The sequence below is a fragment of the Glycine soja genome, chromosome 14, assembly GCF_004193775.1.
Source record: "Glycine soja cultivar W05 chromosome 14, ASM419377v2, whole genome shotgun sequence".
NCBI lineage: Eukaryota > Viridiplantae > Streptophyta > Magnoliopsida > Fabales > Fabaceae > Glycine > Glycine soja.
In genome coordinates this window covers 34,627,871-34,699,959 of record NC_041015.1, presented here as the reverse complement: position 1 = coordinate 34,699,959, position 72,089 = coordinate 34,627,871, and the positions used below count along the sequence as shown (strand labels likewise).

Genomic DNA, 72,089 nt, shown 5'->3' with positions numbered 1-72,089 from the left:
AATCTTTAATCCCTGAACGAACTATTCAAGTTTGTAATTCGAACTTTAATTATCTTTTAATTCGTTCCTAAAGATAGATCGCCAAATCTGTTGCTAACTGCACATTAATCTGTTAAAGATATAACAGATTTATGTGTCCAGTATTTTCGGGCAAGATGTCCTGGACATCGTATCCGACATCGTGGATCCTGCAGCTTCAATTCTTCATTTGACATTTTGTCTTGCCTTGTGCATTGTGCAGCCCGATCTGATTCCTTGACATAGCGTTGGACATCATGTGCAGCAACTCCAGCTTTCCTTCAATGTCTAAGTGCTTATGTTTTAACAAAATTTTAGCCAATCTTTTAAAACTCAGTAAAGCTAAGCACTAACAAAAAGCAATGCATGTAAATGTATTCTATACCAATTGTTGTGTCCTAGGATCACTAGGCTTGATTAAATAAATAAGACAGAATAAGTTTATTAAAAGGTTTCTGGTTTTATTTCCTTTTTAAAATAAGGAGTGTCCTTAGTGATTCAATTAATTACTTATGCATGTTAATTAAATTAAAAGCTAGTGGTGAAGATAAAATATATATAAATCAATAATTATAAAATAAAATAAAAACAACTACTCATATAAAAAATAATGACACTGACTCGATAAAAGGGCACGTTGAGTCTCACTTTTAAGATCTATTTAAGATATTTAATAGCAACATTTGTATTTGGAAACAATTGTACTCCATAGGCTCCCTACCCACCTGCAATGATCTCTCTAGGAGGACTGAAACAATTGTATTTTGAAAAACTAAATTGATGTATGCTTTCATTTTCTTCCATAAGGTAAAACAAAAAAAAACATTGAATTAGAGTTGTATACAAGAAGCATGGAACCTAGGACTCCAATTATGCCAGTATGCCAAACGGACAAGAAAATATTAACTATATCATGGTTATGGGCTTACGACAAAAAAAAATATCATGTCCAGAGTACCACTAAGCCTCACAGTATGTCATTGACTACACAAATATGAATGAACATTTCTAAGATAAAACACATTGACTATTGGATGCATAACTAGTTCCTAGTCCGGAATATAGATAGTTAGCATCTAATACCTAGCTGGATTATTATCAGTCATGTCAGCTTGGTCATTGCAGACCATGCGGCGAGCATCATGACTAGAATAATCAAATTTTCAGTCATCAACAATGGTGCCCTCAAAATGAACACCTTGACTGGGTAGTTTTGTCAAGGGAAAGAACAAGGACTGATCAATAATAATTGGAATACTATGCACCTCAGAATAAATAATACCATCCTGAATTTTCAAGTTATTATAGAAGACTCTAACTAATTCAGGAAAGTCAGGCAGTTTCAGAGACATAAACTCAGTCAAAGCAGAATTTTGAAACACTTGGTAACAATCAAATGTTTTGCCATAAAAAAATCAAGATCAAGGTACTTAGGGTTGAGAATGAATCTATTGCAAAATTGAGAATAGTACCTTTGGCATTGATCATTTGAAGAAAACAATGTAGATGATCGAGGAGATGAAAGGGAGGGAGGAATTGGTGCGGGTGAGTCTCTAGAAGTTCCTTAGCGGTGGTGGTGGAGGAAGATCCTTTGCGCTTCTTTGATGATTCTGCCATTTAAAGATGTTGCAATAGATTTTGATCTATGGGTTTGAAAGAGAATTGAAAATGATGAAGATTGGGCTTTGTTTGAAGTGATTTGGTGAAGAAATGAGGAAGATACGAGCTTGTGCCGTCACTTGAATGGAGGTTAGGGTCTGTGCACGAGGCTCTGTGAAAAAAGTGCCTATTTATAGAAGAAGACGCTTTGTAATCAATTATAAGCCATTGTAATCGATTACAGGAGTATCCTGTAGCATATGCACCCAGCTGGTAATCGATTAAGGCTTATGTAATCGATTACAACCCTGTTGTTCTAATGTAATCAATTATAGGGAATGGTAATCGATTACCAGTCCCTTAAAGAAGGCTTTTTCACTAAAATCTAACTATTTCTAAGTCAAATATACATCTAACTATAATAATCAACCTCAATCAACAACATTCAAATCAACTAGCATAATCAAACACATTCAATCATAAACGCAATCAAAACACATTCATCCAACAATTATTAATCATAAACAAATCTAATCAAATTAACAATCAACTAACTATACATAATAATTTATATTCCTATTAAAAATATTCAAACAAAGATAACGAAGAACAATTATTTATATGGCAAATAATAACTAATATAAATATTAATAACACATAAGCAACTAGACTCATAGTCAATCCTATTGATCATAAGGAGGATAAAACTCATTTGAGTTACCTATTGTCTATATCATTGATATCTAGAAGACCTAATTCTCTCCTAATTGCAAAGAATGTTTCTTTAGGGAGAGGTTTTGTAAAGATATCAACAAGCTGATTCTTTGTATGAACAAATTCTAGAACACAATCTCCCTTTTGAACATGATCTCTCAAGAAATGATGTCTTATTTCTATGTGTTTGGTTCTTGAGTGTTGAACAGGTTTCTTAGATAGATTTGTAGCAGTCGTGTTATCACATCTTATATGAATATGATCAAGTAATATTTCATAATAAAAAAGTTGTTGCTTCATCCAAAGAATTTGGGCACAACAACTGCCAGCAGAAATGTATTCTGCTTCTGCAGTAGATAAGGAAACACTATTTTGTTTCTTACTATGCGAAGAAACTAGAGCAGATCCAATGAAATGACAAGTTCCATTGGTGCTCTTTCTATCATTTTTAGAACCGGCAATGTCAGAATCAGAATATCCTATTAAATTGCATGTGGAATTTTTAGGATACCATAAACCTATATTCATAGTGCCTAATAGATATCTTATAATTATCTTAAGGGCACTAAGATGTGATTGTTTGGGATTTGATTGAAATCTAGCACACATACACACACTAAACATAATATCTGGTCTACTAGCAGATAAATAAAGAAGTGATCTGATCATACCTCGATATTGCTTAACGTCTATTGATTGACCGGTTTCATCTTTATCTAGATAGCAAGCAGTACTCATTGGTGTAGCCATATGCTTAGCATTCTCCATCTCAAATCTGTGAATCAATTCCTTGCAATACTTTGATTGATTGACAAATATTCCATTCTTGGTTTGCTTGATTTGCAACCCAAGAAAGAAATTAAGTTCTCCCATCATTGACATTTCAAACTCACTTTGCATGTCTTGAGAGAATTCTTTGCATAAAGAGTCATTAGTGGATCCCAAGATAATATCATCAGCATAGATTTGAACTAATAAAATATCATTTAATTTCTTCTTAATGAAGAGAGTAGTATCCTCTTTACCTCTAGAGAAATCCTTTTCTAAAAGGAACTTACTCCAACGCTCATACCAAGCCCTAGGGGCTTGCTTTAAGCCATATAAAGCCTTTTTCAATTTGAAGACATGACTAGGCTTAGCCGAGTTTTCAAATCCAGGGGTTGATCTACATATACTTCCTCTTGGATGAAGCCATTCAAAAAGGCACTCTTCACATCCATTTGATAAAGTTTAAAATCCATAATGGATGCATAGGCTAATAACATTCTTATCACTTCTAATCTAGCAACAGGAGCATATGTTTCCTCATAGTCTATCCCCTCTTCCTGATTGTATCCTTTGGCAACTAACCTAGCCTTATTTCTAATAACTATGCCATTTTCATTTAACTTGTTTCTAAATACCCATTTTGTTCCAATAACTGGGTAGTTTTCAGGTTTCTCAACTAACTCCCAAACGTTATTTCTTTCAAATTGGTTTAACTCTTCCTGCATAGCTATTATCTAATGTTCATGAATTATGGCTTCTTTCAAATTTTAAGTTTCAATCATAGAAACAAAAGCCATATTATTGCATATATCTTTAAGAGAATGTCTAGTTACCCGTTTTGATATATCACCAATGACATTGTCAAGAGGATGATATCTAGAAGCTCTCCATTCTCTTGGAAGATCATCATTTGTTTTGATTTCATAAATTTGAGAATCTTCATTATTTCCATCTCCTTTTCCTTTGTGATCTTCTCCATGAATATGCATGTCTTCTAATGATTCTGAAATCTCATCTAGTATGAATTTTCTTGGCAAAATTGCATTAGATTCATCAAAAGAAACATGAATGGATTCTTCAATAATCATAGTTCTTTTGTTATATATTCTAAATGCTTTACTTTGCAATGAATACCCAAGAAAAATACCTTCATCATATTTAGCATCAAACTTACCTAAATTATCTTTACCATTGTTTAGCACAAAACATTTACATCCAAATACATGAAGATGTGAAATGTTAGGTTTTCTTCCATTATATAACTCATATGGAGTTTTCTTCAAGATTGGTCTTATTAAAGCCCTATTCATGATATAGCATGAAGTATTTATGGCTTCAGCCCATAAATATTTTGGGAGAAAGGTATCATTTAATAAGGTTCTAGCAATTTCATCTAAGGATCTATTTTTCCTCTCGACAACTCCATTTTGTAGAGGAGTTCTGGCTGCAGAAAAATTATGCCCAATGCCATGTTCATCACAAAATGATTCAAAATCTTTGTTTTCAAATTCTCCTCCATGATCACTCCAGATAGATGCAATTTTAAGATTTTTCTTATTTTGAATAACTTTGGCAAGTTTCTTGAATGCATGAAATGCATCACTTTTATAAGTAAGAAATAATGTCCATGTATATCTAGAGTAATCATCAACAACAACAAGAGCATAATAATTCCCTCCAAAACTCATAGTTCTAGAAGGGCCAAATAGATCCATATGCAACAATTGTAAAGGTTGAGTTGTTGAAACAATATTCTTAGATTTAAATGAAATCCTTACTTGTTTTCCAATCTAACATGCATCACATAATCTATCTTTTTCAAATTTGAGTCTTGGTAAACCAATAACTAAATCTTTTGATGAAATCAGTTTATTTAAATATTCCATATTCCATAACCATGGATCATCATCCTTACTGAGAAAACATTGATCATGATTTCGTTTTTGATTTAAATCTATCATGTAAACATTATTTATTCTATAACCTATATGCTTTATATTCCTATCATGCTCATTTTCAATAACACATTTATTAGAATCAAATGATACTAGATAGCCTTTATCACATAATTGATTGACACTAAGCAAACTATGTTTAAGACCTTCAACAAGTAGAACATTCTCAATGGAGGAAGATGAGTTTGTACCTATTTTTCCAACTCCAAGAATTCTACCTTTATTGATGTCGCCATAAATCACATGTCCGCTTTTCTTGGGAGAGATATGAGTGAACTTTGATGCATCTCCCGTCATATGTTTAGAGCATCCGCTATCTATGTGCCATTTCTTCTTTAAGGATACCTATATAATCATATTTGAGACTTAGGCACCCAAGCTTTATTGGGTCCTTGTGTGTTAGTTTTAACAAGAGATCCTTTTGGGACCCATATCATTTTAATATTGTTACTATTTTTCTTAAAGTAGCATGTAGAAGTACGATGCCCTTTTTTTCCACAATAAAAACAAGTTAAGGAAGGAGAACTATATTTTTGTGTGGATGCAAAGAAATTTTTATAAAATTTTTGTTGTTTATTAGGCTTATATCCTAATCAGGCCTTATCAAAGACACATCTTTGCTTTCTTAATATGACGTCTAAGTTACTTTTACCAATGGAAAATTTTGCGAGAGTTTTTCAAATCTTTAATTTCTTCTATGTACTTGATACAACAATTACATGAATTAGATATTTCTATATTATCATGCATGGTAGAAGAATGAATTGTATCATTTGATCTTAGAGTTATAACTTCAGTTTTGAGATTTTCTAATTCTTTATTTAATTTTAAAACTTATTTTTCTAAGTCTGAAATTGTTTTCTTAGAAGATGAAACTAGTTTTGCAAGTTTAATTGATTCTTTATGCAAATCAACAAATGCATCTTGTAATTCATCAAATGAAATGGATAAGTTGTTATCAGAAGATGTTACCTCTTCATCGCTTTCATAACTCTTGGCCATTAGACTCAGGTTTACAACTTCATTTTCTGAATCTTCAAATAAGTCCATATCATTGTCATCCCATGTAATGTAGGCCTTCTTTGCATTCTTTTCGTTAAAAGCTTTCTTTTCAGATTTCTCTATTCTTTTCTTGAAGATTGGGCAATTAACCCTCAGATGCCCAGGTTGATTGCATTCATAACATCTTAGAGTAGAGGATGAATCTTCTGCCCTTTTCTTTGGTTTAAAGTTTGATCTTCTTTGATTTCTTCTTACTCACAAGAATTTGTTGAATCTTTTTACAAATAAACTAAGATCATCATCTTTGTCTATTTCAATTAAGTCCTCCTTATCACTCTCTTCTTGGATTGAAGATGAAGCTTTAAGAGTGATTCCTTTCTTCTTCTTATCATTTTCTTCATGTTGATTCAATCTCATTAATTCCATTTCTTGTTCCTATAACTTTCCAAACAAAGTGGCAAGAGACATGTTAGATAGATCTCGTGATTCAGTAATGGTTGTTACCTTGGGTTTCCATTCCCTGCTTAAGCATCTCAAAACTTTATTTATAAGATCTTCATTTGGAAAGATTTTTCCTAAAGATGCAAGATGATTAATTATATGAGTGAACCTCTTTTGCATGTCTTGTATGCTTTCATTTGTATTCATTCTAAATAATTCATATTCACGAGTCAATGTATTTATCCTGGATCTTTTTACATCTATTGTACCTTCATGTGTTACTTGTAGGGTATCCCACATATCTTTTGCACTTTTACAATTTGATACCCTAACGTACTCATCCATTCCTAAAGCAGATGCAATTATATTTTTGGCTTTTAAATTGTATTGAACTAATCTCTTTTCTTCCTCACTCCATTCTTCCCTAGGTTTTTCTATGGTTGTATTTCCTGCTACCATAATGGGAATGTAGGGCCCAATTTTTATTGCTTCCTAGATATTAAGATCTTTTGCCTCTATAAAAATTTGCATGCGGGTTTTCCAATAATGGTAACCCACGCCATTAAAAATAGAAGGCCTATTTATAGAATTCCCTTCGGGAAATAAATAATTTGATGAGACCGTTATTCTTGAAGCTTCTAAACTTTATACAAAAATGAAGCTCTGATACCACTTGTTAGACAAGTGGCCTTAGATATCTTTAAGAAGAGGGGGTTGAATTAAGATATCAAAGACTATTCCCCAATCAAAACTTTTAACTCTCTTCTTGAATTAATAATTTACCCTTAATATAAATTACTTAAAAGATAATTCAAAGTAAACTTCTTTAAAGCAAAAGATGAATGACAATAAATAAAAGAAGTTTAAGGGAAGAGAGAATGCAAACTCAGTTTTTATACTGGTTCGGCCACGCCCTGTGCCTATGTCCAGTCCCCAACCAACCCGCTTGAGATTTCCACTATCTTGTAAAATGTCTTTTACAAAGTCTGAACCACACAGAGATAACCCTTCCCTTGCGTTCAGAATTCCTTACAACTCAAGAGACACTCGGTCCCTTAATCAATCTCTTTGAATAAGAAGAGGAAGAAGAAGAATTCTCTCTTTTAAGAGAAAGATATAACAATTGAAGATCACTCAAGATTCCTTATTGAATTTGCAAGTGCTTGGCCAAGAAATATTTTAGAGGATAAGACAATTTAGTTTTTGAGAGGATGAGAGTCTTTGTGCAAAATTAGTTTTTGTAAAGAGTGGTCACTCTAGTCAACACCAATATCATAGAAGTGAGAAAACGCAAAATTCGAAATAACCCTGCCATATAGTATAAATAAACAAATCAAAAAGAAAAACTGGAATGAATCCAACAAGAGAGAGCAAAAGGAGGAAAATAAGAGGTTTATGAAAGATCACGCTTGAATTCTTGTTTGTAACCGAGTTCTTTGAGACGAGCGTGGCCGGAATCAAGTGGGGCGTGTCCATTTGCAACCACATGAGAAACAAGATTTTGTCAGAGCCCATCATTAAGCACTAAAAGAGAGAGAGAGAGAGAGAGAGAGAGAGAGACATGTACAGAAAACATTTAAATGCAATGAAGTATTCAAAGTGTTGATACTTTCTCACATGTTCATGGTAGATAGATCCATCTAGAGGCAGAATCTTCCTTGCTCTTTGTAGCTCCTTTTCTGGCCTAATCTTTTCTCGACTGTCAAAGGAATTTGCATCAATGCAAAAAAGAATAATATAGTCATGAGCCACAGTGCTATTTGTCAAGGGCTAGTGTTGGGTCAAAATAGCTAATAGTTGTTTTTAGATAACATCACACTGCATTGCTGCAAGCTGTTTTCCATGAAAAATGTTTGGAGAAAGAAAACCATCCTGGTTTATGATGAACCATATAGCATATCTATTTAAAGGTTTTCATGGAAAACATTCAAATAGATAAAGAAAGGAGTTTCCAACATTCAAATAGCAAATGTACAAACCTCCATCTTCATTGCTTCCAATATTAACACAGGTTGTCCTTCCTCCACTCTTGTCTTGTTCTCCACTCTTGTCTGAACACTGCTTTCTTAGTAGGGTACACCTTGTACTCTAATCCTCTTTTTAATAAAATTTGGCTTATTTAAAAAAAATTAAGCAAGTAATTTGTCTTAATTGAAAGTCAGAACTTAATCTAATTCCTAAAAGATAAAAAAAAATGCAGTTGGCAGGATAAGATGAGATGCACAATCAATGGCATATCCCAGTTTCCTGCTCTCTGAGGCACCTACTGTAGTGTGCACAAAGAGAAAAGAACACTTATCAATAGAAGACTTCTGTGATTTATTTATAGTAATGTTCAATTGTCAAATTAAAATCAATCTATTTTCAGACTTAAGACTTAATCAGTGAGCTATTCTATTCTTAAACAAGTCAAACGCAATACACACAGATAATAAGCTTACTTATAAACAGGAGATTCACATGTTACTTATCTCACATATAAGCATCCAAAATTCCAAATAACTTATCCTTGCAACATCCAAAATACTGTTTTCTATAATCCAATGAAATAATCCTAAATATAAAGGATGACATAAATTTGTTAGAAGAAAATTTTCTTTGGAGTTTCACTACCACTACTCTGTCCTTATTTAACTAACAACAACTGCAAATTATTTTGTAGAAACTGCAGAAATCTAGTCAGTGAATCCTCCTTTATAGCAAATAATATAAAATAATAAGATGTGAGATGAAGCAGAGAATATAAAGTATGTTAAAATTTATTCCATCTTTCTCATGCTACTAGTACATAAACATGAAAATAGCTCATATACACCCTAAAAAGGAAACCGATTAACCAAACTAAGGATCTATTACTATTACCAAGTTCATGAATCAAGTTGAAAAGCTACTACCGATTCCTCCACAATTCATGTATGCTCATAAATTAGAATTGGCTTCTTACTTACCAATCCAATCCATCCCATAAACTTTGTAGCCATTAGCATTCAGCTGCTTTGCAAAATAGATAATCATGATTTGTCTAAGCAAAGGAAACAAAAGAACAACATATCCCCTTAAAAATGAGGGTCATTTGCTTTGGTCAACAGTAAAAGGAAAGCTTTTTATTGGTCAGCTCAAAAGAAAAATCTGAACGCATGAGCCTTGGGGCCATGACCCATACCATTGTTCAATCCGCCGAAGTTCCACAAACTTGCCAATTGCCCCAAGCCCTTGTTGCCAGACATTTTGGTTATATGACTAACTAGATATCTCCAACGGTACAGTCTATTGGAATTAAAGTAGCTTAACTTCATTGTTTTATAAATTTTTACATGGATTTCAATTTTCAATTCATCATAATGCATATATATATATATATATATATATATATATATATATATATATATATATATATATATATATATCATTTATTTTTGTTTCAACTTAATATTGTTAACTAATTTCTAATTCAATTTTTAAGTGATAAAAACATAGAAAGTATTTAAAATAGTAAAAAAATATAACAAATTTATTGCATAAATATAGTAAAACAATTTGTTGAAACAATATAAACATAAAAAAATTATTTAAATATATATTTTTTTGGCACAGAGATAAAAATATATTATACATTATATAAAATACAAAACATTATATAATTAAAATAATGTTTTATTTTTAGTTTGTATTAGAAACCTTTTTATTAATTATGTTCCACCAAAGTTTATTTGAAGTTAATGCAATTTGCCTTTGACAAATAAGTACTCTCCATGATAGTTATATTGTATATAAGTTTTTCTTATAGGTATGTTGAAATATCAAGATGACCGCCACTTGATACTCTATCTAATGATGTATACTTTTTGAATATTGTGAGAATAATCAAAACCATCGTCATGCGTATGTTATTTGCTTTAGACAATTATATTATATATGCAATATGATATATTTATATAGTATATATATGTTTAATTGCATTCATACGTCAAGCACATGCTAGATCATATATAAATGTGAAAATAGACAAGTCATTACCAATCCAATCCAATTTATTTATTCCTTTTCTCTCACATATCATCCATTACGTATCTCACTTTCTTTTCTTTCTTTTCTTTCTTTTCTTTCTTTCCTATCTATCTCTCTCCTTCCGCCCAACTCACTCCAGGCCTAGTTTCTCTCTGAAATAATGATGACAGGACCCTTGCCAAATATGAATATGCCTTATTTGATCATGAATCCCAAGGAAAACCATATTTGCCTTATAAGCTTAAGAAATTTATTTAACAATCAAGATGGATACAGCAGTTAAATGTTTTTATCAAATCAATCCACACAAACTGTAGAGGAAAGCACTTACCTTTGAATAAACAGCTACATTAACATCATTGATTGCACCAGCAGCTTCAACTCTAAAATAGTTATCTTTTACATATGTTGATTTCACTTCTAAAACAGGAGATCCATTATGTTCTGTCTGAAAGATATAATATCATCTTGAGTTAATGTTTTTGGAGAATTTGTGGCGTAATTGAACAGGGAAAAATTAGTTTCATTTGATACCTCAATTAGGTATCTACCATCAGGCTGATAAGTGATGGTAAGCTTCATGATCTTTGAGCTACCACTACCATATTCATTATCCCACTCAAATTCCATTCTATGCTTAGCTTGATGATGGATTCTGAAAGGTGGAGTAGAATACCATATAGGGAGCAAGCTGCTGCCCCCTGAACATCCTTATGTAAATACCAAGGCAAATTACAAAAACAACTCAACATTACACAGCAAGAATGGGACAATTTACCAAGGGGATTTCTAGCCAATATGAAATGCTCTTTTTCAATGAGGCATTTCACGTCTAGCATCTTTTTCAATTTACCAGGAGTGTATAGAATGTTCTTTTTCAATTTGCCACAACTTTTGCACGATAGCATCTTCTGAGCTTTCTCACTTCCTTCATTTTCTCCACACTTGCAAATTCGACAATAGCTCCTATTGGCATTACATCACATTCATTAAGAAAGACACAACATTAAAAGACAACGCCAAACACTCTTAGTCAAAAGAGAAGAGAAGGCTCACCACAACATCATTTGACTCGAAGCGGCGAGCGTACTCCTCGGCAGCGATCATGGCGGCGGCGCCCTTGCGTTGGAGGGCAATGCGCTTGGCCTTCATGGAGGCGGACTCATCGAGCGCATTAGGGCCAAGAGGAAGAGCGTCGGACGGAGGCGGAAGTGGCGGCAGAACCTTGGGGACGGGGACCTGAACAGTGGCATCGTCCCTACGTGTGTCGGCGAGGAAGTCGTGGAGCGCTGAAACGTCGTGAACGAAGGCATTGGGAGCATCGGGAGCAGCGTGGAGCGCGCGCGGAAATCCTAGCATGCAGAAACAGATTTGGCAATTGCAATCAAAACACAAACGAAAGGGGAAGAAGAAGAAAGTGAAGCACTCATTTCATATCATGTAATGTAATTGAAAAGAAGAGGGGAAAGAAATAAAGAGAGAGAGAGAGAGAGAGAGAAAGCATTACCATGTAATTGGACAAGCTACAAAATACCATTTTGTGTTGTAGTACCATGTAATTGGACAAGCTACGAAATGTCATTTTGTGTTGTAGCATTACAATGTAATTGGACAATTTACCAGGGAGATGGTAACTTCATCAAGTCTAAGTCCAAGTCTCCCACTTGGTTTAAGGATTCGAAAAGCGAGCAGTCCAAGAGTGTGTTACAAAGAAGGCTGAAGAGGAGTCATTGCAGCAGGTGAAGAGGATTCGTTGCAGTAGGTGAAGGAGCGAGCAGTCCAAGTCTCCCACTTTCACAGGTTGTTGTCGTCAATGGGGGAGGATGAGCAAATGGCTGAGCTTGTAAGCTAGGGTTAGTAATTAGTAAAGGAACGAATATGAAGGCGGTTTTTCTTGAAACCCGTTGTTGTTTAAGCTTTTGATAATTACATAAATGCCACCATGTCACATTCTAAGACGGTTATTTATAACCGCCTTAGAATGTACGACGTAAAAACAAATTTTTGTTCCCCTAATTACAAAAATTGCCACCGTGTCATATTCTAAAATGGTTCTCCAAAACCGTCATAGATGGCGCATCATAAATACAATGTTTTCTAGTAATGAAGTGAGGAAGAGGTTGAAACCCCTGAGGAGAGTGAGGAGGTGCAAGCCTTGAAGGCGGAACTTGAAAGGGTGCAAGCAGTCAAGGAAAAATTCAAGACAACAGCTATCAAGGTCCGAAAAGAATGTGACGAACTAAGAGACGTCAATGTGGCCATCGCAGAAGCATTGGAATGGGAAACAAAGAGGGCCCAAAAGGAAGAATGGGGTCGAAACAAGTTCTGAGGGGTGTTGTGGGGCAACAACAACGAGCTTAAGCTTCGGAGGGCCCAGAGAGACCAGTCGAGAGTCGAAGGCATGATATTGGAAGACAAGTTGAAGGCTTGCCAAAGGTCAAAATAGAGCTTGTTCAAGGAATTGAGCAAGATGGAAGAGAACATGTGGGCCATCATTGACCAATACAAAGAGAAGTTAAGTCTAGCTGCAACCCATGAACAAAGGTTAGAGGATGAGTACGCGAAGGTATCGGTCTTGCAAACGGAAAGGGAAGCAAGAGAGAGAGTGATTGATTCATTACACAGAGAAGCAATGATGTGGATGGATAGGTTCACTTTCACTCTAAATGGGAGTCAAGAGCTTCCAAGACTGCTAGCCAAAGCCAAGGCGATGGCGGATGTGTACTCGGCTCCCGAGGAAGTTCATGGGCTCCTCGATTATTGTCAGCACATGATTGATTTGATGGACCACATAATTAGGAACCGCTAGGGCGTTTATATTTTTGCTTTAATTTTGATAAGATGAACATTTTTTTCCTTAATAAAAATGAGTTTGATTCAATCCTATGTCTTTGCTCAAAATTTTGCGCGAGTTCAATACTTCGACAACTTATCGTTAGCATGCATTCATGTTTAGTTCTTCGTCGCATTACTCACTGCATTTTTCTTCTTTAGGCAATAAACACCATAACTAAACATGCTTTAAGGCACCCTTATCGAACCCGTTCCAAAACTAGAGTCATGGGTGACATAGAAGAGGTGCAAGAACAAATGAAGGCCGATATGGAGGCCTTGAAGGATCAAGTGGCTTCCATGATGGAAGCCATGTTAAGCATGAAGAGAATGATGGAAAGCAACGTGGCCGCAGTTACCGCCACCAGCACCGCCACTGAGGTGGATCCTACCCATCCCTCTGCCATAAACCAAGCGAACCAACCCGCCCCAGACATGGTGGGACAAGGAGGAGAGGTGTTGGGCAGTACCGGTGGTCCATACTTGGGGTATAATAGGAATGCTTACCCCTACGGCTTACCCCCCAATTATATGCCGCCCATCATGCACATGCCTAACGAGAACGTTAATCATGTCGTTCCCGTTACCTTTGAGGGTCAGCAAGCCTAGCCTGTAGGAGGCGCCCGTGAAGAACCTCGAGAGCGTGCTCAAGGGGACTTCAACCTATATCCCACATTCACCACCGAGGGACCAGCGTTTAATGCTATGCCTCAACCCAATACCATGGGAGCTCCTCAACCCCGCCCTCTGCAACCACTGCATTTCTCAGTAGGGGGGCTGCCTCCGATAGTGGAAGGGAGAGAGAAACTTGATCTTATTAAGGAGAGATTAAGGGTTGTCGAAGGGTTTGATGATTACCCTTTTGCTAACATGGCAGAATTGTGTTTGGTACCTAATGTTGTCATCCCCCCAAAATTCAAGGTACTAGATTTTGATAAATACAAGGGGGTCACTTCCCCCAAGAATCACCTTAAGATGTACTGCCGGAAAATGGGGGCATACTCTAGCGACGAGAAACTGCTGATGCATTTCTTCCAAGAAAGCTTGGCCGGGGCGGCGGTCATCTGGTATACCAATGTGGAAGCCTCTCATATCCACTCGTGGAAGGATTTGGCTATTACCTTCATTAGGCAGTACCAATACAATACTGACATGGCTCCTGACAGAACTCAATTGCAAAATATAAGCAAGCGGGGACTTGCCAGCACAAGTAGCGCCCCCCCATGGTAGAAAGAGAGATGATCACTATGATAGTAGACACGCTGCCAGTGTTCTACTATGAAAAGTTGGTGCAATACATGCCCTCTAGCTTCGCAGATTTAGTATTTGCGGGCGAAAGGATCGAAGTAGGCCTGAAAAGAGGGAAGTTCGATTATATTGCTCCTGCCAGTACTAGCAATAGAAGATTCGGAGAAAGTGGGGCAAAGAAGAAGGAAAGGGATGCCCACGCCGTGACTTTAGCTCCTACTTGGCCGAAGCTCCAACAAACCCCTCACAACAAAAGGCACCAGCTCAACCACAAAGGGCCCCCACTCAAAACTCAGCTCCTACATAACCTCTCCCCGCCAACAGCTCCAATTCGAGCACAAGCGCCAATCCGTGAAGGAATTTTCCAGTAAAGAAACTTGCGAAATTTTCTCCCATCCCGATGCCATACGCAGACTTGCTACCCTCTTTGATCGCCAACCAAATGGTGGTGGTGACCCCCGGGAGGATTTTCCAGTCCCCGTTTCCTCGATGGTACAACCCCAATGCAACATGCACTTATCATGGGGGTGTCTCAGGGCACTCAATAGAACAATGTGTGGCCTTCAAGCATAAGGTCCAAATTTTGATTGACACAGGTTGGCTGACGTTCCAAAAGGACGGTCCAAACATAAAGACAAACTCTCTTGCCAGTCATGGGGCACCAGCGGTTAATGCAGTGGAGGAGTGCAGGCCTCAGAGGCCAAAGCAAATGAAAGATGTGGTAATCATTTGCTTTGTGCGAGGCAGGCATCATTTACTTTGACGGGGGCGAGGGGGATACCTACTTGATACACCAAGGGACAGCACACAATGTAGAGGTAAGCCCTATGATAGAGGATTTGCTGCAAGGGATAATGGATCAAGGCCGGTTTGAAGTTGGTGGCGCAAGCAAGGGGGAGCAACATATGTGCATGCAATCAGCTGACAAAAGCCCATGCAAGCCCAAACCATTGGTGATCCACTTCACCAGAGATGTTGCCACCCAAAAGCCCTGAGGCTTCTAGCCTATCCCGGGTAAAAAGCCTATCCCTTTCCTTTACAAGAGTGACAAGGAAGTCCCATGGAAGTACGCCCCTCAAAAACCTGACAGAAGGAAGGACGAGTCCGTCATAGGTGACCTATCCTCTGCCAAAGTTACTAACATCTCTGACATGAGCGGTGTAACCCATAGCGGGCGAATCTTCACGGCACCGGACCCATTGGTGCAATCTAAGGACATGAAACAGGCAAAGGTAGGCCCCGGAAGAAAGCGATAAGGCAAGCCCAATTCTTAATGAGGAGATCTCGACTGGGAGATTTGCTAAGGGAGAGGAAGACTTTGGCAGAAAGAAGATATCCGCTGAAGAGGCAAATGAGTTCCTTCAGATCATCCAGCAAAGTGAGTTCAAAGTGATTGAGCAACTCAATAAGACCCCAGCTAGGGTCTGCTTATTGGAACTACTCATGAACTTGGAGCCTCATCGGGCGCTTCTGGTCAAGATCTTGAATGAAGCCCACATCGCCCAAGACACATCCGTGGAGGGCTTCGGGGGCATCATGAACAATATTACTACCAACAATTACCTCACCTTCGCCGATAAGGAGATACCCATCGAGGGTCGGGGCCATAATAGGGCCTTACATGTGTCCGTCAAGTGTTTGGACCACATCGTGGCCAAGGTTCTTATTGACAATGGCTCGTCGCTGAATGTCATGCCTAAAAGCACGTTGGACAAACTGCCTTTTAACGCACCACACCTAAGGTCGAGCTCCATGGTGGTGCGGGCTTTTGACGGCAGCCACTGGGACGTAAGGGGGGAGATTGATCTCCCAATTCAGATTGGACCCCACAGATGCTAGATCACTTTTCAAGTAATGGATATCAACCTGGCCTATGGCTGCCTTTTTGGCTAACCTTGGATTCACTCAGTCGGGGTGGTCCCTTCAACGCTCCACCAAAGGTTGAAATTTGTGGTGGAAGGGCAGTTAATCATAGTCTTCGGGGAGGAAGATATTCTTGTAAGTTGTCCTTCTTCTACACCATATATGGAAGTCGCAAAAGAATCCTTAGAGACATCCTTCCAAGCTTTGGAAATGGTAAGCAACACTTATGTCGAGTCTCCCCCAGTGTAACCGTGCTCATTTGGCGTCGCTTTGATGGTAGCTCGTGTGATGTTAGGGCATGGATACGAGCCCGGAAGGGGTTTGGGTCGGAACGACGACAGCATGGTGAGCTTGGTGGAGTCCAAAGAGAACCGCGGAAGGTTCGGGCTAGGATATAAGCCTACACGCACCGACATGAGGAGAAGTGCTCTAGAAAGGAGGGGTAGAAGCATGGGCCAGCCGTGAGGACCGCAAGTGAAAGGGATTCCCTTACGTCACATCAATGAAAGCTTCATCAGCGTGGGCTGGATGTGTGAAGGGCAAGTCGCCATGATCCATGATGAAGTCCCTTAAGAGAAATCAAGCTGGGCACGTCCATGCCCTCCCGAGTTCGAGTTGGGAAACTGGTCCTGGGTATCCTGTGTCTGAACATCCTCCTCATCTGTTAGATGAAGTATTGGAGTAGCTGGAAGAGAAGTGTTCAGAGTCAAGACTGGTGTAGTCGGGTCCTTTGGTATCTCTAGGATAGGAGTGGAAGGGTCTAGTTGCATGCTGACGCGAAGATAGGTCCACCACTGGTGTGGGTGGATCTGATGTGACTTCTCGAGACCTCTCAGTTGTAGCAACAACTTCCTGTCTAACTTATGCCTCAACTGCCTCCTCCTCTACCATGAATGGCTCTGGAATGGTGGCCTTGGATGACTCATCCTCCACATGTTGTGGTACCTGAGCTGTGGGACCTTCATCTTCCCTGTGAAGAGAAGGTTGCGTCCCAGGACAAGCTACCCTCTCCAAAAACTGCTCAACAGAAGGAATAGACCCTGGAGGTGCCACCACCTGTAAACTCTGGAATAAAATGATCTGTCCTTGATGAATGCTCTAAAGCATGGCTTCAAAGCGCTGAGAATCACTCTGAGCTGGGACTAAAGGGGCTGCTGAAGTGGATGCTGGAGTAGGAGCTGCAGATGTGGAAGGGAGCTTAGTTGGCCTCACCCTCGCCCTCCTAGCCCCTCGGATAGAAACTGTTAGATCCTCAGGATTCCAACAGTTCTTCCTAATGTAGGCCAAGTTAATGACCGAGCTCAGGCACTCAAAAGTAAGGCTTTCAGAGACAACCTCTCTGGCTCTACATAGGGCGGTGATCAGAGCAGGAAACCCAAGTCTAGAAGTGTTAGACTGGGCTATAGAATTCATCTGGCCAGAAATAAGAGCTCCACACCTGGGCTAAAGTAGTCAAATCTTTCCTAAGAATCCTCCCAGGATGGCCCTCAGTGTTCAAAATGAACCCTCGGCCTGGTATGCATAAGGTAGCCTTAATCTCTCAGTAATCTGTGGGCAGCCTGTAGTATCTGGAGTATGTGGGTAAAGTCTCACCCTCTGCCAATACCACAGGTGTCTCCAGGAATATATTGAGACTGTCAGCATCAATCTTCACTAAATGGCCTCTGACTCTGGCTTGCTTTGGTGAAGGGCCCTCAAAGCTGTATAAGTTTGCATAGAACTCTTTCACCAAAGCCAAGTCTATGCTCCCATCAACCAAATTGGTGAGGCGTTTATGGAAATTACGCCTCTCCAATTCAATCTTAAAATCATGTAGCTTAGTGTGGTAGAGCTCCACCTTCCTCTCAGGCAAGATGTTTCTCCCTAGGACATTATCTGTGTACCGGTTCCAAGCATCTAAGGAGTGAAATCTCCTTGTATCATATTGTGTTGTGGGTCTTGATCCGATACTCTTATGTTTCCTAGAAGCCTTCTGCAAATAAAAGAACCAAATAGTTAAACAGGACACAAGTTATTCAAATTCAAAAACTGAAAAATAAAACTGAAAAAAAAAAAGCATTGGCGACTTAGCGAGACATGGTCCACTTAGTTGGCCTTCACAAAATATGCACTACCACTTAGCGACACGAGGGGCCGCTTAACGGATGTTGTAGAAATTCATCTTCTGCATAATCGGCTTAGCTGGCAAGTGTCTGCTAAGCCTGACAACTGCTGCAAGGATTTGCTCTAAGCTCCTCAAGGTTCGCACTTAGCGGCACCATACACTTCAGAAAATACACTAAGTATGGGATTTGCCGCAATGAAATGCGCTTAGCTTAGGCACGCTTGGCTTAGCGCTCGGTTTCCAACAATAAATATGCTTAGGCACGCTCGCTTAGCCACATGCATCTCAACAAGAGGACGAGTGTTCATCCTCAAAAGATGAACTCGCTTAGCGCGGTAGACGCACTTAGCGAGTTCTTCCGAGAACGCATATATTCAATGAATACCGATGAACTCACTTAGCGTATAATGCTTGCTTAGCGAGTTCATCGCGTTTTCCAGAAAAAACACAGAAAACGCAGTTCGTTTTCTTGCACTTTTTTTAAGCCTCCAAAAGGCAAATCAAACATGCAAACCAACCAAAATGACTTCTACAGTACAAACATATATAAAGTCCTAATCTTTAACTACTTCTAAAAACATTCAAACCTTAAGAATCTAAAGCTAAATTTAAGTTTTTCTAACCTAAGGTTTAACAGAATAAAAGAGAAGAAAGGAAATGGGAAACTTACTTGAATCTTTAATAGTAGTCTAAGATGCATGAAGATGCAGAAAAAGCAAGAATGCACGAAGTTGGGTGTGAGAGAAAATGCAGGTAAGGTTCAGTAAATTTGGGCAAATGTGAGTGTAACTGACGTTACACTCACTTAAGCATATTTTGACCCTCTCGCTTAGCGGATTGCCTCGCTAAGCGAGCCAGAGAGACGTTTGGTTTCTCAAAGAGGCTCGCTTAGTGGATCTACGTGCTTAGCTCACATTTGAAATTCAAAATTAATATATTTTATTATTATTATTATTTCTTGAACACACAGAAAAAAGGATTGGCCTGGCGCGAAGATATGGCCACTTAGCGAGTTTTGGAGAACAAAATACCTACAACTCTCGCTAAGCCAGGCTCTAGGCTGGCTTAGCTAAAAGATGCATCTTGATTATAGAGGGGTATGCACTTAGAGGATGATGGATCGCTTAGCGCTATCATGGCCGCAAAGAATTGGGCTTAGCCTCCATGAGTGGCACTTAGCCAAAATCAGATCGAGTTGAAATCGGCTTAGCGGATCAAATCAGCCTGAGATGCAAGGGTTGAGCGTTAAGCGCTATAGACTCTCGGCTTAGCGCATGACCAAAGATGTGCTTAGTGCGAGGCATGCGCTTAGCGAAAGGACTGTTTTTCAGAAGAAAAAAAATTGTATAAGTTATTTTTCAGTCCCTTCCTTAAGAAATTGAAACCCTTATATCTATCATTCAAAAAGAAGTTGATATACCCTAATGTAATGATTATGTAGCAAGTTTCATATGATGAAATGCATAAAGAAAAGGATTAAAACTGGGTTACCTCCTAGGAAGCACTTCTTTAACGTCATTAGCTTGACGCTTTTACCTCAATAGGCGAAATCACATTTTGGTTCTTACTTCCAGAACCTCTTTACTCACTTTCCATTACCTGTAAGCAAACATTTTGTTCTGGAGTAGGCTTGTCTTCAACAAATAAATCAAAATCAATTTTCTAATCTTCAAAGCCCAGCTCCAGCTTCTTTCTCCCCATATCCACTATGCAGCTTGCAGTTAGTATGAATGGCCTTCCCAATATTACAGGAATGTCATTATCTTCACAGATATCCATTACCACAAAGTCTGCCGGGAAGATAAAATGTTTTACTCTAACCAGCACATCTTCAATTACTCCATATGGTCTGGTAATGGATCGGTCAGCAAGTTGTAAAGTCATCCTAGTGGGCATGATCTCCAACTCTCCCAACCTTCTGCACATGGAAAGTGGCATTAAGTTAATACTGGCTCCCAGGTGAATAAGAGCCTTTCCCACAGTGACTTCTCCAATTGAACAAGGAATGGTTACACTCCCAGGGTGTTTATGCTTAGGTGGAAGGATCTTTTGAATCACAGCACTACAATTTCCTTCCACAACAATGTTTTCCTGGTGAATATACTTGTGTTTCCTTGTTAACATATCCTTTAAAAACATGGAGTAGAGTGACATCTGCTGTAAAGCTTCTCTGAAGGGCATGGTTATTTCCAGTTTCCTGAAAATATCTAAAAATATCACCAAATGGCGATCCTTCTCCTTCTTGGAAGGTACCACAGGATATGGTACTTCCGCACCTTCATTCACAGCTTTTTCTTTCTTCTTCTCTCTAGCTTGTTCACTTTTACTCCTCTCTTCATTCTTATTTTTTTCATCTTTTTCATTTTTTTCATTTTATTTTTCTTTTTCTACTTCTTTTTCTTTTTCTTGGTCATTTAATTTCTTTTTCTTGACCATTATTTGTTTTTCTTTTTCCTGATTGCTTTCACCTCTCACATCATCTTTTTTATCATCAATACCTTTCTTTTTAGCAGCTTTCTTCTGGGGCATGACAACACTGTCCTCATCCTCTGCCTCCATAAACCTCTTACTCCTTGTCATCACAGCTTTGCATTCCTCCTTGGGATTCTTTTTTGTATTCGCCACAAAACTGTTGGATGACTTGTCAACTATCTGCTTGGCCAGTTGTCCCACCTGGACCTCAAGGTTTTTCAGTGCTGACTCAGTGCTTTTATGATTTGACATTGTTACTTGCATAAATTGAGTCAAAGTCTCCTCCAGCTTAGTATTCCTTTGAAAGATATTTGGCCCTTGTTGGATTGGCCTATTAGAAGGTCCACCCTGGTCTTTGTTGAATTGATTGCCAGGGTGTGATCTCCACTGTCCTTGTTGGTTATAAGGACCCTGCTGGAAGCCAGAAAATCCTCCTTGAGTATATCCTTGTCTCTATTGATTTTCCATATAGTGAATTTCTTGAGTGTGTTCTTCACTGGGAATACATTGGCCTGTTTCATGAGCCTCACCACAGATGGTACAACCTGCAACCTGCAAAACAAAAGAATGTGTAGGTTGACCAATAGATAGTTTAGTTGGTAACTTACCAAGTGTTTATGTTAAAATCTCAAGTTTCTTAGAAAGCAACTTATTCTGTGCCAATAAAGCGTCATGTGATGATAGTTCTAACAAGTTTTTCTTTGTGGGTTGATGAACTCTGTTGCGCAAAATGGCATGATCATTGGCTGACATATTCTCAATTAGCTCAGTCGCCTCTTCAGAGGTCTTCAACTTTATTTTTCCCCCTGCTGAAGCATTTAGCAGTTGCTTGGTTTGTGGTCTTAGCCCATCTATAAACATATTCAATTGAATTGGCTCCGAGAACCCATGGGTGGGAGTCTTTCTCAATAAACCTTTAAACCTCTCCAACGCTTCACTCAAGGACTCGTCAGGGAATTGATGAAATGAAGAGATTGCAACTTTCCCTTCTGTAGTCTTTGACTCTGGGAAAAATATCTTTAGAAACTTTTCAACAACTTCTTCCCAGGTTTTCAGACTATTACCCTTAAATGAGTGGAGCCACCTTTTTTTGGCTTCTCCTGCCAAGGAAAATGAAAATAAACTGAGTCTAATGGCTTCATTTGGCACACCTGCAATCTTTACAGTGTTACAAATTTCAATGAATGTTGCCAAATGTGCATAGGGGTCCTCATTTGGTAATCCTTGGAATAAGTTCCCCTATATTAAATGAATCAAAGAATGAGGGTAGTTTATGTTGTGAGCTTGCACTTCAGGATGTGCAATGCTAGTAAAGAATTGCGGCACTGAACTGCTTGAATAGTCCTCAAGGGTAACCCTTTGCTAGTGCTCATCTGCCATGGAAATGACTTCTGGCAAATAGGTTGCAGATTCCATTGATGATGGTGAATCAAGTGATGAAAATCAGAAATTTGAGTTTCTTCCTCAAGAATGGACGTTACTGTCCTGTCTTGCAGTAATTTTCTTCTCCTCTCGGCTCTATTCCTTCTCAACGTAGCTTTATTTTCCAAGTCCAGAGGAACTAAATTGCCTATGGGAGATCTATGCATATAAAACACTAACAGAAACAACAGTTATTGAGTTTAAGAGGAAAACAAATATGAATCAAAAGTAAATATTCAAAGTTTATCAAAGAATAAAGAATAGACACCTAGGACTGAACTAACTTTCCTAATAGAAAGAAGTTCCCCGGCAACGGCGCCAAAAACTTGTTCGTTTGCAGCAAGTGCACCGGATCGCGCAAGTAGTATAAAATGGTAAGAACCGAGTATCGAACTCTTGGGGAACTTGTGTAACTTGATAAAGCTACTTTAGTGAATAGGTGTCTAGTATAAAAAGAGATGTGTTTACTATAAACAGGTGTGTAAACTAACTATGAAAAAGGAAAATCACGTGATTAATGATGTGTAAAGACAAGTAGGTGACGCGTTGGTCTTCCTAATAGGTGCCTGATGTTAAAAGGATATTCTCTACTTAACAATGCTCATGTGTTCTATGGTGTCTCCTGAAATGCTAAACCCCGATTCCTCGTGATAGTCTAGCCTAATCTTGATCAGGCATTGTTCGCGGATTCCTCTTGTTGGACTAAACTCGACCAGAACTGCATTAAGACAAACATACAACAACTAGGTTACTGTACCCCGATCCTTCGTGATAATACGATAAACTAGCCCCGTCCTATCCAGTTCTAAGAATCTGACCAGTTTCCACTGTTGAATGATCCTAAAGACACATGCATCTACATGATCAAGGCAAAAGCATGGTAGAATGAAGTTTTGATAGCACAATGAACACACAAAACATCATTCCATTAACTAGATATACAGGTATTTACATCAAGTACCTACAAGGATGAACCAACAGAGGATTTAGCTCTCCATAACTGGGAAGCTTCCTTTACAACAAAGAGAAGAGAAAGAGGAAGGATTGAAGAAATACAAGTGGTGAGGATGTCTCCTCCACCTCTAGAACCTCACAATCACTCACAAACTCATCTCAAGCTCTCAGGATGGCTTCCTCTTCAAGCTCGGTTCTCTACAGGTCTTCACATAGCAAAATCTCTCAAACTCTTTGGAACTTGGACCTTTCTCGCTCTAGAAAACCCTAGACATGCAGAAGCTTCAAGAAAAGGCCCAAACTCCACTCCAAAATCTGACTTCAGGCTTAAATAGGTGGCTTTCTCATTAGTGGATTTCGGCTTAACGTAAGCACAATGAAAGAATTTCCTGAATGCCAAAATAGATTTGGACATTCGCATGATTTGATAAAAGAACAATCCTTGAAACACTGGTTCGATCTGAATGGGGAAACAAACCCCAAGCCTTAGTGTTTACATGGCCACAATGCTTTATGTCTGAGTGTCCACATGGATGTGTGCATGATCAGTTTTGCATGAATTTCTAATAATCATCATCATATGCGTGTCATGGAAATGACTTGGGGCATTCCCTTATTCCTAAGCAACCAATGAAACAAATAGCCCGACCTACATCATGTCTTGCCATTTGTAGGCCTTTTGAGCCAAACCTCAACGTTTTGGCCATAACCTTGACATATGATGGAAATTGCCAAACCTTACCATTGGAAGAGAGAACAGAAGGATCTTCCAAAAGAAGCTTCTTTTGTCCTTTGGGTTGTAAATGTGCATCAAAAGAAAAGAAAATAAAATTAACCAAAGATTGGAGAAAAGAAAAAAAAAATAGAAAAGAAATAAAAAAAATGTACAAAGAGGTTCTTTGTACCAGACAATGTCTGAACAATGTGCAAAATTGTCAAAAGCAAAAAAGGAAAGAAGATAGTGACAGTAACTTGGTTAAAACCTTAGGGATGCGTGAAGCAAACACCTATTTAGTTACAAACCAAATCTTGTATCCATGTTGGTCCCACATCGAACCAAAGAAAAAAAAATAGAAAAGGAAAAGGCCAAGACACCAAAAAGCCAAAGTTTCCACCAAAATCTGGCTTTCTAAAAAGTCCTATTGGTCCATGATTACGCATATTATCTTTGATTTTATAGGAAATGACTTATAAAGTCAAATCATGACTTGTTTGTGGTTCAAAATTAGGATGAAACACTTGACTGTGTGAGATTTTATACACTGAGCGGTTTTCCTCTATTCCTCTATTTTCAATTGGACCCAGTGCTTTCTTCTAATGTTCTTTTAGAGATGAAATGAAAATGTCCCCAAATCTCTTTTGTGGTTATGAGAAATTCTATCAGCATGTTTTCCTTCCCCAGTAGTCACATTGTTTTCCTTCAAAAATATATGTTGCTCTGATCGATTTGGAGGTTTGTATCTTTGCTAAACGTGTTCGCATTTTAGTGAAAGATTTCCAAAGACTATTAAAGTCTTCTTTGCCTTCCATAGACAATCAAGTCCATTGGCACGCTGAGACAAATTATAGTCATCTGCCCTTTTTTGAAGACTTCAATGTCTTTCGATCTAGACTATTAAAGTCTACTTTGCCTTCCAGAGACAATCAAGTCAGTTGCTACACAGAGATAAACTATGGTCATCTGCCCCTTTTCAAAGACTTCAATGTCTTTCGATCAAGACTACAGAAGTCTCTTTTTCCTTCCAGAGACAATCAAGTCCATTGGCACGCAGACACAAATTATGGTCATCTGCCTTTTTTCGAAGACTTCAATGTCTTTTGATCAAGACTAAAGTCTTCTTTGCCTTCCAGAGACAATCAAGTCCGTTGGCACATAGAGACAAATTATGGTCATTTGCTCCTTTTTGAAGACTTCAATGTCTTTCGATCAAGACTATTAAAGTCTTATTTGCCTTCCAAAGACAATCAAGTTCGTTGGCATGCAGAGACAAATTATGGTCATCTACCCCTTTTCGAAGACTTCAATGGCTTTCAATCAAGACTATTATTGTCTCCTTTGCCTTCCAGAGACAATCAAGTTTGTTGGCATGCAAACACCATCATGGTCATCCGTTTTTGTTGTTTTTTAAGACTATTATAGTCTCTTTTGCCTTCCAAAGACAAGCGAGTCCGTTGGCATGCAGAGACAATCATGGTCATCCGTTTTTGTCGTATTTTAATACTTTGCCTTCCAAAGACAAGCAAGTACATTGGCATGTGGAGACAATCATGGTCTTTCGCTTTCGTTGTTTTCAAGACTATTGCAGTCTTCTTTGCCTTCTAGAGACAACCAAGTCCGTTGGCATGCGGAGACCATCATGGTCATCCATTTTTGTTGTTTTTAAAGACTATTACAGTCTCCTTTGCCTTCCAGAGACAAGCGAGTCTATTGGCATGCGGAAACAATCATGGTTATCCATTTTTGTTGTTTTTTAAGACTATTACAGTCTCCTTTGCCTTCCAGAGATAAGCGAGTTTGTTGGCATGCGGAGACAATCATGGTCTTCCACTTTCATTGTTTTCAAGACTATTGCCGCCTCCTTTGCCTTCCAGAGACAATCAAGTCTATTGGCATGCGAAAATCATCATGGTCATCTGTTTTTGTTGTTTTTTAAGACTATTACAGTCTCCTTTGCCTTCCAAAGATAAGCGAGTCCATTGTCATGCGGAGATAATCCTAGTCTTCCACTTTCGTTGTTTTCAAGACTATTGCCGCCTCCTTTGCCTTCCAGAGACAATCAAGTCCGTTGGTATGCGGAGACCATCATGGTAATCCATTTTTGTTGTTTTTTAAGGATATTATAGTCTCCTTTGCCTTCCAGAGACAAGCGAGTTCGTTGGCATGCAGAAACAATCATGGTCTTCCGCTTTCATTGTTTTCAAGACTATTGCAGTCTCCTTTGCCTTCCAGAGACAATCAAGTCCGTTGGCATGCAGAGACAATCATGGTCATTCGTTTTTGTTGTTTTTTAAGACTATTACAGTCTCCTTTTCCTTCTAGAGACAAGCGAGTCTGTTGGCATACGGAGATAATCATGGTCTTCCGCTTTTGTTGTTTTCAAGACTATTGCAGTCTCCTTTTCCTTCCAGAGACAATCAAGTCTGTTGGCATGTGGAAACCATCATGGTCATCCATTTTTGTTTTTTTAAGACTATTACAGTCTCCTTTGCCTTCTAGAGACAAGCAAGTCCGTTGGCATGCGGAGTTAATCGTGGTCATCTATTTTTTTGTTTTTTAAGACTATTATAGTCTCCTTTTCCTTCTAGAGACAAGCAAGTCCGTTGGCATACGGAGACAATCATGGTCATCCATTTTTGCTGTTTTTGAGTCTATTGCAGTCTCCTTTGCCTTCCAAAGACAAGCGAGTCTGTTGGCATGCGGAGACAATCATGGTCATCCGTTTTTGTTGTTTTCGAGAATAATGCAGTCTTCTTTACCTTCCAGAGACAAGTGAGTCTGTTGGCATGCGGAGACAATCATGGTCTTCCGCTTTTGTTGTTTTTCAATACTATCATAGTCTCCTTTGCCTTCCAGAGACAATCGAGTCTGTTGGCATGCAGAGACAATCATGGTCTTCCACTTTCATTCTTTTCAAGACTATTATAGTCTTTCTTGTCTTCCAGAGACAGTCAAGTCCGTTGGCATGCGGAGACAATCATTGTCTTCCGCTCTTTATCTTTTCAAAGACTATTAGAGTATTTCGTCGAGGCTTTAAGGTCTCCCTAAGTTAGCGAGACCTCTAGGTCTTTTTGTTGATATGCCTGATGCCTCTCATGCTTTTTCTTTTGACAGGTTTCACTGATTGGGCAGTTGTCGGTCGGGTGGTGAGATCGCTCGAACAAAATTAGTGTCTTTATCTTTACTTCCATTTTATCTCCAATAAAAGATAAGTAAAGAGGGGCATCTGACATACCTAATTTCATCCGGGGAGGATCGCTGGCCAACATTTGGATTCTTGCTTACCGAATTGAGCTACTTAACACTAATTGTCGCGTAATCCATAGGGTTTTGTGATGTTTCAGAAGGAAATGTTCAAAATGTTCAAAAAGGGGCAAAATGGTAACTTTAGGGACATTTTCCAGCCCCTAGGCCCAGCTAGGCCCACTAGAAAGCTTAGGGATGAAGCAAGCAACTCGCTTGGGTGAGCTGCTGTGCAACCTCCACCCCTTATTTCCTATAACTAGGCATGATCGGCTGCAGGAAAAGTCCAGAACCTGAAATCAACAAGATTTGAGAGAAATTAGTGAGAAGAAGGAGAAAGAAGAAGAAAAATCAAGGTTGAGACGCTTCCGTAACACTTCCGTAACGTTTTCGTGATCGTTCTTCGTCCATTCTTCATCGTTCATCATTCATCGATCGGTTAGTTTTTATTTTTGAAGCTTTGAATTTATTCTATGCGCCCTTAGGTGATGGAAGCTTGCTTGTGGGGCTTCTATGGAGGCTAGATCTTTGAGCTTCAATGGGGTCCTTTAATGGTGATTTTCCACCATGGAGATGTAGCGTAAGACAAAGGAGAAGAGGTGAGAGGAGGCGCCATTCACTAGGGAATAAGCCATGGAAGAAGGAGCTTCACCACCAAGATGAGCCTTGGATAAGAAGCTTGGAGAGGATGCTTCAATGGAGGAAAAGAAAGAGGGAGAGAAAGAGAAAGTGGGGAGCACGAAATTGAAGGAAGAAAAAGGGAGAGAAGTTGAAGTTTGAGTTGTGTCTCACAAGACTCTCATTCATCAAAGTTACAACAAGTGTTACACATGCTTCTATTTATAGACTAGGTAGCTTCCTTGAGAAGCTTTCTTAAAAAACTTCCTTGAGAAGCTTCTTTGAGAAAACTTCCTTGAGAAGCTAGAGTTTAGCTACACACACCCCTCTAATAACTAAGCTCAGCTCCTTGAGAAGCTTTCTTGAGAAGATTCCTAAAGAAGTTAGAGCTTAGCTACACACACCTCTCTAATAGCTAAGCTCACCTCCTTGAGATGAAAACCTAGAGCTTAGTTACACACCCCCTATAATAGCTAAGTTCACCCCCATTCCAAAAATACATGAAAATAAAAAAAAAAAGTTTCTACTACAAAGACTACTCAAAATGCTCTGAAATACAAGGCTAAAACCCTATACTACTAGAATGGCCAAAATACAAGGCCTAAAAGAAGAAAAAAACTTAATCTAATATTTACAAAGAAAAGTGGATCAAACCTTGACCCATGGGCTCAAAAATCTACCCTAAGGTTCACGAGAACCCTAGGGCCTTCTTTAGTAGCTCTTGCCTAATCCTCTTGGAGTCTTCTATCCAATACCCTTGGGGGGTAGGATTGCATCATTAGGGGTCCATCCTTGCTTTCCATGTCTTCATATTCATTCTTCTACCATCGGTGATCTTTTCTCTTTGCTTTAAGCGAGTTTCGACCGATCGTTTAAGCCGTAATCTCACTTAATCACTGTTAAAATGAATTTCAACCGATCGTTTGTGTTGTAATCTCGTTTAATCACCGTTAAAATAAAATTCAACCGATCGTTTGTGTTGTAACCTCAGTTAATCCTTGAAAAATAAGTTTCAACCGATCATTTACTTTGTAAGTCCTCTTTAATGAGTTGAAAAATAACCAAGTGAAACCAAAGCTAAAATCAACTCATAATCAAGCTTTTTTCTACAACAAAATCACTTGAATCCGTTCAAAGGTCCAACACCTTAAACAATCTTTTTTTTTACTTTTATCGGTTAAAACGAACCGTTTAAAAGTCTAAAATCAACACTCCGCATAACTTTCTTGCTTCCGAAAGAACTACGTAGGTCTGAGTTCCTCATTGTAATTGAGGATACGTAGGAGCAAGAGCCCCACTCTTGTCGACCCCAAAAAGATAAAAAAACATAAAAAGGGAAAATAAAATAAAGATTGAAGTCATAATTTTGCACATTTGATTAAAGGTTGTCATCCCTTGAGGCGGACACATGGGGTGCTAATACCTTCCCCGCACGTAGACAACTCTTGAACCTTTTATTCTTAAAATTTGTAGACCATCTTTTGGTTTTTTCTAACATTTTCCTCAAATAAACGTTGGTGGCAACTCCGCGCATTTTCCTTCCTTGGAAGACGTACTCGTGAGCCTCGTGTTGCCCTCTTACCGAAGGGTAGGTTGCGACACCATGGATTGGCTGGAGCTGTCACAAGCTCATCTATACGTATTAAACAACACAGCAAAGGTCATCCCATACATAGATGCTCACAAACAACATGTCACCAGTACTCACCCAAAAATGAACATGATGAGGTTATTGCAAAAGCACAATAGAACTTTCATCAATTGGTTTAGACAAACAATCTTCGCAGATGACAGTGCTTCGAACACATTAAGATTGTTATCTGTTGGTCCAAATTTGAATGTTCCAACTTGGAAGGGATATGATATCAATCATTATTCCTTCTATACAAAGTCACAAGGTGATAAAAGTAGCATGCAAAATAGTGGGGTGACTGTTGATGGTCAATCGGATCACTTTTGTAGTGTTTCAGATAACAATCACATTCAAGCATCCATGCCTTACTATGGAGTCATTGAAGATATTTGGGAGCTTGATTACGATCAATTTAGAGTGCCTCTCTTCAAGTGTCAATGGGTAAATGGAAATACCGGTGTGCGTCAAGACAAAATGGGATTTACTTTAGTAGACTTTCAAAAGGTAGGTTACAAGGACAACCCATTCATTATGGCAACGCAAGCTAGGTAGGTGTTTTATGTACAAGATCCCTGTGACTCTAGATGGTTAGTGGTTTTACAAGGGAGAAAAATTTCTATCGGTCACCATATTGATGGTTCAACACTTGATATCAGCGACATGCCGCCTTTCTCCCAACAAAGGCCTTTGATTAATGATGAACATGAAGAGGATGATGTACATGCAAATCGTATTGATCATGACAAAGGTTTATGGGAGAACATTCCTACATAACTGCGTAAGCACAAAGTTATGTATACAAATTGCATCTCGCATAATTGTAATGCATTTATTTATTTGGATATTTATAACTTAATGCTTATATGTTGTTTACATAACTCACTATGTCCTAACTGAATTTGGTTTATTTGTGCAGAGTCATGGCAACACCCTCAAGGTCCCATCCACATTCAGATAATCCTCCCGAGGTTACTTCAAGGAGGACTAGACAATCCACCAGGCTAAGAAGGCTGATTGTTAGAAGCTTGGATCAGCCACGACCAATTGTTAACGTCAATCCTGCAACTGGGAGAGGATCAAGCCCCCATAAAGAAAAGTTTCATAGTTATCTTGGGGTTGTGGCACGAGAAAAAATTCCTATTGTCCCCTCCAATTGGAATCTTGTCCTGGACTCTTTAAAGAACCTAATATGGGATGATATTTTGGTAAGTGCATTTAAGTACATGTATGTATAACATTGTCTTTAACTCAGTTTAAAAATTAATCATTCACTTACTGCTACATAACAATTTTGATGTGCAGGGCAAATTTGACATCCCTGAAGGTGACAATGCGAAAAAGAAGGTGATGTCAACAATCGCAACTAGATGGAGGAATTTTAAGTCTTCCTTGACGACTAAATTTGTTTATGCCGACAATAAGGGTCAACAAATACATGATCCTACTGTGAAGTATGGTCTTGATCCAGCTACATGGGCCAAATTTGCAAAAAGCCGACAAACCCCTAATTGGGCAGGTTTGCTTAAGTACATTTGTATTTCAAAATGAATTAAGTCTGATTTTTGTTGTTATCTAATATTTGGAAATTGTTGCCTGTGTTTGTAAGGGAATATGGAAAAAGGCGCAGGAAATTAAAAAATACAATGACTGCCCCCACTTACTGTCTTAGGGGAGTTATGATCTTCTTGAAAAAAAAACTTATGGACGAGAAGAGGAAGACACAAGAACATGAAGCTGAGTTTACTGAAAATCCATCAAAGAGCGTGGACCCTCCATCGCCCGTGTCAATACATGTCAAGTGGAAGATGGCCCGCACAAAGTGTTATGGGCAGATGACCTCTGCAGTGGCACAACAAATATCAGACAAAAAAATTGTGAGTTAATGTGTCGTTTGTTCAAAGTCGAAGTCAAATTATTGTTTTATAACAATGAACTTTGAAATGTAAATCCATATTGTGTTTGCTCATAGGATTATTTAGAGGAACAAATGATGCAAGGCAGCTTTGTTTCGCATGGTCATGAGGACATACAGAATATTGTTATTGGCCGACCTAAGCATCCAGGCCGTGTTCGTGTCGTAAGGATAGGTGTCACAATCAGCCAATACTTTGGACAAGCCTCACGTGGCTCCAACACTTCGTCCGCATCAATCACCCAACAATAATTGGCTGACATCATCAGTAACCTCAAGGATGAGAGGAGGAAAGAGGTGGAACAGGAAAACAAGCACCTATAGGAGGCGTGGAGGAGGAAAGTAGAATAGGAAAACAAACACAGTTTGGAGATAATTAAATAAGAGTTAAAAGAAGCAATAAAAATAGAGTTATCCCAAATTGCATCACATCACTCACCCCCAGTTGAGGCGCCAGATATATAGCTTTTAGTTGCACGTGTGAGCACGAAGGGGAGTTGTGCTGAAGCTGAGACAAATTCATTAGGTAAAGAGCCTTCTGATGTTTGTGTGGATCTTGTGGGCTTGTACATAGTTGCTGAACAGAGTACTCGGCTAGTGGTGTTGGGAAAAGTGTATGACAATTCATCCACCGTACACAATGTCCCTTATGCAGATGGTGTGCTTAGGGTGAGTGTTGTCATAGTTTACAATGGTGACGCTCAAGTCCCTTTTTCGACGTCAGAGGTTCAGTTTATGAGACAAGCCATTGGCACATTCGTCGGATGGCCGAGACATCTTGTAAAAGTTGTATATGATGAGGCTTTTTCTTTTCCCTCTGAATGCATTACTTTTTTTGTCATTATGAAATAAAATTAGAGTAATTTTTATTTTCATTAACCATGTAGGATTCACAGAAGGGTGTCCCGAAGTCGGTTGGACCTACTGAAAGTGGAAATGCAATGGCTGCAATTGATCCATTGGGAGAAATTGGTTAAGAACTTGTTTGAAGTTTACCAAAAGCCAATCGAGTTGTCGTGGGATGGGACAAAATTTGGGATAGCTAATTCAAAAGATGGGTTTTTTCAACACACATGTAGATGTTACTGAAATCATTTTAGGTGACAAATGTTTGAACATATCTATACTACAATTGTGGATGATGTAAGTAAATTACATCTTCTAATTTAAGTCATAATTAGTCTTCCTTACAATATATGCTTAACAATATTCATGTCAAATGTTTCAAACAGGTTTATGAATGATTGGAGGGCAAGCTTAGGTTATGGTTCAGTATATGGTTTCCTTGAACCGCAGTCTATACACCACGCAAAGGACAAACGTGAAGAATGTCAACAATACATAGAAACGTGGGTCAAGGAATCACATCAACAACTGTACTTAGGACCTTACTTGAATCAGTAAGTGAAATTGGATGTGGTGTATAGTCAGCAATGGTTTGAAGAATGAATGGAACAAGGTATGCATACTATAACAATAACTAATTTGTTACTTTGGTATCAAATCCTACCTCAATGGTTGATGTATGACACTAATTTCATATTTACAATTTTGTAGTGGTTTTGAGATGGAACAACATTAGACAATGACGCCATGATGACACTACGCAAGAAATGGGCAGCCTATTTTCTAAAACATAAAAACATGGAAGTTAGAAAAATTTAGATGACATAGGAAGATTTTTGTTTGGAACTTAACATTTTCATTGTTTACGTTATAAAGAATTATGGTCAATTGACATTTAATTCAGCATTTTTATATAATTATTTGTTAATAATTATGTGGACCAAAGTCATTGTACAATTTTTTGTGGTTGTGATTTGTACTTATCCCGATAGGATAAGTGTTTTTGTTGTGGCACACTAATTGGGTGCAGGTTATCGTTATCCGCATTATGGTAGTCCTATTGACAATAAATCTAACAAGAACAAAAAAATAGCACATATACTGGCATTGATTTGATTTGTTAACATTCCCTCACTTATTTTTTATCAATATCTTTGTGTGTGCCTGTTTGTCTATTGTTGCATGTAATAAGCTTACATCCACAATAATTTTTTTTTTTCTGAAGGAACATTGAGTCAACAAATAGTAGCATTCTATCTTTTGATTCCACTATATTTCTAGTCCACTACTTGGATCCCTTTTGAAATTGAAACTTGTTAATTAACAAACTGTAATGATTAAGTTTACTTTAGATATCATTTGGAGTAGAAATCATGTTGGTTTGGCTCCTTCTGAATTAGCCCTGGCTATAGAGAGGCATGTGTTGGATTGTGGTTCAATTGATAATGTTGGCACTGCCGGTAGGTTATTATTGAAGTGGCTCGATTAATCTAGAACTTCCATTTAAGCAACCTCTTTTAATTTTACAAGGTATCTTGGAACTGCATCTTGGAGCAATCAACAACATCCCCAACAAATGTCACCTAGAAATTGGTATGTATTTACAGGACAACTTTGGTTGAACCAGGCATTCTTATAATGTTTAATTACAACTGGTTTTACCATGCAAAAATTGTTTCCTTATGTTTGTTAAGAATTGTTTGCTTCTTTTTTTCTATACCTAATGGATAATTCCAGTTAGGAATCAACTATTAATCTCAATTGAAAAGCTCCCATAGGCTAGAAGTTAATCCAAAAGGGGCCTAATGATGCATATTGCCAAATATCTTACTTTCTATAGATAATGATTGACATTTGAACATTATGAAGCAACTCAATTTTACTGAAAATTTTCTTTTATAGAAGTTTTCTAAGAGCAAAGGTATCGGGGTATTTGGTAAAGATGTGAAAGATACTAACATTCCAGTTGAAGTATGGAGATATTACTTGCTAACAAATAGGCCCGAGATAATTCTATTTTAAACATACTTTAACCATTTTTGTTTTACCTTTCTTGTCTCTTGAGAAACATTAATGGATATTCTATTCTCTCCCCATTTATTAAATCTTTGAATCTGATTATGCATTGTAGGTATCAGATACATTATTTACATGGCCTGACTTGCACGCTAAATTAAATAGTGACTTGCTGAATAATTTGGGCAACTTCATCAACCGAGTTTTGAGTTTTATTGGCAAACCTGCAAGTTGGTCGAACTCTTTCGTCATTTTCTCTTCAAGTGTCGACTGATTAGCTGCTACAAATCCTTAGAGATTACATTAATTACTACTATGACTATATCTTGGGACTATTGATTAATAGTTGTCTTTGAAATTTTTTGGAATAGCTAAAGATCTATACCTATTACTTTCTTCGTTATTCTGCTATTATTAAAGTTATTTCATTTGTTGCTTCTTCTTGTTTAATGCACACATTACTTTGTCTTGTAAAGGTCGAGGATATGATTATGTTATTCCCTCTATTCCTAATGATGTCAGTGGCGACTCCCATATTCAGAGCAAAATATTTGCTGATAAATTAGTATGTGTTACTTTATAAAATATTAGGTTGTAATTATTCGGTATTGTTACAGACACAAGAGACATTGATGAGGAAAGAAGAAATAAAGTGGTTGACAAAATTCATCAATCAGCAATTAAAATAACCAAAACACGAGGTGTCAAGTTCTCTCATTTCCGTGTCATCAATCAGGATCCACTATCCCTTTCTAATGAAGCAGTCATGAAGGCAGTAGAGACTGCAACAAAAGAACTAAACTTGACAAGCAAGTTGATGATTAGTAGAGCCTATCATGATTCATTGCTTATGGCCAGGTAATCTAGAGAGAGAGAGGTGACATGTTAGTAGACTTGTTGGACTGGTCTTGCACATATGCCCTATAATTTTAATGGTTCCAAACATATAGTAGCTTAACAAATCTTTATTAATTGGCATAATTTAATCTAATTATATTATGTTACAAGAAACATACAGTGCTTTGCTCTCATATGAATTGAATATATGCTGCTCATGTAAATTATTTAATTGCAGGTTGTCTCCAATGGGCATGATTTTCATTCCATGGTACAAAGGTATGTACTGCTGCTTTTTTTTATGTGTATGTGTACGCACGTGCTATGTGCTCTGATGTGACACCACCATCAACATTGTTTGTGTAATTAATAGCCAAAACATGGGGAACCAAATGCAGCTACATGTTCCTTCTATAATAACATTTTATGTATGAACACTAATTGAAAAGTAGACCTCTAATAATGTAAATAAACATCCAATGAATGAATTCAGAATATAGACACATTGCACAAGTTTTTCATGTTAAATTTGACATGACAAAAACACTCATAGCCTTTGGTCCCCATCCTACCACACCTAAAGCTTGGCTGGAAAACCCAATTTGACCCGTTCAGGGTTAGACTTTCCCCAAGATGTAAATGGAGGGCACTGAGTTGGTTTGGGGGCAACGAGCCCAACCTCACCTTGTTGCTATTAATTGTTCAATGTAGATATGCCTTTTAGTTTCAAATTTGATAGAGCTGAATGATATGAAAAAATGTTTTTTTTTCTTCCTAAAAACCTTTATAAGGAAAGGAATTTCTTAATATTCTTTTTATTGTTTTTGCAGGGTACAACCATAAGCCTAAAGAGTTTGCCACCATTGAAGATATGTCAAATGGTGTAAACGTATCGGCGCTCACCCTAGCCAAATTGTCCAGTCAATAACATCCTTTGTAATGAGTTTATGTGGATTATCATTATACAAAAAGGACATGCAATTTATTTCTGTTACAGCCAAATGATTAAATAATTTCAAATTTTGGATATACCCCTTTTAATCTATTAGAATGAGGGGTTGAACCATTCAATGTGAAAAGTGGATATATAAGAATGGTTTTCTAGAATGGTTATTGATGTTGATAATCAGATTAACCCAACATGTATTATAGTATGTACTACAACATTCTATTTTTCTAATAGCAACATGATAATTTTGTTCTCCTACTTGACTTAATTTGTTTGACTTGCGCCTCTAGCTACCTAACATGATTTTTTCTTTACATTACATGTATTGGTATGTAATGTCATTACCTTAATTTTTGCCTAGTTGTGTGGTCTGAAAATGATACTAAATGTGATAAAATTATAGGTGGTTGTGAAAATAATCAGGCCATAAAAAAAAATAACCTTTCTACAATGGTTCTGCCAAAACCTGTCGTAGAATGTGGCACATTCTATGACGGTCGTGTCAACAGACCCGTCGTAGAATGTGACACATTCTAAGACGAGTTTGTGTACGCGACCATATTAGAATGTGCCGTATTCTACAACGAGTTGTGAACCGTTGTCGTAGATGGGTTGACATTCTACGATGGTTGTTACAACGATGGTTAAAAACCAACATCGAATGTGCTACATTATTGATGTAGAATCGGTATTATGTAGTAGTGGAAAGCCTAAGATTCCAATTTTTTTTTAAATAATACAGAATCCAGATCCCCATTCCCTAGATCAACCAATGAATTAAGTTCCCTAGATCTAGTTAAAAAGATTGATAAAGAAAGATTAAAAATCACTTATTCCAAATATGTGGAAGCAAAACTGAAAAGTTGAAGGAGTCAGATGGAAAAAGTTCTTCTATAGTAATCTGGTCTTTTAAAGTGCACAAACTAGTGGGTTTATTGGGTTTCTATTGCAGTAGTGGTGCTATTCGCTGCTACTGATAACTATGTAACAGAACAACATCCACATTTTAACACCCCTACCAGGTTGTAACACCCCATTTTTCATAAAATAAATTAAAAATAATTTTATTTAAAAATAAATAGAGTTTTAGAAAAATAATGAAGTTTTTATAATTAAATAAATAAGGAGAAATAATCATACTAATTAAAATAATAGTTTTAAGGCAAATAAAATAAATGTATGTCCTTAAAAAATGTTTTATTTATTCATTTGATAGGGAGTAAAATAGAACTTCTTTTTATATAATGATAAAATGAAGAAACAAATAGAGTAAATAATAAGCCTTGAGTACCCTAGTTATAAATAGAGATATGTTTGGTCAATTTTCACATTGGCACGTCTCTATGCTTCCTCTTCCTTTAGCAGGTTCAAAATGCATTTCCGCACATCCACCCTATTGGGATTTGCAAAATAATGTCTGTGGAGGGAAAAATTCTCACCACACGCAGACAATGAACTCAAGGCTACAATCTTTTCTCCTTTTCTCTAACGCTTGAAAATCCTAATAGAGCAAACAGAGGAAAAGCTTGAGGAATCATAGGGAACCGCTAGAGACGCCGCTATCTCTGTGGACTGCACACATGAGCCCACTTAATGGTAAGGTATGAGTTTATCGCAATTGGGGTTAGAATGAACATGTGTAGGGATCCTTAGAGGATCAAATTGGAATTTATTTTGGGATGTTTTATTGTATTTTAATTCTTCATGTATGATTATAATTACGAGATTGTAATATTGAGATCATGAAATTGTGATTAAAATTGTGTGTAAGTGATAAATTGAATATGTGATTAATTATGAGATAACATGTTGCTTTGAGATCATAACATTGTTATTGAGATTGAGTATAAGTGCAAAGTTGAACATGCGTTGATTTATGAGATACATGTAAACATGTGATGGTGGATTTTGACCTTGTGATATGTTAAAATTGTGGACATGAAATTTAGTTGTGAATAAGTGTGTGGTTAACACTTGATGTGACAATACTTGTGTTGTGAGCTGTGAATTATACAATAACCCAACTCGTGTTTACCTTGAGAAAAGTGTTTATTCACAGTGTTAAAAGGAAAAGTGTAGGATTCCTAGTTAGGAACCTAAAGTGTTAAATTGTAATACAATGTGTTAAACGTGTTTGAAACACTAGTGTGAGGTCGTGCGTATTCTATAATTCATGAGTAGTATCTGCGTGTAAAAATTGTTTTAGGGGTTGAACCTGAATCAGGAAGATGAGGCCTTAATGGATCTTTCAGAGTCTAGGCCTTGGGGGTAAAGACACTTAGTTTGAGTGCTCCTTTAAGCCTATGTTGATTCCATATGGTAGGAGCATTCTCGCAAAACAGAGTGACCTTGACTAGTCACCTTATGATTTTACTTAGTGAGAGTGACCTGACATACCCATTGTGTGGTGTGTCTTGTTATATACTCCTAAGTGCCCCAGTGTGGTTTTTCACTGACATGGTACCACATTGCATATAGGCTTGAGTTTTAGTATAAATGTTGCATAATGCATGTGAATTGTTTATTATGAAATTAATGAGTGTTTTTACGTCTTGACTCGAGTGTGTGATTCATGTGTAACATGATTGGTGATTGAAAAATAAATTTTAAATGATAAGTGGTGAAGTAATATGGATTGTATTAAGTTGAGCTAAGTTATAAATACTTCTATAATTTATATTGATTGTGTCTTTGTTTATCTTTATGTTAGATAGGAATGTGATAGCTCACTCCCTGTGCATTGTTTGTGTTTAGATCCTATGATGATCTCAAACTTTGTGTTCTTGGTAGCAAATGGTTAGGTGGATGACTTTAAAGAACCTTGTGCTAGAGGACGTTGAGACACAATGCTTTGATAGAATGTGACACTGGACATGGGTTTCTATATTAATTGCATCATGTTTTGGATGACTTGTTTTGAGCCGAAATAATTTTGTTATTTATTTGGACAAGTTCTATTATGATATTAGAAAAGTGAATGTGAATCTTTTACTCTTTTGAAATGTTTTTATTTAAATGTGTTTTAAAACATTTAATTAATTCCTCATTCCTATTTCTTTTATTATTAGTACATATATGTGTGGGGTAGAGGATGTCACAAGCAGCGGATTGAACAAGCAAAATTAGACAACAAGTAGGGAATCAATTACCGAATCATTAGTTCATATTAGATCCACTTCAACTCTATTAGAGATGGTATATCTGAGGGAGCTTCTTCAACAACATTATCACCTTCTTTAGGCTTTTTCTTTTCTTTTGAAACATCAGCATCAAACACTCTCGTATGGGATCTGCTTCTCGTCATTCCTCGTCGCCATTTTCAGCTTTAGCAGAGGGTAAATGTCATCTGGAAGTTTCAGAAGAGGATAGCCTTTTTCTAGAAGCTTCTAGAAGTTGGCGAGGAAATCCACGCTCGCCATCATCTCCTTCGTGTACTTCGCGCATCATAGTTCTAGCACTCCCTCCATTTCTTTCTTCAATCAGATCTGAAGAAGACTAGCCACCTTCTTCAAATCATTGGTTTGTTTGTCAATTCGATATCGACATTGTCGTCGATGCATGTTCATCGCGGCGGAGGAATTTTAGGGTTCCTCTCTGTTGTGAGTGTGACTGAGCTAGACATGTGCAACCCTTCGATTTTTAATTGTTGGAATAGAAACGAAAACAGGACATTTTTACAAAAACTATCATGGAATACAGGTTTCTAATACGAATCTTGCAAAACCGTCTTTGTTGAAGTCGTTCATATTACAAAAATGTCACCGCAATCGAATCTAAGACGATTCTTGGAGAACTGTCATCGTTTTCCTGTTGTAGAATGCTACTTTTTTATTAGTCATAACAACAACAACAACAAGAATCAATTTAATTAAAAATACAGAGCCTGAAAGTAGTTGCTGGAGGCTTTGAGGTAGGCACGACGGTCGTCGTTGATGATTGCAGAAAAAGGATCAGAAAGGGACGTTATTTGGGGACTCCAATTTGTGCCCTTTTGAGAGATCCGCAAGCTTGGAGGCTAAATCGGAAAATGAAGGAAAGATTTAGGTTGGACAAAGAAGATGAGGGTTGGGCAGAGATGATCATGGCCATGCACAAAAGGGTGGGGCAGAGACAACGGCTGGCAAAGGTGAATCGGCCGCAGAGAGGAAGGTGGGGGCAGAGAGGAGTGTCAGGTTTGAGGGAGAGGCAAAAGAAATCACACTTGAGGCATGGTTGAAAATAGAGGAAGGTGGGGGCGGTAGATGAAATAGGTAGTAGAGTGGTGTGTTCGGTCTTGTGGGAGGAAGAGGAAGAGGCAAGGGAGGGTTTGTTTGAACAAGGAAGATGAAGGCAAATGAGGGTTTCTCTGGGAGATTTGGGGAAACTGAACTAAAAAAAGGAACACTTGTGTGGAAAAAAAAAAGGAAGAGTTTGGGATGTCTCGTATGGTGCTTGTCAAAGGAGGACAAATTATTGCCATTGTGGAAACTAGAAATGTCTCGTCATTGCTTGTCATAGGTGATCAGAGTAGTTGAAAATCTAATGTGTTTAATGAAGTTTTGTAAGGTCAAGCTCCTCCAATGCAATTTACAATTAATCAAAACCCATATAATATGGGGTACAATCTTGCAAATGGAATTTATCCTAATTGGGCCACATTTGTGAAGACTATCCCAATGCCACAAGGAGAGAAGAAAGAAGTATTTGCCAAATGTCAAGAATCGACAAGAAAGGATGTGGAACAAGCATTTGGTATACTCAAATCACGATTTGCAATTATATGTGATCCATCACGTGCTTGGGACATAGATATAATGAAGGATATAATATTGACATACATTATATTGCATGACATGATTGTTGAAGATGAACAAGATACATACAATGATAATATTGATGTTGATTATGATCATATAGACAATGAGATTTCAACTGATGTGGTATCTCATGATGTTTATTCCAACTTTGTTACATACCTGCAAATGAGATGCCATATGCATACAAAACAAAAAAAAAAAAAATTATCAACAACTTCAATGAGACTTCATGAAACATATTTGAGAATGTTTCGGTGATAAGAATAGTGAAATTTAATTTTCATTTCTCAATGCCAATGTTTCATATTTTGTTACTTATGAACATTATGTATTTTTTGTTGGTTTAACTTTTAGTCATAAATAAAAATTTTAATTATTTATATTTTTTATATTTCTTAATGTTAATTGTTTCATAATTAAAATGTATATAATTAATTACTTAAATTTAATTTAAAAATAATTCATTAAATTTTTAAAATTGGATTGATTGTGGGACACCAAAAAATGCTCTAAGAACTCAGTGAGATCTACCATAAAAAAAAAAACATGAGAGAGATCATGAAATACATGTGACATTATGGATCCATAATAAGTGTTTTAAGATCCCAAATTAGGATGGTGCACTAAAATGTTCTTAGTGTCCCTATCTTTTTTAAAAGGGAGTAGTTTGTTTTTTTTCTTTTTTCTTTTACAAAATGATTATTGAACAAAATTATATACTAATTTTGACAACCACATAAAAAATGGTTTGCATTAAATGAGTTAGAATGACTTGATGAATTACTTTCACTCTTCCGCATAACTGCATTTGTCATTCTTTTCATCTCCTTATCATATATTTAAAATAGGTTGATTTATTTTTCTTTTTACTTTAGTTTTTTTTCCCTTTACAAACCGCTTATTGGACAAAAATAACCCTAAATCTGACTACCATATTACAATTGATGGTTGAACTTTTGAAATCGGTCCTACAAAATATATGAAAAAGTGGTGTAGAGTGTTATGGTTATGGTCTGATCTGTTTAATGAATTTTTTGTATATTAATTTGATTTTTTAGCATAACTTTATATTTTAACCCATAATATAAGAGTTATTACTCTCATGATTATTAGAAAGTTACAGTTTTTTTTTCCCTTTGTTTTTGAGCTAATGAGCTTTTCCTTTGGTTTTGGTTTTTGAAAAGAAAGTAGAAAAGGCAAGATTGCGTGACAAAGGTTCCATACTATCACTATCACACTGAATGGAGCAACGCAATGTTCATCGTTTCTGTCTAAGTGTGTGGAACTTACTAATTTTATTGATTTTATTGCACGTGAAATCAATGTGATGATAAACAAGGTGTTTTGGATTTTTTTTATTCTGATTCTGGTTTGGACTATTAATTTGGTTTTAAGAGTTTAATTTTCGTATCCAATTTAAAAAGTTTTATATTATGAATCAATTAAAAGTTATCTTAAATATGATTTTTAAATAATTATTACATAAGTGTAAAGTCTTACTACATCACAATCTATAATTAAATGATTATATAAGTTTTACTTGTACGATGAATATATTAAATTCTTAAAAGAATGCTTTCTATTCTTTTTTTTAGCCAATCTATTTTTTAGTTTGGCAACTAAAATGTTCTTTTGATTTATTTTATTTTAATTTGAATTAATTTATAGTTTTTATCATTCTTTTTATAAATATTTAACTATAAAATAAAAAAATACCATAACATGTTTATAATTCAAAATGAAATCAGGAAATATTTTTTTTGAAAGTTATGCGGCCCTAACTCCTAGTTTTTAAGCTCAAACCTCCAATCTCAAAAGAAGCAGTATAGTTAAGACAAGTATTATTACTAGAGATCAGAACAAATTATGGAAAAAAAAATCCATTACTACTATTTCGTCTGAATTATCAACAAGTATTTGGTTCAAATTCGTTAAGTAGTCGAGTCTTGCAGTAAAAAAAAAATGTTTGAAAGAGAAAACGAATATTTTGCACTTTATATGGTAAAAGAAAAAAAGAATACTGTTTTAATTATATCGGTTCAATTAGATATAAGTTGTTTGTCCTCATTTGCACTTGTATGCATTAATGTTTTCTTTCTCTGTTCGAGGCTTCGCCTTATCCCCCTATAGAGCATGTCGGCCTTCACCCCATGAATGTTACATTAGCATCTGCATTCAAATGGGTTTGGTGCAATTAATATATAAAGACACACCACACACACACACTGTCTATGAAGCCGAAAAATCGGTTCTCCCATCGATGAATCCCCGTGGATAAGATCAAACACTAAAATTTGTTCTTTTTTATAATATTACTGCCCCAAAGAAGTTACCTTTCAATTCTTTCCCCTTCCCTATATATAATCCTTTCATAACCCCTTCAAACTACCACCCCTGCAGTTTTTGAGTTACCTTGCATGCCTAAAGAAACCACTCGTTCTTTAGAGCACTTTTCATTTTCCTCTCTTCTTTAACTCTCAAAGGATATTTTTCTCTAATATCTAAGCTTCAAGATCATGGATGTTGCGCATTTCATTTTCGGGATATTTGGTGAGTTTAATTTTTCACACATGGGTTTCTCTTATTTTTCTTCTCAATGGTTGCATGCATTGAATGCTGCGCTGTTCTTGTTTATGGTTCTTGTTTTTTTTCTCAATCTTCTTTTTTTGCGGTTCAGGGAATGTTTCTGGTTTGTTCCTCTTCTTGGCCCCAATGTATGTATCTCATAACTGCCTCCTTCTGGTTTCTCGTTGTTGATTTTTGTTTTTCTCTCTATTCTTTAAAATGCACATAAAGTCATATTTTTGTGTTCGTAGAGTACCCATTTGAGCAAAATTTATGAGAAATTTGGTTTTGTAGAGTGACATTCTGGAGGATCATTAAGAACAAATCCACAGAGAAATTTTCGGGGGTTCCTTACCCTATGACCCTTCTCAACTGTCTCCTTTCTGCTTGGTAAGTTTCTCACTCTGTTCTTTCAATTCTTTTGTTTTATCTTTAGACTTTTTTTGTCGGTTATTGTTGTCATTGTCCTTTATTTTGCATCATTTTCATGTAGTACTTTTTGGTCACAATCTTGGCTTTATAAACTATACCATGTTCTTTCTTGCTACCCTTTTGTTTCATTTCTAGTTAGCTCAATTTGAGAAAGACAAATTTCAAATGGGTTGATTCCATGTAGTAAAGTTTGATTTTTAATGATGGGTCTAATTATTTTTCTTCTGATTTTACAACTCACAGGTATGGTTTGCCATTTGTGTCCCCAAACAACATACTTGTGACAATAATCAATGGCACAGGAGCAGGGATTGAAATCATATACGTCTTCATCTTCATCTACTTCGCACCAAAGAAAGAGAAGGCCAAGATTCTTGGCCTTTTCTCCTTCGTGGTGGCAGTGTTCTCTGTTGTTGTTCTGGTGTCACTGTTTGCTTTGCATGGCAATGCCCGAAAACTCTTCTGTGGCTTCGCTGCTGCCATATTTTCCATCATCATGTATGGTTCACCACTCTCAATTATGGTAAGCTTAGCTCACACTTTCTATGTTAATATTAATTCATTTGTGTCTATTCCTCACTCACAGACACCCCCTTATTGTGTGTCATTATGGCATGGCCAACTTGCCACTGTCTTTTCATTTTCCCCCCTTCTTGTTTTGTTATGTTACTTTTCAGATTGTCTTTTCTGTTAATCATAATTTTAGGAGTGTCAGATGTTACTCTTGTTTGATTGGATTTTATAGTTTTTTTTAATCATTCATTCAGTTAACGAAGAAAAATAAATTATTTTAGATTAATTTATATGCTTAAATATATGTTTTTATCTTTTGTTTTACATTCTTATTAATTTATGATAAATTAATAAATTTTGGATTTGTATCTGATAATATTTTTTATTTATAATTAGTTGAAATTTAAACAAAATTTATTATATTATGATAAAATAAATATAAAGTTTCTGATTTAATAGGGAATAAAATAAAATATCAATAATCAAAAATAAAAATTATTATTTTATTAAAAAATTAATATAAAATAAAGATTTATTAAAAAATAAAAATTTATTAAAAATAAAAAGCATATTTAATCCCAAATTATTAAGGGGAGAATAGATACTATCGTTTCCTGACTTTAAATAAATCAAAATTATAGGTTTCAAAATTTGATTTGAATTATAAATATGTCAATATGCAAAATTAATTATAAACTTCATTAGTTTTGATTAAAATAGTGGTAGCTGTGCCCAGATTTAGAAGGGCACATGTAGTTCTGCGGAAGCATCTTTGTCTTTTTATTATGGTAGTGATTAAGGTTTAATTGGGCGGTGGTTAACACTTTAAATAAAAATGACTTTATAAAGTCATTTTTATTTAAAGTTTTAGAGTATTTTTTTTATCTCCATCTATTTTATTTACATTTTTTTATAGTTTTATTCTTATCTCCCTGTTCTTATCATAAAGATAATGAAAAGAGATAGTAAGATGCTCTATAATAATACACTTTGGAATTAATAAATTTCTTCTATGATAGTCTATAACCTAATAATTAATAAAAACTATAAAAAAAAACCGAAGATGATTGTATCTAGAAAGTATGTTGCAATTATATTCCAAACATTATTGTATAAATTCCAAGTGAGATATTTTTCTATAGATTCTTCATTATTTTAGAGTGTGTGTGTGCAGAGGCTAGTGATCAAAACCAAGAGCGTGGAGTTCATGCCCTTCTTCCTCTCACTCTTTGTGTTCCTCTGTGGTACTTCTTGGTTCATCTACGGGCTACTAGGCCGTGACCCATTTGTGGCTGTAAGTAGCACACTAACATTATCCACGTTTTATCAATTTTCAATTGGATCAATACAATACAATACAAATTGTCACTATTTTAAACTTACCCTCTTGGGTTGCAATTGGCTTGTATTGAACGTAGGTACCTAATGGGGTTGGTTCTGCGTTGGGAACAGCACAACTAATATTGTATTTTATCTACCGTGACAAAAAAGGGGATCAAAAGAAGAAGCCGAGAACAGAAGAAGAAGAAGCTATGGAAATGGGCACCGCTAATAAAAATCCCATATCCAACTCGAAGGGAGCACAAGAGGGACACGTCTAGGGACGCGTGTTAGCATAAAAAAAAATGCCGTTATCTTTGCCTCTATCTCTGCTAGCATTACGAGCACCTCTTTAATTGGGACTATGCTTATATCTTTTGTTGTTGTTGTTATCTTCGTGACTTTGTGTTTCCTCAACGATTTTTAATTTTTTTGCTTTTCGTTATGATAATTGTACTATAAGTTTAGCCATTGAGACAAGTTTGTGTTGTGTCAATTTTCTTTTCTTCTTTTTCAGTCCCTTTGTCGAGACACATCCGAGCGATATCTTGTGCCTGGATAAAATTTAAAAGAGTAATGAATATGTGAATAGTTCTATGTTACAAATACTATATCTCACTTATAATTCTATCAAAAAACATATCTCATAATATGCATGTATATTTTTTTATTTCTCTTGGTATCAAGCAGTATGATAAGTGTTTATCCATTTTTTTAAAAAAAATTAAAACAAACTATTAATATTTTTCATTAATTAGTAAGTTTTTAATATTAAATAATGACATTTGGGTTTTTATTCTTTCTACTAAATAACTAATTTTATGCAAGGTTTGACAAGGGAGGGAGAGAGAAATTTGAAATAAAATTTGAGAAGAGAATAAAGTTTTCTCTCATTTGGTTTAAGGAGAAAAAATGGAGAGGAGATTGAAATTGTGTGGGCTTCAAAAATTTAATCTTGAGTCTTGGCTATACAAAGAATGTGACAAGGACAGAGTTTGAATCAAGGAACTTACTAAATTTAGTAATGAGAACTGGTTTTTCGTCCCTTTTCATGCATTCAACTCTTTTTGTAGAGCTAAGCATTTTCTTCTAGTAGGAATGATTATCAATTTTAATATAAATTTAATGAATCACAAAAAAACCTATCATTTTTCCATTTAAACTCGAGTGATGATGACGATAATAATAAAAGAAAAATAATAACAATGGTAAGGTGATGTAGTAAAAAGTCTTTTACTTTTAATGACGGTTAAAAATCATCCTTGAAACACTTTTAAAGTTGTTAAAAAACTTTTTTGTAGTAGTGAATAAAGGTGATGAGAGTAATAAGAATATATAGTTGTAAGACAATATTAATAATGTTAGACAAGTGGTCTCAATAACTTACGAGGGGGGTGAATTAAGTTTTAAAATTTCCCACTAACAAACTTTTAACCCCCTTCTAAATGATAGACTTGGAATGTAGAAGAAGAAGCAATAATCAATTTAATAATATTCTTTAAACGCGCAAGATAAAATTGATTGCAATAACATAAATGAGATAAGAGAAGAGAGAAATGCCAACTCATTTATACTGGTTCGTTCACTTCTCGTGCCTACGTCCAATCCTCAAGTTACCCACTTGAGATTTTCCACTATCTCTGTAAATCCTTTATAGACTTTAAACACACCTTGGGATCCCTCACCCTTGTGTTCAAAGATTCTCCAAGAGACAGTCTGTTTCTTGATTACAACTGACTTTATGAGATGAATAAAAAGATTTCTCTCCTTTAGAGCGGATGATACAAATTGAAGATTCTAGAGGAATTTCTCTCTTTTAGAGATGATAATACAATTTGAAGTTCTTAGATGAATTCTCAATAGATTTGCAAGTGTTTGCTCAATAGTTGTTGAGAGAGCATTTGGCAATTAAGTTCTCTTAGAAATATCTCTCTCTTGCTTTTTGAAGTTAGACACACATATATATAGGTCCATCGTGCCTTTTCAAAAATGGTTTGAAGAGATGTGTCTTTTCAAAAAGCTTTTATGAAATTTTCTCATTGGTAATCGATTACAGGTTTATGGTAATCGATTACACAATTATATTTTGAATGGTCATGACTTTTCAAATTGAATTTCAAGAGTTCCGTTGCTTGTAATCGATTACAAACATCTGGTAATCGATTACATGATTCAAAATTCAAATTCAAAACCCTTTTTAAAAGTTGTTTTTCAAAATTGTCTTCTGGTAATTGATTACACTGCCTGGTAATCGTAGTGTAATCGATTACTAGAGCCTTGATCTCTTGGAAGCAATTTGTTTTGAGGCAAAAGCTTGATCTTGAATTAATCTTGAAGCAATGCTTGTTTATTGAAGCAACCTTGTATTAATCTTGAAGCAATGCTTAAACTTTGAATGTTTGTTGAAGTAATCTTGAAAGCAATCTTGTTTGATTATTCTTTGGCATCATCAAAACCATGTATTTATACATTCACATTCTCCCCCTTTTTGATGATGACAATCATTACCAAGTGAATTCTTTTCAGCATCATCAAAACCATTTTGAAAAACTTTTTGATGATGACAATCATTATCAAGTAAATTCTCTCTAGCATCATCAAAACCTTAAAGCTGCATGATACACATTCTCCCCCTTTTTTGATGATGACAACCATCTGTAGGTTAGAAGTAAAAACAAAAGAATATCTATACGTATAATTTACTCCCTCTTGATTTTGCAATGATTGCTTATATGAAACAATTGAAGATTGTATAGATTTCATATATAAAAAGTTGTCTCATAAACTCTTATTATCTTATCTTTTATCTATCTCTCTTCCCTTTGTCAACATCAAAAAAAAATCATGAGTAAAGAGGAGAAAAACATTCATCAATTTATAACGAATTAAAAGAGTAGAGAATGTCATACTGTTCAAGTATCATTTCATGGCCTAGAAGAAAATGTTTCCGCTTGTTAGAATATATGAGAATCAAATGATATCAAAAGGCCTTTATCACATAATTGATGAATACTTAATAAACTACGCTTAAGATCATCAATAAGTAAAGCATTTTCTATGGAGGTAGAGGGATTCGTACCTATTTTTCCAACTCCAACAATTTTACCTTTGTTTGTTGTCTCCATAGATCACATATTCACTATCTTTGGGAAAAATATGAATAAACTTTGATGCATCTCCCGCCATATGTTTGGAGAAACCGCTATCAATGTGCCAACTTTGCTTCAAGGAGTCCATCATTCATATAATCATATTTTAATTTTGGTACCCAAATTTTCTTTGGTCCTTGTATGTTATTTTTGAGTAAGGATCCTTTTGGAACCCATACCATTTTTCCAATGGTACTACCATTCTTTCTAATATAACATGTTGATGCACTATGATCATTCTTACCATAGTAAAAGCATGTTAACAAGGGAGAACTAGCCTTTTGAGTGGAGGCAAAGAAATTTTTATGCATTTTTTGTTGATTTTTAGGATTATATCCTAATCCAGCCTTATCAAAAACACATTTTTGTTTGCCTAATATAATATCTAAATTATTTTTACCAAGAGTAACTTTGGCAAAAGCAATTTTTAAATCTACAATTTCTTTTTTGAATTTATCACAACATTCACATGAATGAGATGCTTTAATGTTTTCTTGTACTAAGTATTTTGTAGATGATTGGTCTTTATCTACTGATTTTAATGTTTTAACTTCAGATTTAAGATTTTCTAACTCTACATTATGAAACTAATTTGGCAAGTTTGATAGATTCTTTATGCAAGTCATTGAATGCATCTTGAAGTTCATCAAAAGAAATAGATAAGTTAGAGTTAGAAGACATTACCTCTTTTGCACTTTCATAGTCTTTCACCATGAGACCCAAATTTATGATTTCACTTTCTGAATCACTTGAAGAATCCATGTCATTATCTTCCCAAGTGATCACTATTAGAAAATACACTTTCAACATCGGTTATTTACGGCATTCTACATCAGTTTTAAAACCGATGTTGAACGTATTATTGTTAACATCGGTTTTGAAAAACCGATGCTAACATAAAAATGCTAACATCGGTTTTCTAAATAGCCGATGTTATATACAAAGAACTACAACAAAATAAGTGTATGCATGATGAACGTTGATATCGGTTTTCTATAAAAATCGATGTTAATGTAATATATTAACATCGATTTTCTAGAAAAACCGATGTTAATATATTATTAACATCGGTTTTTCTAGAAAATCGATGTTAACTAATATATTAACATCGATTTTTCATGTATAACCAATGTGAATGTCCATCATCTATACATTTATTTTGCTGTAATTAGTTATGTATAACATCGGTTATTTATAAATAACCATTGTTAACGTTTGTACATTAACATTGGTTATTTATAAATAACCAATGTTAATAAAAATAACCAACATCGGTTTTTTGAAAAACCGATGTTAAGGTGCATGTTGACATCGGTTTTTCTAAATAACCGATGTTGTTTACTATATTAACATTGATTTTTGTTGATAACCGATGTTGTTTTCAAGTTTTTTTTATATAAACTTTCTGTTTTTACAATAAACCCAAAATTGTACCTATAAAATGCAATTTCAGACCCAATTCACAGCAAATAAACATTTTATTCTGCTTTCAAGTAGTTTTAATCACAATAAACATTGAATAATTGATTTATTATTAACAACTATCAACAAATGAATTCAATGTTCAAATTACATAGGAAATGTCAAAAATGTTAAACCAAAGTAAACTAAGCTAAACTTAATATCCCTAAATCCTAGCTCTTAGCTCTAATTCGGAGATAATATTGTGCCCACTGGATCTGTATGGCCTTTAATCTCTCTGGCTCCAATGGTCTAGGATCATTAAAATACTGCATCATGCAATAAATGATAATAAGTTAATAATGTAATACAAATTATAAAAAAAATCAAATTTATTTGAAATAAACGTACCGCTTCCCAGTTATTCCTGAAACTTCCTAAAATGATGGTGGACATCCAGTGCATGACATAATAGCCGCACTCAGTACTTCCTTTTTGTCTATTACACTAAATAACATAATGAAATTTGGATATTAATTAAACAATTAGTGTACAGACACATAAGAAGTATATATAAGTGAAAGTTTTATGTAAATGACGTACCTTGACGAAAATCCACCTACCAGGAGCCTTTGATTTAGGCTGTGGAGCATCATCAAGACCTTTTAAAGCACTATTCCAGGCGAGTAACAATTAAAAAGTGGTGTTGTTGAGGTATTTGAATGCAAATGCATTGAAAAGAACACTGACCTGTTAATTGTGGCGTCCCTAAATTAATGACTGGTTTAATAGTAATAATTTAAATAACAAAAACCATGGTAATTTTTTTTTCTTCTTTTTCTTTTTCATTTCTTTCCCTTTTCACCATAACTAGGTTTAGAAGGAAAATCCTCACTACAGAGTCCTGAATGGCCAGTTCACAACTCTATTCGGAGTCATTTCTTTCTTACCGCTCATAATCTCTAAACTATTTTGCTGTTTCAAAAGGGAGGATGTACCAGCCATTACTTTAGGTCGTCACATGAAAATAAAAGGATAAAATACGATCGATAAACTCTTTTACAAATAAAGTTGCTAATGCTTTCTTTTCAAATAACAAGATCGATCATAAATGCATTCATCATTTAAAGCTGTCCAAAATATGGGAGTTTTACAAAATACATAGTGTCATCCAGAGCAAAGGTGTTCATAGTGGTGGCTTCAGCCACATGTATACAATCATCAAATTCCTATACATCAGGTCTACCCATACAAAAACAAAAGAGTAAACCTAACAGTCAGTCCTAGATGCACCCACCCTCAAAAGTATACAAAACTAATCCAAAAAGCTGTCCACTAGGATGAAGAGCCTCCGTTGATCGCCATCTCCCCCGAGCCACTATCCTCCATAGAGTCTGCCTCAGATGCCGACATGACTTCCTCGGGAGAATCCACCTCAAGAAGTGGATCCTCATCACCCTCTAGAAAGTCAAGGGCATCCACAGCAGGCTCAGGAGGTAGCTCCTCCAGATCCTCCTCAGGGTCTTCCTCGGATGACGTTACCTCAATCACTTGGACGGGCTCCACTAGACGATATGGTGTAGGCATGGGTAGTATCCACTCCACCGTGCGCTGAAGCGTCCGTGCAAGTTCATCTGGATGCACCAAAGAAGTAGCCGTGAATCGAATGGTGCCCCGAAATCGGCACCTCGTGTTGCCTTCGAGGGTCTCCCAAGCTCCCTCTAGGCACTCCATCTCTACTCGATCACGGATTAGCTGCGCCGCCATCACGATCTACAAGAAAGAAAAGAAAGGGGTAGACTCTTTCACAAGAATCTAACTATGCCGCCGCACAATGCGTCTCATAACCACTACATGCAATTAAAAGGAGTATCTGAAGGCTTTTCATCTCTGGTAATCGATTACACAGCCTTGGTAATCGATTACCAGAGGCTAAACTTGAATTACACAGCCTCAGGACATGAAATATGCAAAAATGCACTGTGTAATCGATTACACATACCTGGTAATCGATTACCAGTGACCCATCCCTCTATGTAATCGATTACACAGGCTGGTAATCGATTACCAGAGGCTCCCTTAGTTTCCTGACTTCGTTTTCAAGCCTGGTAATCGATTACACCCCTTGGTAATCGATTACCAGAGACCATCTTAGCCTCCTGTCTTCATTTTTAAGCCTTGTAATCGATTACCCACCCTTGGTAATCGATTACCAGAGGCCATAACCCACATATCAATCAAAGTTCACAGCTGGCCAGCCACCACAAGCCTCCTTGCTTTGTGGTCTTTGTTCCTTTTATCTGTTGACTGCCAGGAGCTCGCCTGCTTAGGTACATCACAGGTTCTCACTGACCGACTATGCCCGGGTTGGGTCGGGATTGGTCAAGCTTGGTTTTGGGCAATAGCACCCCACCTGACGTCCCCAAGGTCTCCTGACCCCCGCGACATATCTCTAGGTACCACTCTGTGGTCAACAATAAAAGTAGGAAGTTTCACCCTTCAACATTTCCTCATCTCAAGCTTGTAGGATTATGGGGTACCCATCACATGTGGTACTAGGTGGCGGTCGGGCGATGGTGCACAACAAGTTTTCCACATCCACAATGTGCGCATAAACCCACCATCCCCTGTTGCCCACCTCCATCTGAGCTCACGTACTCCCACGTAGCCCATATCCTCGTTTCTCTCAACACCGGGTCCCCATCAATCCTCCCAAGCTTCCACAACATCCAAGCAAAACAACATTCAAACAGCACAAGCTATCACAGCCAAGCAAAACGGGGCAAAGGCAGAAAACTCTGCTCAACACACCAACCAAAATCACAGCTTTTCTCACTTAAAGACCCCAGTAACAATTCCTTCGATCCAATTCGTTAACCGTTGGATCGACTCCAAAATTTTACTGGAAGTGTATAGTACATAAGCCTACATTGTGACCGTTGGGATCTACTAGCAAACATCCAGAACTCATTCTGCACTAGACTTTCCACAGCCAACCACACACAAACATTTTTCTGCACAAAGCCAAAATCCTGCTGCACCTATTTTGACAGCAAAATTCTGCATAAGTGCAGATTTCGAAAATCACACTTCCTCTCATCCAATCTTGCCCAAATCAATTCCTACAAGTCCCAAATCATGTATCAACCATGTCTAACCCAAAATCAAGCTTTACAGCACAGCAACACAGAATCTAGGTGTCCAACACCCCTCAATTCAATGGGGTTTCTAGGTTTGAAAAGTGAAATTTAGAATGAGGTAAATTTGAAGCAAACTCTCACCTCACACAAGTCCATAACATCAATCTAAACTTGCTCAAACTGAATTTACACCTAAAATTCCACCGAATCAAAATTTGACTCCTCAACACCCAATTTTGCCCTAGAAATGGCTCTTTGTTCACTTTGATCATTTGTTCTTCTCTCTAGCACAGTCCAAGCTTTCTCCCAAGTCCTAAATGACATTTCAAGCTAGTATTAACTCACTTTAACCTCCATTTACCACAGAATTCAGACTTAGCCTTCCAACTCTCAAAGCCTCACTCTTTTTCCACTCATAACACCACATTCTCACTTTCCAACCCTAGGTTAACTCTACATTTCATCTCTAACAGTTTTCCATGGGCAATTTTCAGCATACAAACATCACAAACATCATCACAAAACCCTAAAACAGAATGGGTATGTTTAACTCATCCAAACATGGCAATTTCAACAAGCTTCCAACAAGAGTCTTCACAAATAACCATCATGAAACAGAAAACTAACAAAACTACCCATCATATCTCCCAAAACCCCATACCCACGAAAATCAAAGGAGAAAGAAGTCCACCCAAACCTGAAATTTCGAAGTCCCACTTGTAGCCACACACTTCACGACTCCAAAAACGCCCTCCTTTCACGATTTGGGGCAGAAATGATGGCCAAAGGTTGGAGCTTTGTTAGGGTTTCAATGGAGAATGGAGAAGAAGAGAATGGCAACGTGAGGGAGAGAGAGGGCTGTCTGAAATTTTCTGTTTTGCTGAGTGAGGAGAGAGAATAGCTTTTTGGTTTTAAATAAAGGGTTTTCTCTTTTTCTATTATTTTATTTAAGCAATGCCACATGTCTCCATTTGAGTGGAGCAAAAAGGGCCCACTTTCCCTTCTTGACTGTGACCCATACTCAGCCACAAAAGTGAGAAAAATCTGAACTTTGAAACGCTAAAATCCTGCCTCGGTTTGCATGTCGCTCCTCTGGTTCCAGTTCCTCGCGTTTCTCTGCGTCCGTCGGGGCCAGTTTTCGAAAGCAAGCAATATATATATCAAAATGCTCAGAATAAAACCCCGAGCGTGGTTCAGAGGTTGGTTTCGTTAAATTTTAAGTTACACGCAAAACGATGATTTTTAAACTAATTAATTAAGAATTAACCCATAACCTCCCAGTTATGGATTTCTCTTCCTTAATTAGTCTAACCCGCGTATCTTGCCCCCACTATTCCTACCCTTACCAAGAACATATATGCATATACACTGAATAATACTTATATATATAATCATTCAAAATACACCGTTGTCAAAAATTCCGGGTAGAAATTTCCAGGATGTTACATTAATTATCCCCTTAAGGTAGTTGTCTGGCCTATTATGCAATGAACAAAACTAGACAACTAGGTGTTCCTTGGGCATGATGACCGCCATCTGCCAGTGTCTACTGTAGTGGGGATGAATATGGGTTAGTATATTAGTAAACATTAATTAAATTCAGTTATTTTGTGTGACTTACCCATTCAGGTAGGCTCCAAGGTAGACATCGCGTTTTGAATTCTGCATCCAACTCTTTATGTAACTTTCAGCCTCAAACTGCGATTGCCCAGACCTCTGAATAGACTGTGGCTCGAGGAATCCATAGATATTAGAATTCCTCACTCGCATACTTGTTTCAGTCAGATGCATGTTTATGTTAAGTCAAAGTAAAATATTTATGAATTGAAAGCAATAACTTAGGTAATTAAAAGTAATCTAAAATGACTTATAGAATCCACAACTATAACACTGATATGCTGAGACATTGACCATTGTGTGCAATTTTGGAGAGGTCTTCATGCTTTATGTAGAGCGGGAAGTCTGGATTAAAGACCTCCAACACGGTGACATCCAATGTAACCTGGTAAGGCCTCAAGAAAAGCCCTAGGATAGTCAATGTCATCAGATAAAGCGGATCATCGACCTCCGGATCCGGCTTTTGAGGTAGTTTTGCGGGAGATACAGCTGTCTGTTCATGAAATAAAGTTAAATGGCCTAATTTGAGGCACGCTGAATGAATTAATTCAAAAAGAAGAAACATATAGTAAGAGTAAAGTGCCTGTTGTGATAAAGACTTGACCAAATGTGTCGGCCAAGCAAGGAAGGTGTGAATTGCCTGCCCCACTAAGGAAACCTCATCAGTGGGTACAGGAACTGGAGCATCTGGATCTTTAACCTCCTCCACACCCACCTTTACTTGGCCAGACAACAAAGGAGTGTTATGAACAATAGTGGATCCCTCATAAACTCTCCCTAGGGCAACCAGGTGGGCAGGATTTGCTTCGATGTACAAGCCGCACCTATCTGAGTCACTCGTCTCAGGATCGTTTCCTGAGGGATCAACACAACTCCCCTTTGTGCTTACTCGAGGACCTGAGGGACCAACCAGAGGCTCCGGAGGTAGTGCAAGTCCCTGAGATTGCATCTGGGACTGAAACTGGGACTGCATATGGCTAAACGATGCCATGAGCTATAGAGTCACTTTTTCTGTGATCGACTCTTCTAGCTGGTCCCTGATTTGCTAGGTCAGCTGCTGCAATTCTTCAGGTGGCAACGAGGAAGAGCTGTGGGATGTTCGTGGAGCCGATCCGAAGTATTGCTTGATGGTGACACCGACTCCAGTAGCATGGACACGTCCAGGGTGCTCTGGACGTACAATAGCAGCGGTGAGAACATCCTGACGTCCATGGGGGCCATCTTCACGTCCAGCCTGCTCCTCAAAGGACTCCTAGACAAAAAAGACATAGTTGTACATGGCATTCACAAAATATAGAAATATAATTCTAATGGTTAGTTGAAAATGACTTACGATCTTCTCAGTGATTTCCTTTACAATCTCAGTCGTCATCTCCCCTGTTTTCTTCGTGCGGGCCATCTTCCACTTCACGTGGCGTCTGACGGGGGATAGAGGGTCGATGATGCCATCAACGCTTCCTGACTGTGCAGCTTCCTCTAGTTTCTTCTTGGTCTTCTCAGCCAGGAGCTTCTGCTCCAAATATTCATAACCCCCACAAGACAAAACGTGGGGGGCAGTGTTTTATTTCTGGATGGCCTGTGCCTTTTTCCACACATCCTGCAAAAATAAAACAATAACATTTCAAATTGCTAGAATGAATTATAACAAGTTAATGTTTTTTTAAAAAACAACTTAAATGGCAAGGTACATACCTCCCAAGAAGGATCTCTGTGAGTCTGGCAAAACTGGGCCCATTTTTCCTTGCTTATGCCGTATTTGTCACATACAGTGTCGTCCACATCGTCCTGATCGGCTGCAAGGGCCCATTTCCTCGTGAGGTCTGATTTAAACTGCCTACATCTCTCGCCAACAGTCTGAAGTAACTTCTTTTTTGTCCTACTGTCAGAAGCCTCTGGGATTTCAAATTCCGCCTGACAATAACAAATAAGGTTTATTTGTTACAATAATGTATTTTTTGTCTATTAATTAAAGAACATCAAATAAGAAAAGAAAAATACCTGAATATCCTCCCAAATCAAGTCCTTTTGAGCAATAGGGACCTCCTTCCAGTTCTCGTTCGTCACGTCCACCTTATCACGCGCCACAATCCCCAAATATGTTCTTAATTTCTTCCTGTGGAGACCATCGGCCTTGTCGGTAGTAGGATCAACATGGACCACTGGTCTCTCAGCACCAGGTGGTCTAGTAGACAAGGATCGTAGACGTGACGCTTTGCGTGTCCGCTTCATGGCAGACGGTGAAGCTGATGCGTCGGAAGGAGGATGAGGAGGAGGAGGCGAGGCAAGTGGAGAATCCATAATCATTTATCTGATAGGGAATTTGTTCCTGTTGAAAATAAAAGCTATGAAGAAATTGCATAAACTTCAAATATGGAAAATTTATCTGATAAAACTGAAGTTGGCCTTCCAAATGATCAAAGATGCTACAGCTAGTGAATAAAAAATCAAGGGCAACGAAGAGAGCACTCAAACACAAGGAAAAATTATCAAATGAAGAAGTTAGTGCCATGGATAAGGGCAATGAAGAGAGCACTCAAACACACAAGGAAAAATGATCAAATGAAGAAGTTAGTGCCACAAATGAGGGTAGTGCAGAGAATAGCATCAAAAGAAACTATAATGAAGTCAGTAAATTTGAAGATAAGGACAAAGAACAAAGCATACAAAATTCAAAAATGAAAACCAAGGGTGGTTCAGAGAATAATGTCATGGGAGAAAGATGTTGAAGATGGTGGCTTAAAAAAGAGCATACAAACTTCAGACGTATAAAAATTTTCAGATAAAGCTGCATGTTAAATGGTATAGTGTGTATAGTAATATGACTAAACAGGAAAATATAGTGAAGACTTTTATTACAATTTAGGTAAAATTTTAGTTTATTACAATTTAGGTAACTTAGCTTCTTGCTCATCTCTCATTCATACACTTCCGTAAACATTTTTTTTTGTACAACAGAAAATGTGTAGAACACATGCACCAATTGTTTTGCCCTGTACAACCATGCACCACCTTTCATCACAAGGGTATTGCACGTAAAATATTTGTTTAGCTTGTTCTACCATGATGAAAGGGTCATTGAGGTAACCAAGTTTCTTTAGTTCTACCAACGTAAATCCTATATCATCGGTGCGTACATCGGTGTTGTTGTCAACCTATTTACATTTGAAAACACAAACAGTAAATTTCACATAGTTAAGCTCCCAAATTTCATCAATGAACCCAAAGTAAGGGATGGAAGCTACACAGGGATTAGCGTCATGCACACTTGCGAAGTGTTGAGATTTAGCCCTTAGAGTGACCCCACTGTTTTGCATTGTACTTTTGTCGTTGTCATACCCTAATTTCGTCCAGGGACCTTTGCTTGATGACATGCGACCTTTCTTTGGTCCTTGTGAGGTGCTTGGCACCCATCATTAGGCAATTTGTGAAATTCCAGGACATGCCGGAAAACCAAAAAATATTGATGCACAATCCGTAAGTTTCCGTGACACACCGGAAATCAAATGGAAGCATCGTTGCATAATTAAGTGAGATTCCGTAACATTCCGTAAGTCAAAAAGGGGATGATTATGTAATCCGCAAGGTTCCGTAACATTACGGAAAGAAAACAAGTATCGTTACAAGATTCGTAAGTTTCCGTAACTTTACGAAAAAAGAATCACCAAAAAAGGTAAGGGGGTGAACTTATCAAGATAGGGGTGTAAATAGCAATTCAAATCTAGGCCCTTCCAGAACATTTTGGAAGTTGGGTTGCTTAAGGAGGAAGCAACTGGGCGGCAAGCTCCTCCACGTTTTTGAAAAATGGTTTTCGGGGCTTCCGCGGCTTCCGTAATACTTCCGTAAAATTTCCGAAAACCTTGGGTAAGCATATTCCACTTAACATTGGTGAAAGGGAAGAAAAAAAAGATGAAAATCAAATTCGAGAACAGTTCCGTAAGGCTTCCGTAACTTTTCCGGAAAATACGAAAAGGGGGGTGAACTTAGTAATTCGGGTGCGCTTAGAAATCTTCTTCATTAAGTCTTTGGGCGGCAAGCACCTCCTTTTTTTTCTATAAATAGGGGAGGGGGGAGCTGTTTCAAAATGTTCAAGACCCCTTTGGCTATGCATTTCGGCTATTTTGGCCAAAAAACACGTTTTCGTGAAGAAAAATCAAGTCGAAGTACTTCCGTAACGCTTCCGTAAGCGATTCTGTGGAAATTCTTCATCGTTCTTCGTCGTTCTTCACCGTTCTTCATCCATTCTTCGTTCGTTCTTCGTTCTTCAACGGGTAAGTTTTCGAATTCGAGACTTTCAATTCATTTCTTGTTTTGTGTACTTTCACTTTAATTTCGTTTACTTTCAGTTTTCTTTTCTTCCGTTTTTAACGTGCTTTAACCATTTATTTAAGCCGTTTTCTCGTCTAATAAATGATAAAATGAATTTCAACCGATCATTTGTGTTGTAATCTCGTTTAATCACTGTTAAAACGAAATCTAACCGATCGTTCACGCTATAACCTCGGTTAAACCAAAAAAAGTAAAATAATAATAAAATAATCAAAATATCTTGAAAAATAATAATAAAATAATCAAAATATCTTTGAATAAAATAATAAAAAAAATCAATCGGACGTTTTTCTTTGGAAGTTTCCTTGAATGAATTGATTAATAACCAAAGTGAAACTAAGACTAAAATGAACTCACAAATCAAGTTTTTTTCCGAAAAATCACAAAAAACCGTTTTAAGGTCCAACGCCTTAAACGGTCCTCTTTGCTTTTATCGGTTAACATGGACCGTTCAAAAGCATAAAATCAACATGTGACTTTACCGCTTTTGCAAGAACTACGTAGGTCTGATTTCCTCATCGCAATTGAGGATACGTAGGAGCAAAAGCCTCGCTTTTGTCGACCACCCCAAGAGATCGTTAATGGTCCAAATTCCTTAACGCTTCTCTCCTTTCACCCCAAGAGATCGTTAATGGTCCAAATGCCTTAACGTTTCTCTCCTTTCAAAAACAAGAGATCGTTAATGGTCCAATGCCTTAACGTTTCTCTCCTTTCAAAATCAAAAGACCGTTTAATGGTCCAACACCTTAAATGACCTTTTGTTCAAATAAAAAACATATTTTGCAAAAGAGACAAAAAACAAACTTAAACCAAACACTTTGTTCCGAAAGAACTACGTAGGTCTGATTTTCTCATCCCAATTGAGGAATACGTAGGAGCAAAGGGAAACACCCTTGTCGACCACAAAAAGAGAAAAAATATAAAAAGGGTATAAAGGATATAAGGACATAAAAGGGAACGTAAAAATCAAAGTCATGTTTGCACATTCGATTAAAGGCTGCCGTCCCTTGTGACGGACGTGTGGGGTGCTAATACCTTCCCCGCGCGTAAATACAACTCCCGAACCTTTCACTTAAAAGTTCGTAGATCGCGTCTTTTCCGGTTTTTCCGACGTTTTCCTCAAATAAATGTTGGTGGCGACTCCGCGCGTATTCCTTTCGTGGAACACGCATCCCGCGAGTCTCGCGTCGCCCTCCCGCCGAAGGGTAGGTTTTTGACAGTCGTCTTGTGCTTTTGTGTAAAATGAATACTTGTTTATGTCGTATCCTTGCCAAGTTATAACATTTCTTTTAGGCCCATCTGCTAGTTTTCTTAAAGTTTCTAAAGCATTTTCATCTGCAAAGATTGTATCTTTAAACCAATCACAGAAAGTCTTGTTATGCTTTTTCAACACCCAATTCTTTGACATTTTTGGATTATTCTGTTTGACTAAAGCTTCATGCTTAAGTATGTATGGCAAAACTTCATTACTGTTGTTCAAGACATACAAGTGAGCTTGTAACAAATCTTCTAGACTTGGAGTGATCACATGCAATCCTCTTGAACCCTTACCACCCACTTTGTCATCATGCCGAGACTCAGGAAGGCCAACAGGTTTAGCCTTCTCAATGTATTCTGAACAAAATTCAATGGCTTCTTCTGCAATGTACCTCTCAATAATAGATGCTTCTAGATGATATAGATTCTTTGTATACCCTTTTAAGATCTTCATGTATCGCTCAACTTGGTACATCCACCGCAAATAAACAGGACCACAACATTTGATTTCTCTGACCAGATGCACAATCAAGTGAATCATGATGTCAAAGAAAGCAGGGAGAAAATACATCTCCAACTAGCACAGTATAATTGCGGCCTCATTTTGCAGCTCATCAAACTTGACAGGATCAATGACTTTGCTACATATGGCATGGAAGAAAAAGCACAGACGAGTTATGGCTAACCTGACTTTGTTTGGCAAGATGTCTCGTATAGCCACGGGTAACAATTGTTGCATCAACACGTGACAATCGTGAGACTTTAACCCTACAAGCTTAAGCTCCTTCAACTGCACACGACTCTTAATATTTGAAGAGTATCCTTGTGGAAACTTCACCCACCGAAGACACTGACAAAAACTTATCTTCTCCTTTTTGGACAAAGTATGACAAGCTGGGGGCAAATATATTTTCTTCCCATCAGACCTTGGATGCAACTGTGATCGTATCCCCATCTCAGCTAGATCTTGACGGGTATTCAAGCTATCCTTCGTCTTGCCTTGAATGTTAAAGAGCGTCCCAATCACACTGTCACATATATTTCTCTCCACATGCATAACATCAATACAATGTCTAACGTCTAGATCAGACCAGTACAGAAGATCAAAGAAAATGGACCTCTTCTTCCATATGCAAATCTTACTTTTATCCTTCTTTTGAGTCTTTCTAATGCAATCCTACCCCCAAGGGCATTGGATAAAAGACTCCAAGAAGATTGAACCAAAGATGCAAGAGAAGGCCCTAGGGTTCTCATGAGCCTTAGGGTAGATTTCGGGCCCATGGGCTAAGTATGAGCCCACTTATCTTTGTACATATTAGATTAAGGTTTCATTAATTTTTGGTATTGTATTTAGGGCTCCATAATGTAGGTAGGGTACCCTAGAAATATAGGATTTTTCAGCCCTTGTTTTAGGGCACCTAGACTAGTTTTTGTATTAGGGGTAGTTTTGTAATTTCACATGCACTAAGTGAATATTTGATGTGTGTGGTTGGAAATAAATTTAATTGAATTGGTAGAAGCCCAATCCAATTAAATTTTAGAGATTAAATTTTAGAGGGGGAGGTGAGCATTTGCTTACTTCACCCCATTGCCACATCATATAGTCACACTTTGTGCATGTCCTTCATGCTTTACATGCCTCATGACACCTAAGCATACTTAGTGGAGAATCTTGGAATTGATCTTGGATTAGTGGGCTGAACCATAACTAAAATTCACTAATCATAATTAGTGAAATTTTGGCTCCAAAGTTTGGCTTCACAAATTCAATTTCAAATTCAAGTGAAATTTGAATTTCCCTCCAATTTTGTGTGACACTTAGGCTATAAATAGAGGTCATGTGTGTGCATTTTTTTCAACTTTGATCATTTGAAAATTAAACTTCAGATTTCAAAGCTCATTTAGAGCACAAAATTTCGTGCTCTTCTCTCCCTCTCCCTTCATTCATCTCCTTCTTCCTCCAAGCTCTTATCCATGGCCTCCTATGGTGGTGAGCTTCTTCTAGACTCATATTCTCCTTGAAGTGTCATCTCCTCTCTCTCTTACTTTCTCCATTCCGCTGCCATTCATCTACCAAGAAGCAAAGGAATCCATTGATGAAGAAGATCCTAGGCCTACAAGCTCCAATGGAGCTTGCATCAGGTGGTATCAAGAGCATCTTCATCTAGGTGATGTTCTTTTGCTTCCTCTATCTTTTTGTTCGGTGAATTCTCTTTAATTCCTTGTTTTTCATCTTATTCTCCATGTATATCCTCCATTGTCTTGTGGTTTGGTGCTGTTTAGAGTAGATTAAAAAAAAATAAACCGATTAAATCTTAGATCTACACTTGTTCTTGCATTTCTATGGTTCAAATTTTGTAGATCTACTCTTGAATCTTGTTTTTGTGTTGATTTTAGGTTCTATCATTTTTCATTCATAATATTCTTGTGCTGAACCTTAGTTCTAAATGTTCTTCCAAAATATTGATTAGAAAAAAAAACACAAAAATCTAAGTGTAAATCACTTAATCCATGTTGTCTTAGAGTCATGTTTAGTCATAGTAATTGTCACATTATGTTCTAAGTTTGTGTTGATTTTTTATTTTGTTTATTGAATTCTAAATACATTTGTTCATGTATTCTTGTCATTCTTAGCCTATATTTTGAATTTTGTGTCTAATTCATGCATGTTATTTAGTTCATAACATGTTCTAAATCAATTCCTAGAAGTAGTCTTGTTGTTGAACTCTTTTGTTTTCTAAGATTCCTACATGATGCCTATGATGAAGTTAAGTTGTGGTGCTGAGTTGTGGCTGGATTTGTGAATCAAATAAGTCTTAAGCTCTCTTCAATTGTGTTATTCAAGATAATTGAGCATAAGCAAACACAAATTGTAACTATCCAAGCCTTAAGCAACATAAACACTACTCTTGATTTCTAGGTTGAAATCGTTGGTGCTGGCAGCTTGAACATACGAACTTGTATAAATTATTGGGAATTGGTCACTACGTTTTTTGAGCTGAAAGTTTTACTGAATTTTCTAGACATCTGGACCAAAATTATAAAAAAAGAACCAAGCGATTTGGATTAAAGGAAAAAATAAGAAAAGTCGCACAGGTTGGCAGAAAAATCAGTGTCCAGGAAAAAAAAAGTGAAAGGAAAGTGTGCTTGTTGTTTTGGCTCAAAATTTGATCTATAATTGGTGCCTATTTTATACCAATCCTAGATCTGAACTTTCAATTGAAAATTATAGTGAAAAAAAGTGCCAAAACTAGAGGTTTCTTGAGTCTTTTTTTTTTTTAGTTTTTCTACTCTACTCTAGAGCCATTCTAGGTTTCTCTTTGAGTCCTAGCTTGCTTTTTTGTGCTTTTCATTGCTTTAATTGTTGAATAATCCTTGGAAATTTGTCTTGTTAAAACTCTATTGGTTTACCTTTCATTTCTTTTTTTTTTGGTCTTTGGTTATTGCTTGTCTCTTTGTTTCCTTGCTTGTGAGTTGCCATATAGGGAATTGGAAAGGAGTATTGGTGCCATACCTTGAAGAATTTGTGTAAAGAAGCAAGGGCCAACCACCTTAAGAGCTATTGGAATAAGAAGCACTCCAAATTGAGTGAAACACTAAAAAGAGAATAGCCACCACAATTGAGGACTTTTTTTCTTTGTAATTTTGTAATTGGCAATTTGCTTTGCTTTCAAATTTTGTAACAAAAAGGCCTTTCATTGGAAGTAAGTTGGGAGCCTCCGCTAGGTCACCCTACTTCCATTTGTGTGTAATAATTTTAGGCAATTTTCCCTTAGGATAGTGAGTGTTTTGTTGGGAACCTTAAATGAGGTAATCCAAACACTCTTAGGAGCCGCCTAGTTTACATTTCTTGCACTTTAATTTCTTGCTTACTTTCATAGCTTATTTCTTTTACCCTCCATTGTCAAACCGCCTAGATAGCTTGCCTTTTACCAATTAGTTTTTACCTTATCTTTCACACCTCTTTTAGTGTTTATTTTGGCTAGTTTCAACCTTAGTTTCTTTTACCTTTTTTTTAAACCCCCAACAAGAAAGAACCATAACTTAGGAACCAACATGAGTCTTCATTCTTCATCTAGTGTTAATGGTGAGGGTTCTACTCCTAAGGACCCCTTGTATAAGATATTAGATGAGTTGAGATCCCTTAAGTTATGGAAAGAAAAACAAGAGAGAAAAGAAAAAGGTAAAAAAAGAGTTGAAGAAATAAGTCAAGATGAAAGAGAGAAAATAAGAGAGGAAGAAAGAAGAAAAATAATGAAAGAAATGAAAAGAGAAAAACTTGCCTCCTATAGTAGTCATGACTCTTGCAAGAGTTTAAGTGAAGAACTTAGTGACTATTATATAGGGCGTCATAGTTCACATACTAAACATCACTCCCAAAGAAGAGAAAAGGATAGAAGGCCTCAAGAGGTTAACATTAGCCTCCCATATTTCCATGGAAAAGATAATGTTGAGGCCTACTTAGATTGGGAAATGAAGGTTGAACAACTCTTTGCTTGCCATCATATTAGCGAAGAGAGAAAATTTCCATTGGCTACCCTTAGCTTTCAAGGGTATGCCCTCTATTGGTGGACTTCCCTTGTTAGGGAATGAAGGATTCATGGGGATCCTCCAGTAGAGTATTGGAATGATCTTAAGAGAGCCCTTAGGAAGAGGCACATTTCCTCCTACTATGAAAGGGAGCTTATGGATAAGCTCCAAAGGCTTAGACAAGGGAGTATGAGTGTTGAAGAATATAGACAACAAATGGAACTACTCCTTTTAAGAGCTGGACTTAGGGAGGAGGAAAGAACAAGCATAGCTAGGTTCCTTAGTGGGCTTAATATAGAAGTGAGGGACAAGGTTGAACTCCTTCCATATAGGGACCTAGATGAGCTAGTCCAACTTTTTATAAGAGTGGAGCAACAACTTAAAAGAAAGCCTTCTTCAAAATATAATGGCTCTCACTCTTATCCCAGGAAGGACCAAACCCATGGAATTTTGGGGGCTGCACCTTCAAAACCCAAGGAAGATAAGGGTAAGACCATAGAGAAATACACCCCTAAGACTAGTTCCCAAGGAAGGACTAGTAACATTAAATGCTTCAAATGTCTTAGGAGAGGTCACATTGCCTCTCAATGCCCCACAAAGAAAACCATGATCATGAGGGGTCAAGACATTTATAGTAGTCAAGAGGAGACTACTTCTTGCCCCTCCTCTAGTGGAAGTGAAGATGAAGTAAGGGGTGAAGAGTCTAGTGAGGAAGTCTACCCCCACGAAGAAGGTGACCTCTTAATGGTTAGAAGGCTTCTTGGAGGTCAATCTTGTGATCTATCTCAATCCCAAAGAGAGAACATCTTTCATACAAGATGCAAAATTTTAGATAAAACTTGTTCTCTCATTGTGGATAGTGGATCTTGTTGCAATTTTTGTAGCACAAGATTAGTTTCCAAGTTGAACCTCACTATCATTCCCCACCCAAAACCTTATAAACTTCAATGGCTCAATTAGCAAGAGGAAATGATAGTTAACCAACAAGTGAAGGTACCTTTCTCTATTGGGACATATAAGGATGAAGTTAATTGTGATATAGTTCCCATGGAGGCAGTACATATTCTTTTAGGAAGGCCATGGCAATTTGATAGGAAGATCATTTACAATGGCCTAACTAATGAAATTACCCTCATCCATCTTGACACTAAATTTGTGTTGCATCCTCAAACACCTACATAGGTGGCCAAAGATCAACTAACTATGAAAGATAAGAGGGATGAGGAAGAAAAACTAGAAAAACAAAAGAAAAAGAAGGATAGTAAGGCCTTGCCTTCAAAGGCCAAGGGGAAGGAAAAAGAGGAAAAGGATTCGTCCAAGAAGATTGTTAAGAAGGAAAATCATTTTGCAACAAAAGGTGATATTAAAATAGTACTCCTTCTTAAACAATCTTTCTACCTTCTCCTATCAAGGGAAACATCCCTTAGCACCACCATACCTCTTGAGCTTGAGGTTATTCCTCAAGTAAAGGAGTTGTTGGATGAGGGTTTGGTTCGCAAGAGCTTAAATCCTTGTGCTTTGTTGGTGCTTACAATAGGTATTATTAGGCACCAAATCCCTATGATAGGTGGTATGATGAATGTGTTGAGTGGTGCAACACTCTTTTGAAAAATCACTCATGCACCCAACATCTTCATGATTTGTGTACATAGGGACTCATTAGGTTGATTTGTTCTTAATTTTTGTTTCAATGCAAACCTAGGTGCTCATGTGGGACACCTTAGGTTTGTCGTAATTTTTTGTAGGAATAATAAACATGAAAATAAAGAAAAAGGTATGTTTTATTCCATTACTTTCCTTAACTTTTTAAATAGTGATCAAGGGCTTCCCATGGACCCTAAGAGAATAAAGGTCATTCCTGAGTGGCCTACTCCACCAAGTATAAGGGAAATTTGGGGCTTCAATATCTTAATAAACTTTTACAAAAGGTTTGTCCCATATTTTTCTATACTTGTAGCACCACTCATTAAGTTGGTGAGGAACTATATTCTCTTATGGGAAGATGGCCGGGAAAGGGGTTTTCAGTCCTTACCGTACTCTAACATACCTGTGGCGTCCCTAAATTAATGACTGGTTTAATAGTAATAATTTAAATAACAAAAACTATGGTAAATTTTTTTTTCTTCTTTTTCTTTTTCATTTCTTTCTCTTTTCACCATAACTAGGTTTAGAAGGAAACTCCTCACTACAGAGTCCTGAATGGCCAGTTCACAACTCTATTCGGAGTCATTTCTTTCTTACCGCTCATAATCTCTAAACTATTTTGCTGTTTCAAAAGGAAGAATGTACCAGCCATTACTTTAGGTCGTCACATGAAAATAAAAGAATAAAATACGGTCGATAAACTCTTTTACAAATAAATTTGCTAATGCTTTCTTTTCAAATAACAAGATCGATCATAAACGCATTCATCATTTAAAGCTGTCCAAAATATGGGAGTTTTACAAAATACATAGTGTCATCCAGAGCAAAGGTGTCCATAGTGGTGGCTTCAGCCACAAGTATACAATAATCAAATTCCTATACATCAGGTCTACCCATACAAAACAAAAGAGTAAACCTAACAGTCAGTCTTAGATACACCCACCCTCAAAAATACACAAAACTAATCCAAGGAGCTGTCCACTCCACCGTGCGCTGAAGCATCCGTGCAGGTTCATCTGGATGCACCAAAGAAGTAGCCATGAATCGAATGGTGCCCCGAAATCGGCACCTCGTGTTGCCTTCGAGGGTCTCCCAAGCTCCCTCTAGGCACTCCATCTCTACTCGATCACGGATTAGCTGCGCCGCCATCACGATCTACAAGAAAGAAAAGAAAGGGGTAGACTCTTTCACAAGAATCTAGCTATGCCGCCACACAATGCATCTCATAACCACTACATGCAATTAAAAGGGGTATTTTAAGGCTTTTCATCTCTGGTAATCGATTACACAGCCTTGGTAATCGATTACCAGAGGCTAAACTTGAATTACACAGCCTCAGAACATGAAATATGCAATAATGCACTGTGTAATCAATTACACATGCCTGGTAATCGATTACCAGTGACCCATTCCTCTGTTCAATCGATTACACAGGCTGGTAATCGATTACCAGAGGCTTCCACCATCTCCCAGTTCCCTTTTTAAGCCTGGTAATCGATTACACCCCTTGGTAATCGATTACCAGAGGCTTCCTTAGCTTCCTGACCTCGTTTTCAAGCCTGGTAATCGATTACACCCCGTGGTAATCGATTACCAGAGACCATCTTAGCCTCCTATCTTCATTTTTAAGCCTTGTAATCGATTACCCACCCTTGGTAATCGATTACCAGAGGCCATAACCCACATATCAATCAAAGTTCACAGCTGGCCAGCCACCACAAGCCTCCTTGCTTTGTGGTCTTTGTTCCTTTTATCTGTTGACTGTCAGGAGCTCGCCTGCTTAGGTACATCACAGGTTCTCACTGACCGACTATGCTCGGGTTGGGTCGGGATTGGTCAAGCTTGGTTTTGGGCAATAGCACCCCACCTGACGTCCCCAAGGTCTCCTGACCCCCGCGACATATCTCCAGGTACCACTCTGTGGTCAACAATAAAAGCAGGAAGTTTCACCCTTCAACACTTCCTCATCTCAAGCTTGTAGGATTATGGGGTATCCATCACATGTGGTACTAGGTGGCGGTCGGGCGATGGTGCACAACAAGTTTTCCACATCCACAATGCGCGCATAAACCCACCATCCCCTGTTGCCCACCTCCAACTGAGCTCACGTACTCCCACGTAGCCCATATCCTCGTTTCTCTCAATACCGGGTCCCCATCAATCCTCCCAAGCTTCCACAACATCCAAGCAAAACAACATTTAAACAGCACAAGCTATCACAGCCAAGCAAAACAGGGCAAAGGCAGAAAAACTCTGCTCAACACACTAACCAAAATCATAGCTTTTCTCACTTAAAGACCCCAGTAACAATTCCTTCGATCCAATTCGTTAACCGTTGGATCGACTCCAAAATTTTACTGGAAGTCTATAGTGCATAAGCCTACATTTGGACCATTGGGATCTACTAGCAAACATCTAGAACTCATTCTGCACTACTCTTTCCACAGCCAATCACACACAAGCATTTTTCTGCACTTGTGCAAAATTCTGCTGCACAATTTCACAGCAAAAATCTGCACAAAGTGTAGATTTCGAAAACCACACTTCCCCTCATCCAATCTTGCTCAAATCAAATCCTACAAGTCCCAAATCAGGTATCAATCATGTCTAACCCAAAGTCAAGCTTCAAAACACAACAACACAGAATCTAGGTGTCCAAAACCCCTCAATTCAATGGGTTTTCTAGGTTTGAAAAGTGAAATTTAGAATGAGGTAAATTTGAAGCAAACTCTCACCTCACACAAGTCCATAACATCAATCTAAACTTGCTCAAACTGAATTTACACCTAAAATTCCATCGAATCAAAATTTGACTCCTCAACACCCAATTTTGCCCTAGAAATGGCTCTTTATTCACTTTGATCATTTGTTTTTCTCTCTAGCACAGTCCGAGCTTTCTCCCAAGTCCTAAATGACATTTCAAGCTAGTATTAACTCACTTTAACCTCCATTTACCACAGAATTCAGACTTAGCCTTCCAACTCTCAAAGCCTCACTCTTTTTCCACTCATAACATCACATTCTCACTTTCTAACCCTAGGTTAGTTCTACCCTTCATCTCTAACAGTTTTAAATCAGCAATTTCAGCATGTAAACATCACCAACATCATCACAAAAACCCTAAAACAGAATGGGTATGTTTAACTCATTCAAACATGGCAATTTCAACAAGCTTTCAACAAATGTCTTCACAAATAATCATCACACAGCAGAAACCTAGCAAGACTACCCATCATATCTCCCCAAACCCCATACCCACGAAAATCAAAGGAGAAAGAAGTCCACCCAAACCTGAAATTTCAAAGTCCCACTCGTAGCCACGCACTTCACGACTCCAAAAGGGCCCTCCTTTCGCGATTTGGAGCAGAAATGAGCACCAAAGGTTGGAGCTTTGTGTGGAGCTTCAATGGTGAATGAGGGAGGAAGAAAAGCAATGTGAGGGAGAGGGAGAGAGAGCTTCTGAAAATGTTGGGCTGAGTGAAGAGAGAGAGAGTTGCTTTTTGGTTTTTAATAAAAGGGTTTTCTCTTTTTTTCTATTATTTTATTCAAGCTCTGCCACATGTCCCTATTTGAGTGGAGCAAGAAGGGCCAACTTTCTCTTTTTGACTGTGACCCATACTCAGCCACAAAAGTGAGAAAAAATCTGACCTTTGAAAAGCTAAAATCCTGCCTCGGTTTGCGTGCCGTTTCTCTGGTTTCAGTTCCTCACGTTTCTCTACGTCCGTCGGGGCCAGTTTTTGAAAGTAACCAATATATATATCAAAACGCTCAGAATAAAACCCCGGGCGTGGTTCAGAGGTTGGTTTCGTTAAATTCTAAGGCGCACGCAAAACGGTGATTTTTAAACTAATTAATTAGGAATTAACCCATAACCTCCCAGTTATGGATTTCTCTTCCTTAATTAGTCTAACCCGCATATCTTGCCCCTACTATTCCTACCCTTACCAAGAACATATATGCATATACACTGAATAATACTTATATATATATAATCATTCAAAATACATCATTTCCAAAAACTCCGGGTAGAAATTTCCAGGATGTTACAATACCCAACATCACTAATACATATGTTTTTATTCTTTTATAGGTATTGAGGAAAGAATTAATGAGTTTCAAGAACCTCTGGATTTGAGGTCAAATCCTTTTCAAGGGGGAGGGAATGATGCAATCCTACCCCCCAAGGGCATTGGATAGAAGACTCAAAGAAGATTGGACCAAAGATGCAAGAGAAGGCCCTAGGGTTCTCATGAGCCTTAGGGTAGATTTCGGGCCCATGGGCTAAGTATGAACCCACTTATCTTTGTACATATTAGATTAAGGTTTCATTAACTTTGGGTCTTGTATTTAGGGCTCCATAATGTAGGTAGGGTACCCTAGAAATATAGGATTTTCAGCCCTTGTATTTTAGGGCACCTAGACTAGTTTTTGTATTAGGGGTAGTTTTGTAATTTCACATGCACTAAGTGAATATTTGATGTGTGTGGTTGGAAATAAATTTAATTGAATTGGTAGAAGCCCAATCCAATTAAATTTTAGAGGGGGAGGTGAGCATTTGCTTACTACACCCCATTGCCACATCATATAGTCACACTTTGTGCATGTCCTTCATGCTTTACATGCCTCATGACACCTAAGCACACTTAGTGGAGAATCTTGGAATTGATCTTAGATTAGTGGGCTGAACCATAACTAAAATTCATTAATCATAATTCGTGAAATTTTGGCTCCAAAGTTTGGTTCCACAAATTCAATTTTAAATTCAAGTGAAATTTGAATTGAAAATCAAATTTCCCTCCAAATTTCTGTGACACTTAGGCTATAAATAGAGGTCATGTGTGTGCATTTTTTTGAACTTTTATCATTTGAATATTAAACTTTAGATTTCAGAGCTCATTTAGAGCACAAAATTTCGTGCTCTTCTCTCCCTTCATTCATCTCCTTCTTCCTCCAAGCTCTTATCCATGGCCTCTTATGGTGGTGAGCTTCTTCTAGACTCATCTTCTCCTTGAAGTGGCATCTCCTCTCTCTCTTCCTTTCTCCATTCATCTTCCAAGTAGAAAAGGAATCTATTGATGAAGAAGATCCTAGGCCTAATGGCTCAAATGGAGCTTACATCACTTTCCAAATACAGTATTCAGGTGTTGAACCCGCTGGTATACTTGCTCACCACTCAATGGTATCAGCACAATATCGTGCTCTTGACTTCCATTAAAAGCTTTTTTTA

The 72,089-nt window shown here is 37.3% G+C and overlaps 3 protein-coding genes across 4 annotated transcripts; all 3 read left to right on the top strand.

The window, feature by feature from the left end:
- The first annotated feature begins 33,477 nt into the window (after positions 1–33,477).
- LOC114383107 (ureidoglycolate hydrolase-like) lies at positions 33,478–36,219 on the top strand. Of its 2 annotated transcripts, none has more exons than XR_003660404.1 (5): positions 33,478–33,830; positions 33,901–33,963; positions 34,502–35,244; positions 35,462–35,502; positions 36,054–36,219. XR_003660404.1 is itself a non-coding variant. In XM_028342701.1 (5 exons), the coding sequence occupies exons 1-5, from the start codon at positions 33,704–33,706 to the stop codon at positions 36,149–36,151; spliced, it is 570 nt and encodes a 189-aa protein (XP_028198502.1). In that variant the 5' UTR covers positions 33,478–33,703; the 3' UTR covers positions 36,152–36,219. The 2 variants fall into 2 exon arrangements, 1 of the variants encoding a protein (XP_028198502.1); XM_028342701.1 differs by having other exon boundaries at positions 35,004–35,244.
- Positions 36,220–40,764: 4,545 nt separating this feature from the next.
- Positions 40,765–42,209, top strand: LOC114384014. Its single transcript, XM_028343695.1, has 2 exons — positions 40,765–41,091; positions 42,153–42,209. The coding sequence occupies exons 1-2, from the start codon at positions 40,765–40,767 to the stop codon at positions 42,207–42,209; spliced, it is 384 nt and encodes a 127-aa protein (XP_028199496.1).
- An 865-nt stretch (positions 42,210–43,074) lies between these two features.
- On the top strand, positions 43,075–46,331 carry LOC114384489 (bidirectional sugar transporter SWEET1-like). The gene is made up of 6 exons (XM_028344160.1): positions 43,075–43,518; positions 43,646–43,682; positions 43,828–43,923; positions 44,209–44,488; positions 45,653–45,772; positions 45,897–46,331. The coding sequence occupies exons 1-6, from the start codon at positions 43,485–43,487 to the stop codon at positions 46,077–46,079; spliced, it is 750 nt and encodes a 249-aa protein (XP_028199961.1). The 5' UTR covers positions 43,075–43,484; the 3' UTR covers positions 46,080–46,331.
- The last annotated feature ends 25,758 nt before the right edge of the window (positions 46,332–72,089 follow it).

Bases quoted from the DNA above. Each gene is read 5' to 3' on its own strand.
- LOC114383107 (XM_028342701.1), top strand. From the start codon at position 33,704: ATGATTAAGTTTACTTTAGATATCATTTGGAGTAGAAATCATGTTGGT. The intron at 33,964-35,003 runs GTATGTATTTAC...GTATTGTTACAG, and splicing joins CAAATGTCACCTAGAAATTG to ACACAAGAGACATTGATGAG. The intron at 35,245-35,461 runs GTAATCTAGAGA...ATTTAATTGCAG, and splicing joins GATTCATTGCTTATGGCCAG to GTTGTCTCCAATGGGCATGA.
- LOC114384014 (XM_028343695.1), top strand. From the start codon at position 40,765: ATGGGGTACAATCTTGCAAATGGAATTTATCCTAATTGGGCCACATTT. The intron at 41,092-42,152 runs GTATCTCATGAT...GTTTTTGAAAAG, and splicing joins ATGAGATTTCAACTGATGTG to AAAGTAGAAAAGGCAAGATT.
- LOC114384489 (XM_028344160.1), top strand. From the start codon at position 43,485: ATGGATGTTGCGCATTTCATTTTCGGGATATTTG. The intron at 43,924-44,208 runs GTAAGTTTCTCA...TACAACTCACAG, and splicing joins AACTGTCTCCTTTCTGCTTG to GTATGGTTTGCCATTTGTGT. The intron at 45,773-45,896 runs GTAAGTAGCACA...TATTGAACGTAG, and splicing joins GCCGTGACCCATTTGTGGCT to GTACCTAATGGGGTTGGTTC.